Source organism: Felis catus, chromosome E3, assembly GCF_018350175.1.
Source record: "Felis catus isolate Fca126 chromosome E3, F.catus_Fca126_mat1.0, whole genome shotgun sequence".
NCBI classification, from domain to species: Eukaryota; Metazoa; Chordata; class Mammalia; order Carnivora; family Felidae; genus Felis; species Felis catus.
In genome coordinates this window covers 19,841,473-19,912,060 of record NC_058383.1, presented here as the reverse complement: position 1 = coordinate 19,912,060, position 70,588 = coordinate 19,841,473, and the positions used below count along the sequence as shown (strand labels likewise).

The 70,588-nt window shown below is 52.2% G+C and overlaps 1 protein-coding gene, 3 long non-coding RNA genes and 1 pseudogene across 5 annotated transcripts; 3 read left to right on the top strand and 2 right to left on the bottom strand.

The window, feature by feature from the left end:
• The first annotated feature begins 10,036 nt into the window (after positions 1–10,036).
• On the top strand, positions 10,037–14,001 carry LOC109495222. 2 transcript variants are annotated; one of them, XR_006590995.1, is made up of 3 exons: positions 10,037–10,148; positions 13,452–13,614; positions 13,749–14,001. It is a non-coding gene; the product is annotated as an uncharacterized LOC109495222 (long non-coding RNA). The 2 variants fall into 2 exon arrangements; XR_002150514.3 differs by having other exon boundaries at positions 10,051–10,148; positions 13,443–13,614.
• A 12,242-nt stretch (positions 14,002–26,243) lies between these two features.
• Positions 26,244–28,396, top strand: CE3H16orf82 (chromosome E3 C16orf82 homolog). Its single transcript, XM_019820769.3, has one exon. The coding sequence runs from the start codon at positions 26,259–26,261 to the stop codon at positions 27,036–27,038; it is 780 nt and encodes a 259-aa protein (XP_019676328.1). The 5' UTR covers positions 26,244–26,258; the 3' UTR covers positions 27,039–28,396.
• A 9,354-nt stretch (positions 28,397–37,750) lies between these two features.
• Positions 37,751–39,053, bottom strand: LOC101086939 (annotated as a pseudogene).
• Positions 39,054–41,424: 2,371 nt separating this feature from the next.
• LOC123382519 lies at positions 41,425–61,951 on the bottom strand. The gene is made up of 3 exons (XR_006590996.1): positions 57,256–61,951; positions 52,065–52,183; positions 41,425–43,742 (listed from the first exon to the last, which is right to left on the bottom strand). It is a non-coding gene; the product is annotated as an uncharacterized LOC123382519 (long non-coding RNA).
• A 1,767-nt stretch (positions 61,952–63,718) lies between these two features.
• Positions 63,719–65,628, top strand: LOC109495053. The gene is made up of 4 exons (XR_002150236.3): positions 63,719–63,848; positions 63,974–64,110; positions 64,201–64,246; positions 65,071–65,628. It is a non-coding gene; the product is annotated as an uncharacterized LOC109495053 (long non-coding RNA).
• Positions 65,629–70,588: the final 4,960 nt, after the last annotated feature.

Below are 70,588 nucleotides of genomic sequence, written 5' to 3'. Positions count from 1 at the left end.
TAAGTACACATATTGGCCAATCTTTACAGATTTAATTGTCTATAAAATTACTCTGTGTGCAATTCCCATATGGATCTTCAGCGTCTTGCCTGCTTCTGAGCAGGTGCCCTCTCCCAGGCTGGGGCACAGCTACTCATTAGGTGCCATCAGCCCTGTGGGTCCAACGCAAAACGAGGCTACTTGCCAGATAATGGGACTGCCAGTCCGGGGCCTCAGCTTCCTCATCTGCAAATGGGAACGAGGAACGCAGGTAAAACGTAGTCCTGTGCCCCACACAGCGTGGCAGCTGCTACTTTAATCTTACCCCGTGTCGTCCCCCCTCAGTTTTCGGGCGCCCTGTGTCTCCCCTCTGCATTCCTCAGCCCTGCTGTTTGGTCATACGCTTCTTGACTCAGGGGACGGGGGACTCCAAGGAGGAAATGAGATGCAAGAAAGCGAGGCTTTAAAGCTGCAAAACACGGGGGCGCCTGGGTGGTGCAGTCAGTTGAGCGTCCGACTTCAGCCTGGTCACGATCTCGCGGTCCGGGAGTTCGAGCCCCGCGTCGGGCTCTGGGCTGATGGCTCAGAGCCTGGAGCCTGTTTCCGATTCTGTGTCTCCCTCTCTCTCTGCCCCTCCCCCGTTCATGCTCTGTCTCTCTCTGTCCCAAAAATAAATAAACGTTGAAAAAAAAATTAAAAAATAAAATAAAATAAAATAAATCTGCAAAACACTGAGCTCGGCTGAATTCAAGGTATAAGTTTCACACCATAGGGAGCAGACTGGAAAAAGAACAAATGAAGAGACGGGGTGTTGGCGAGGACCCATCCTCCAGCAGGTGACAGGAGACCCAACTCGAGCTAGCCAAAACCTCAACAGGACTTCGCTGGTTCACGCGGTGGGCACAGCCGGGGGGAGAGCTGCTCCAGAGGGGGCTCAGCAGCATCACCCCAGATGGCCACCCGCCCCCTCCCTGCCTTCAACGGGGGCCGCTCCAAACCAAGGTTGGATCCTGCCGCGGTGACAAGGTGGCTGTGGGAGCCTCCCAGGACCTCCCTCTCACAAAGGGGACCTTCTCGGAACCCCCCAGCCAGCATCGTCTCTCGTGTCATTGGTCCAAAACGGGCCACACGTGCATCTCTGAATGGCTCGTGCAGATTGGGTAAATCCAGTAAGAGTTCATCCCTGGGGGCTGTGGGTCTCTCCCGTCCCATCACTGAGGGGCTGCTGGGGGGTAACGTGGAGCTTCTTAGTGACGTATTCAAGGCAAAAAGCTCATGCCCCAGTGCACAGACTAGAAAGAAATCAGATGACGAGCTGACTAAAAATTATGTGCTCCATCCATATCAAATCACCCCTGCTCTGAGCAGTTTTTGTGGGGTACACTCTATTCGCCCAAAAATTATTTATAGGGAAGTTCCTGTGGGGCTCTCACAGTCAAGCTTCAGTTGTCACTGTCTCTTTTAGAATATGACACCCAGGAGCGCCTGGGTGGCTCCGTCGGTTGAGCAGCCGACTTCGGCTCAGGTCACGATCTCGCGGTCCATGAGTTCGAGCCCCGCGTCGGGCTCTGTGCTGACGGCTCGGAGTCTGGAGCCCGCTCCGGATTCTGCGTCTCCCTCTCTCTCCCTGCCCCTCCCCTGCTCATGCTCTGTCTCTCCGTCTTTCAAAAATAAATAAATGTTTAAAAAATAAAAATAGAAGAATATGATGCCCAGAAGGCAACACAGCTCTCCAGGAGGTCAGCCCAGCACAGAGCACTGGGGACCTGCCACTTCTGGTGATGTTAACAAGCAGCTAACATTGCCAACCACTCCGTGTGTTAACTTGCCTGGTCCACATAGGAGCCCTTGGAAAGGAAGTCCTGTTAATTTACCCCCATTTTACAGAAGATAAAACAGAGGCACAGAGGGTAGCAGTAACTTGCCCAAGACCACACAGCTAATCAGTAGAAGACTGGGATTTGAGTCCTGCCTTTCCTTCTCCGGTGCCACGGAACTTCACAGAACGCTCTTGACAGGAGCGGTCATTCACTCGCTTGGCAAACACCGATTGACTGTGGTACGCCAGACAATCTATGAGATATTTAAAATTCATTCATCCATTTCTTCAACAAGTACTTTTTGAATGCCTCCCAAGCACTGTATTTGGTGCCAGGAGACACAGTGGTAAAGAGCCCTGACCTAGCCCTCGCCTTCATGAAACGCACAATCTGCATTTTCTTGCTCGGAGCGCTGAGCATACGGTCAGCTAAAGGCTCAGGGCTGTCATGTACAGTTGTCCAGGATGCACACTGTACATGGCACCCAACAGATGGGGTAAATGGCGGCTGAAAGACACCTCCCCCTCACCTCACCAAGTCTTTGGAACTTAGCTGAATCCGTCCCAAAAGACCTCTTTTCTGTGCAGAAAGTCGCCCCTGACATGCCACGCCCCGTGCTAGCGAGTGCCACGCCCACCCAGCAGGGGGCGCCCGCTCTAATTTACCCCCAGGCACTAGGTAGAATCACAGGACCCCAGAAGAGCTGTTCCTACTCCCACCCACCCCACCACGCCGCCCCCGTCTTACAAGTCAGGGTTTTGATTGGGGGGGTCGCTTGCTTTCCAGAAGAGCTGCGGCCCGACTACGCCTTTGGTGCCACACCGATGGAGTGTGCTGGGCTCGAGCCCAGGACTCAGGCCTGCTGCGTTTCATCTGCGAAGAGCCGGTCCTCTCGCCGAGTGCCGGCTGGTGAACTCTTCTTCAGGAGGGTTTGCATCTTAAGATGTCCTTCACCCACCCAGGAGCCTCGGGGGGGGGGGGGGGGGGAGCCAGGCACACCCAGCTCTTGGGAGGTAAGAAACTCCTCCCCTGTCATCCGCCTGTAACCGAGCCCCAGGTCTGCTCCGTGGGGTGGGGTCGGCCTTGCCCGGGGCCTCCTTCCCCTTCCGGCCACTCCCTCACTCCCCTACTGACACTCCCTGGGAAGGCTTCCTAATCAAAATCATAAGGCACAATGCTTCCGGTTGGGGAAACTGAAGCTAGAAGTTGGCCAGGCCATGCACGCTGGGCACCCCCTGGGCGCTGCCCCTTTCTAAGCCTGCCCCGTGATTTCGGGAGACATATGTCAAGTGCCACTCGGGGCCAGGCCTGAGCCATTTAGCTAAATCTGCTGGCTCCCCACGGAATCAATTGCTCACAGTTTTTCCCCAGACCTCCATGAAAAATGATTTGCAAAGCGCTCTCTCTCTCTCTCTCTCTTTCCTTTCTCTTTCTCTTTCTTTCTCTCCCTCTCCCTCTCCCTCTCGCTAAACTTGGGTGATGGTGTTCAAGGACTCCCCGAGATGTTTCTCTAACTGACAGCTTTATGGGGCAATAGCTGCTGATGTTATATGTGTCCTCAGATAGGCAGGTCTTTTTATACTGTGTGTGTCCCCATAAAAATGATTGGTTTTAAGTTGTTATTCTAATATTGCTGTGATTGTAACATTGGAGCCGACAGTCTCCAAAGGAGATGCGTATCAAAGCCTGATGAATAGAAGCGGGGAGTTGCCATCTGTCTGCGCGGCAGGGGGACCAGGCTGAGAGGCCACTGTCCGCCACTGGGTAGGGGCTGAGAGCCTGTTGTTTTTATGTTATTATAAAGATAATGATTAATAAGTGACAGCGTCGTAAATAATCAAAACTGCCTCCCGGACTGGGTCCACCCAGAAGCAGCGTATTGTGGCCTCAGGAGGGAGATGGGCAGGCTCCAGAAGAATACAGACAGAAAGCCACAGGGACAGACAGAGGGACAGACACAGAGGGGTGGGGGCCGAGGGGGAAAAGGGAGCAATAGGTTCAAAAAGAGACAGGGAGAGAGGGACACACGACGGCCAGACCGACAGCAGTAGGAACAAGGAGACAGACCCACGGACAAAGCCCAAGGCTGACACATGGACAGAGAGAGCCACAGATACACCAGACACACAGACAGACGCAGAGACACGGGCAGACACGGAGACGAGGAACAGATGTGACGTGAAGACAGATGAGCCAGGTCAAGGCAGACGGAGCCGGAGGGAGGAAGGGATGAAGGAAGCCGAGAACCGCGAGCGGGAGACTCACGGCGGTCAGGGTGACAGACCGGAGTGGGGGAGACAAGTGGAAAGGCGGAAGTGGGTGGAACGTTCCAGAGGAGGAGGCAGAGGGGCGCCCGGGGGGCTCCGTCGGTTGAGCGTCCCACTTCAGCTCGGGTCATGATCTCACAGCTGGGGAGTTTGAGCCCCGAATTGGGCTCTATGCTGGTGGTGTGGAGCCTGCTACGGATTTTCTCTCTCTTACCGTCTCTCCCCACCCCTGCCCCACTTGTGCATGTGTTCTCTCTCTCTCTCAAAATAAATAAACCTTCAAAAAAAAAAAAAAAAAAACAGGAGGAAGGGAGGGAACAGACTGAAAGCAAACCAGGACGGCCGCAGGGGAGCTCCCTGACCTGGCAGGGTGGGGAGAGTGTCAGGGTTAAGAGTGGGGCTCAGGGGGGCGCCTGGGTGGCTCAGTCGGTTGAGCGTCCGACTTCGGCTCAGGTCATGATCTCGGGGTCCGGGAGTTCAAGCCCCGCGTCGGGCTCTGTGCTGACGGCTTGGAGCCTGGAGCCTGCTTCGGATCCTGTGCCTCCCTCTCTCTCTGCCCCAACCCACTTGCATTCTGTCTCTGTCTCTCTCAAAAATAAATAAACATTTAAAAAAAAAAAAAAGAGTGGGGCTCAGGAGCCAGACAGCCTGGCCCCGGCCTGGTTCTGCCACCTGTTAGGAGCTGACTAACCTCGGGCATGTTACTTAGCCTTTCTGTGCCTCAGTTTCCCCATCTGTAACACAGGGCAGATTCACGCAGCACTCAGCCCCTCATCGGTGGTCCCCAGCACCTTGGCATGCCTGTGGTGACAGAAGCACGTGAGGTGGCTCCCAGTGCCCCCCACCACATCATGTGACGATACCAAACAGGACACAAAATGCCGGGGTGTCACCTCCGAGATCCAGCTACCAAGGCCCGGCCGATTTCTCTCTCCGGAGCTCTGGCTTTAGCCGAGAGGACAGCCCCGTGCCATCTAAGCAGAGGCCCATGTGGCGAGGCACCAAGGCGGAGACCTGAGGCTGCCACCAGCCGTGGGACTGAACTCAGACAGGGATCCCTGAGGTCCGGCCTCGGGAGGCCCCATCAGCCACAGGCCCCCGGCTCAGCCACACCCCATTCCCGACCCACGAAGAAGATGACACGTGTTGTTTTAAGCCCCCGTCTTGGGGGGGGGGGGGGGTAATGTGTTATGCAGCCATTAATACCCGACGCAGACTTGGGTACCTGGTAACAGCTATGGGGAAATGGGGGGTGGGCTTTGGGACAAGGCAAAAGTGGGTGCTGAGTGGGCGGGAAGGGATGCGTTGGGCACCGTTATGTTCGCGGCTGGACCACCAGCACCCGTGAGAGTCTGGAATCACTGAACCCGAGGCCTAATAAAGATTTACTGAATGAATAAAAAGCAGTACCTGCTTCATAAGGACGTTACACGGATTTAAAGAATAAATGAAGGGCGCCTGGGGGGCTCAGTTAGTTAAGCGTCCGACTCTAGCTTTCGGCTCAGGTCGTGATCTCACGGTTTGTGAGTTTGAGCCCCGCGTAGGGCTCCGTGCTGACTCTGCGGAGCCTGCCTGAGATCCTCTCTCTCTCTCCCTCCCTAAGTAAATAAATAAACTTTAACGAATAAATGATACAGAGTGCATAGAACAGACTGGGCAAGGCAGGGCGCCTCCCCCTGTCGGCCGGGATCATTATTAGCAGGGGGGAGGCTGGGGAGACACAGAGGGAGGGACACGTGCAGACGGAGACCTCGGCAGACAGGCAACAGCAAGAGGGCAGAAACAGGAGGAGAAGGTGAGGGAAGGAGGCAGGGGACCAGCCCACCTGTCTCTCCCACCGGCTCAGCACCAACGTTTGCAGGAGCAGCAGGGGCACCTTCCTGGAGCCAGGATCAACAAGCCCTGGGTTATTTGCTCATGTGAGACCCCCTCCTAGAACCAGGGCAGGTGGACACGAACAGATCTCCCGTGGGGCTGGACACTGAGAGAGACTCGGAAAGGCTGTCAGCCAGAGGCAAACAGAGAAGCTTCTGGGTCTTAGATTGCCCCATCTGTGTCATCCGCGAGCACTCGCTAGGTCCCGGATGCTGTGCTACGTGCCACACATATAACGTCTTCTTTATTCCTCTCGGCAACCCTGTGGAGCGGGAAGGATTCTTATCGCTGTCCTTTTACAGATGAGGAAACGGAGGCACCGACACGTTAAGTAACTTGGCCAAGGTCACCCAGCTAGTAAGTGCTGGAGAGAGAGTCAATCCCAGGCAGCTTGGCTCCAAATGCCTTGCTTAGCGTCACAAGGCTGTTCCTCGTGAGGCCCAAATGTTCTCAACCCACGGTCCATAAAAAGCTCCCTCCTGAGTTATATATAACATTGCAGTGACCCACAGCGGTGCACATAAACCTATGCCCGAGGCAGCCGTCCACACCTCGTGTCAGATTCTCTCGGGGGTCCATTGCTCAAAAAAAGGTCTCACATCGATCGAGTGTAGCGCACCTCTCCTCATACCCATTTTACAGAGGAAGAAACTGATCCCCAAAGAGATCATGCCTGGCCCAAAATGATTCAGCAAATGAAGCTTGGGACCCTTGGGCCGTGTCCAGGACTCCTTTCCTGGGTGAGACGATGGCCCCCAGAGATCCCCAGGGGAATGGGAGGGGGCCTTTCTGGGCCCAGGGCTCATTGTCTTGTGCTGATGGCTGCAGCGGAAAACCATTTCCCAGCACCGAATCCCTGTGCTGCCCACCACCACCTGAGGGTGACCCCGCAAGGCTCCCCCTCCTGGGGAACACCCAGGTGGAGGAAGTGGGGGCGGAGCTTAAGAGTTGCCAAGGTACAGGGGCGACCGGGGGGCTCAGTCCATTAAGCGTCTGACTTCAGCTCAGGTCATGATCTCACAGTGGATTCGAGCCCCGCGTCGGGCTCTGTGCAGACAGTGTGGAGCACGCTCGGGATTCTCTCTCTCTCCCTCTCGCTCTCTGCCCCTGCTCCGTTCGCACTTTCTCTCTCTCAAAAACAAATAAACTTAAAAAAAAAAAAAGGCTATTGCAGGGTCCACATAAACCAAGAACGGGAGAGGGGTTGTCCTCCCAAAAGATGCTCAGCAGACAAGACCACACGTCCACTAATCTCATCGTGTCTCCACGTATCAGTTTGCGGCTGCCAGGAAAGTGCTGTGTAACAAGCTTCACCCACATCAGTGGCTTAAAACAATCACCTCTCTCACTCACAGGGCTGCAAGTTGACCACAGAAGCCCTGTCCTTTGTGTCTCATACTGAGGCCCAAACTCAAGGGGCAGTGACCATGTGGGCAAAGCCTTCCCCACGCCATAAGGCAGAACGTCGTGAATACATGAAGAAGCAGAATACATGTTTTCCCTTAGGGCCTGGGCTCGGAACTCCCACGTCGTCCATCCAGCTTACATTCCATTGGCCGGAAAGGGTCTCTGAGCAAGCCTGACATCGAGGGGCAGGGTGGGAATCTTTTCCAAAAAGCTAAATGGTTCTGTGATATGTGCTTTCCATACATTATCTGCCTTAATCCTCCAACAATCCTAGGAGGAAAAGACATTGGTTTTTCTCCATTTTACAGATGAGGAAACTGAGGGTCAGAGTGGTGATGTAGTTTACCCGCGGGAATCCAGGGGTCGGGGCTGGAACCCAAAAGGCATCCTAACTAACCACACTCTTTTGCCTCCCCAGCACTAAGACACAATTTAGGGCCAGAGGATCCACCTCTGGGGACCGAGAGTCCCCACACCCTAGAGGGGGAAACTCGGCTTCTAGCTGGGTGAGTTTAGACAAATCATTTCCCATCTGTGCACCTCAGTCTCCCCACCTGTGAAATGGAAATGCTCGCACTTTCCTTAGGCAGATGTGAAGATTAAAGACAAGGCATGCCACACACTAGAACGTAGTACGCTTTCCACGGAACTGGGAGGCAGTGACCCCCCCCCCCCAGGCAGTATGAGTGAGGGGGGCGGAGCAGGGGTTGGGTAAAGGTGTCTTCCCAGGACGGCCATGTCGGTCACGCCCACACCCCGCTCTCCACCCCCCGCCCCCACCTCTCCAAAAAAAATCCTAGCTGACCCACAGCTAGAGAGGATCATGTGAACGAACAGTCAGCAGCATCCATTTTCCAAGACTCTTGTCTGTTGTGCCGACAGAGAAACAGCCCATGGAGCGTTTCAAGCCCATTTGGCAAAGGCGATTAATTTCTTCTACGTGAAATCGTCTTTTCCCGAGTGTCCATACAGACACCCAGACTGAAGGAGAAAGGGACAGGATGCGAGGGCCATCAGTGGCACTCCTTGGCCTGCGAGGGGGTGTTCTGAGGGTGGATGTCACACTGTCCTGTCACCGCAAAGGCAACCAGGCTGGGGTGCACCGAATGGCACTTGGGCAGAGAAAATTCCGGGGCTCTCACATGCATGGGCGTGCCCACGGGGAGGAGCTGGCGTGCAGCGGCCCGGCCGCCCGTGTTCTCTGAGCCCCTTGGTGTGCCTGCAGGGCATGACATCCCACTCCACGCCCCAAGTCATCAGGCTGCAGGCACAGCTCAGACCGAGGCCCTGAGCGAGGCCTGACAACATTGGAAGCGCCATCTCACAGTGGACAGAGCTAGGATGAGCCTTGCTGCCCCGGGGGTGGGCACCAAGTGTGCCTGGAGGGGGCCCCCGCCTCTCCAAACCCTGGCCTGACCCACCCAGCGGTGATTCTCTCTGAGAAGATGCCCAGGCTTCCTTTCCGGCACCTCCTAGGCTAATTCCGACTTTCTCAACACAGCTCTGCCCTGGGTCACTCGTGAGCCCCAAAGCCAGCAAGCCTGGGCCAGCCGACAAACCTCTTCTGCAAAAACCGTCCCTCTGCCCATAGCCACGTGGTACCACGCGACCCTGATAGGCACATCCACAAGCCAACTAAAGCGGGTCTCTCTGACCCTCTGTGCACTCATACCAAGTCCCGGTTGCAAGAGACAGACCTACTCAAACCGGCTTAAGCAAAATGGGAATGTAGGGGCTCATGGGAACAAAATTCCTAGGGGAGGAGAGACTGAGACTGAGCTGGATCCACGGCCCCAAAACAAAAACTTACTGAGACTCTATGTCTTGACTCTGTTTCCCCCTAGGTTGGCCCTATTCTTCAGCGTCACGGGTGACCTCTAGCACCGCTAGGCTATCCTTCCGCCTTTGCAACTGAGCTCAAAGGCAATGTCTGTCTCCCCAAAGTCCTAGCCAAAGCTCCAAGGCGAGGACCTTACCCACCTCCTATGACCACCCTGGAAAGTAAAATCACAGTGGCCAGGGCCTGGAAGGTGGGGATTGACCCTGCCTGGGTCGCAGGTTCCTCCAGGGAGCGGGGACAGGGGCGGAAGGGAAGATTCCTGCCCCAGCTGCTTGCACTCGGGGGCGAGGGGTAGGGAGGCATTCCCCAATGGAAACTCAAGGAGCCGCTACCACAAGATGTTGGATGGCCCCCGGCAGACATTCTACAGAATCTCTCTGGGATCCGGACTCCACACCTGTTAATGGGGGCTCATCCCGTTGGTGGAGACACGAGGCAGGAAATCTACAAGGCAATGATATGTTCAGAGAGGCAGAGAAAGCCCGTCTGCAGAGAGCAAGAAAAATAAAATAGGACGTCCAGAGCAAAGAGACCTAGATCACTGAACGTTTTTAACTTCTGAGTCCCTGGTGGGGCCAGACTGACGCCTTTCCCATTAAGTCCAGGAGGGAAGGGGCCCTGGCTAGCACGCGTTTTCCTCAAGGAGCAACAACCCCGTTTCCCTTTGCGGAACCACTCCACCCACTCTGGGTTCACGTGGCCCAACGGAGGCTGCCCCAGCCCGCCCAACAGGGAGCATGTGACCCTGCCTAGCCAATCAACTCGCTCCAATGCCTCTCCTGGCCCTCGATTGGTTCAGAGGCAGGCACATGAACAAAGCCAGGCCAATAGGACTCGACTTCCAGGGCCTTTGTTGGAAGCTCTGGGGGGAAGATGGCTCTTGAGGACTATGGGAATGAGGGTTGTTGTCGTCCTGAAGCCTGAGGGAGAAGCCGACATGGAGGGAAGTGCACGTGACAGGTGGAAATGTATTCTGAAGACACTGTTAGAGCTTCTTGGGGTTTTTTTCTAATTTTTTAATGTTTTTATTTATTTCTGAGAGAGAGAGAGAGGGAGAGAGAGACACAGAGTGCAAGCGGGAAGGCGCATGGAGAGGGAAAGACACACACATACACAGTCCGAAGCAGGCTCCGAGTCCGATGCGGGACTCGAACTCACGGACCGCGTGATCATGACCTGAGCCCAAGTTCACGCTCAACCCACAGAGCCACCCAGGCTCCCCTGTTCAAGCTTCCAGATTCAGCTATGCCTGTAGGCAGACTCGATCCCCTGGAGCTCTGGACTATGCAAAGCAGTGAATACCCTTTTTTCTTAGTAAGTTAAAATCGGAGTTTCTGCCACTTGTAATCCAGAGAGGCCTGATTAATTGACTCTCCCTCAAGCCATGCTCCTCCCTTAAGTTCCTACTGTTTGCATAGTTACCCATGAAGAAGCAGATTGAAATCAGAAGGCACGGTAGGGGCCTGGGGAGGGTGTCTGTCCCCGGAGAGTCTCAGTGGCAGGTCCCAAGGGCCACCAGCTATCCTTCAGATCCAACCTTGCCCACCGGAGGCCAATCAGCCGGAGCTGCGGCATGGTCGCACAGCTCCACACAGCCTATCTGGCGGGTTTTGGGGTCACACCTCCCATCCACATCCTGGTACAAAGCCTCCCTTAGCCCTGTACCGCGGCCTCCTTCGCCACCAGCCTCTCCGGGAGTGGGAATGTGGTTAAGACCCTCGGGCACTGGCTGATCCCTTCTTGTCTCTTTGTAGAGGAGTTACCGAAGGACAGTGGTCCCGGGCTCTCCTCCTGCGGTGGCACGTGCCATTTGATAGACAGCCGAGCTCGTGGTCGGCCCGAATCACCGACCCAGTGGCCACGGCTCCTGCTGCACCCCACCCCCACCCCTGTCCCACCCCCAGCCAGAGCTCTGGGAACTGGACTGTCACAACACACCGGAGGGGTCTCTTGTGCCCTTTGTGAGACAGCGAGGTGGACGTAGTGCAAAGAGCACAGACTGTGAGGTCAGCTCTGGGACCCCAGGCAAGTCACTTACCCTCTCTGTAACTTCGTCCCCTCATTTGTGAAATGGAGGGGTGATGCCTATGTTTTAGGAATATGTAAGGAATACATGGGAGACAAGTGCATGGCCCAGGGCCTGGCGTAAATACATGTCGCACGGAAGGAAGGAAGGAGGGCAGGGTGGAAGGAAGGAGGGCAGCAGGGAGGGGAGGAGGGAGCGAGGGACCAACCTAGCATTATATTCAGCACGTTAGAGATGCTCCGTCCTCGTTCATTCCCTCCTGCCACGTCTCCCATTTTGCACCCGGACAGCCCAGCCACTTTCTGTGGTTTTCCCACGTTTTGTCTGGTCCCGTCCTGACTCCACCCCCCTCACCGTTAGCCACCAGCCCTCATTCCCGATTCCTCTGCAGCCACACACACCCACTCACCGACCTGCGGCACAGCTGTTTTGCCTCTGGAGAGACACTGAAGCAGGAGCCTGGTGCGTCTAAGCCCCGAGAATCCCAGACATGACCTTCGGACACAGCTTTCCCTTAGGCCTTCTCATCCATCCTGGGAATCCGGGGCACACAGCCAGCCCCTGCAGCCCGACACGTCCCTGAAGCACCGCCCACCTGAGACATCAGGCAGCAGGCACAGGTGCTTCTGTTTACAGAACACCCATGTTGTGCCAGGTTGCAAACTGATGCAAACTCACTCCAGCCCACAGATGTGTTTTGTGTGGCCCGACAGCTGTTTAAATATTTGAATAACTTATCAACAGTTAAATATCAGACAAGCTAACATCAAAAATCTCTTTGAACAGTCTAGAGATCTGGACCCACATAGCTGGGTAGTAGCAGCCCCTCTTGACTGGCATGGACCCCCCCCCCATTTGCCATAGTCCCCTTCAGACATTTGGGTGTAGGACTTCTGATGTAATAATAGTCAATTCCAGCATATAGATGAGAAAGGAAGAAACGAAACTCTGCAATTTGCAGATGACGTGATTATGTGGAAAATTCCAAGGGATCTGCACTCACGCACACACACACACTCGCACTCCAAGAACTAATAAGTTCAGCAAAGTCATAGGTTACAAGAGTAACACACAAAGATCAATTGCATTTCTATATACTAGCACTGAACAAGTAGGAATGGAAATTAAGTACCATTTACGATTGCTCAGAAAAATGAAATGCTTAGGCATAAATCCAGCACAATATTACAAGGATTCTATGCTGCAAACCACAAAATGTTGATGAAAGAAATCAAAGGAGATCTGAATAAATGGAGAGATATACCGTATTCATGGATCAGAAGACTCAGCATAGTAAAGATGTCCATTCTCCCCAAATTGATATATACAAGTTTAGCATAACTCCTATCAAAATCCCAGCAAGATTTTTTTTGTAGATATAGGCAAGCTGATTCTAAAACATATACGGAAAGGCAAGAAACTAGAATTTGAGCATTTTGAAAAAGACCCAAGTGGGAGGAGCCATACTACCCACTTTTAAGACTTACTATACAGGGTCACCTGGGTGGCTCAGCTGGTTAAGTATCAGACTCTTGGACTTGACCCAGGTCGTGATCTCACAGTCCGTGAATTTGAACCGCATGTCAGGCTCAGCACTGCTGGTAGGGAGCCTGCTTGGGATTCCCACTCCCCGCCTTCTCTCTGCCCCTGCCCCCACACATGTGCGCATGCGCTCTCTCAAAATAAATTTAAAAAAAAAAACAGTATACAAAAATCAAGACACTGTGTTATTGCTAGAGCGACAGACACATAGAAAAAAGGAACAGAATAGAAAACGCAGAAATAGCCACACACTGGTACAGTTAACTGATTTTTGACAAAAGTGCAAAGGCCGTTCAATTGAGGAAAGATATTTTTTTCAATAAATGGCGCTGGAGCACTTGGATAGCCATAGGCTATATTTCTAAATAATAAATAATGAGAGAAGGGAGGTCACTGTGTTTTCTACATAGCTCTACGTCAGGCACCTAGAACAGTAATTGGCACATAGTAAGTGCTTAATATTGGTCAAATGATGAGTACTCATAAAAGCTACCATTGCCTCCACACTGTGTCCCAGGGATGGGTGCTGTTATGTCCATATGATAGAAGGGACATGTGAAGCACAGAGAGGTCAGAAAACTTGCCCGATATCTCACAGCGCAGAAGAGGTACGGCCAATATAAAACATAGGCGATTTAATACAATCTTCCATTGATCCCCTTCTGCCCCCTTTCTGCCGATGGAAGAAACTCCAGTTCAGAGAGATTACATGGATTTTAGGGACCCCACAGCTAGAAGGAGGCAGAGCCAAAATTCAATGAAGAATCTGTCTGACCCCAGGACACCTGCCGCTGCTTTCCAAAGCCTTTCCGGCCGCGGGTTCTCAGGCCACCGCACCAAGCCACGCTGTCCCTCTCGGTAAACGCTACCTTTCTCGGTCTCTGCTCAGAGCCCGTCGGCCTACGTGGCTTAGAGACCGGGGCTCCCAGCGGGGCGCGGGCCACTGAGCCAGCTCATTTATTCATTAATTTGCTTTCCATATTTCCAAACAGAAAGCGGCCGTTCCAGGCAAGGCAAATCGATACCGCGCTCAGCGATTCATCTTCATTCGGACCACATCCCCGCACCAGCCCCGGTGCTCTCCCCCGGCCTCCTCCTGATGGGTTCCTGGATGCTGACGAATAGGATTCTCGGCTGCGGCCACGCCGCGTTAGCAGATTAAATCGTTAATATCTGCATCGGTCATTTTTACGAGCCTCCCTTACCCCAAACGCGTCACCACCCTCGTGTTGAGTACACTGTTAGTGATGCGGGCGGCCACGGTGCAGATGAAATTGCCACTCCTGAGGTTTTATTGGCTGCGAGCTTGGAGATATTGATTTCCCACCCCCCTGCTTTTCTGAAATCAGGCATCCTGCCCGGGGTTGCAGAAATGCCCCTGCTCCCAGCACCCCAAAGAGGTGGGAATTACCATTAGCTCTTACGCTAAGGAAACTGAGGTCCCGGGATTTGCCCCAGATTACAGCAGACTTGAACTCGGGTGTGCATAACTCCGGAGACTATGCTCTTGACCAGCACCTACCTTGCCCTGCCTCCCCCCTTTAGCTCCAAGAGAGGGCACAGGTAGAAAGAATAGATGTTCAGGGTGATGGATGGAACGCTTGTGCCCCCCCCACCACCAGTTCATGGGCTGAAGCCCTAAGCCCTAATGTGATGGTGTTAGAAACAGGGCCTTTGGGGGGTCATCAGGCTAGATGGGGTCATGAAGATGGGGCCCCCATAATGAGATCAGTGTCCTTATAAGGACAGGAAGCCACAGGGCGTGTGCTCCCCACCCCGCCCCTCTACCATGCGAGGACACCGTGAGAAGCTGGCCATCGCCAAGCCAGGAAGAGAGCCTCCCCGGGAAGCTGACCATGCTGCCACCTTGAGCTTGGACTCCCCAGCCGCCAAAACCGTGAGACGCAAATGGCTGCAGTGTAAGCCACCCAGTCTGCTATTTTGTCATGGCAGCCTGAGCAGACTAAGACGTCAGAAGCATCACTCTGTCCAGGCCCAGAAGCATCACTCTGTCGGCCCAGGGAGGCAGGGAGCAGAGGGACAAGATGCCGGAAACCAGAGCGCAGGGTAGGTCTATCTACGCTGCCACCTTCCACTACCCTCAGGCAATTCCGCAGACCCCCAACTTCCCCACCCTCCAAAGCAGAAGAGAATCCAACGGGCTCCCTCTTAAGTTCCAGAAGGTTTAGCTTTATCTCCAAAGGAGCAGACAATAAATATTCTGGGCTTTGTGGGCCATACAGCTCTTTCACGCCTACTCAGCTCCGCCATTGTGACACAAAAGCGGCCACAGACGACAGGTGGATGAACGGGCGTGGCTGCCTTCCGATACAATTTTCTGTGCGAAAACAGGCAACAGACCAGAGGTAGCCTGCAGGCCACAACCTCGTGCCCTGGAGGACGGGGTTTTTAGGAGCAAGAGTCTGCGAGTTCTGGACCCGGGACACTGACCTGTCTTGGATCACGCAGTGAGGCCAAGAGGTGGGAAATGCCAGCACGGGGAGGGGAGGAGCAAAGTCCGCCGCAACACGGCTGGATGAAATGCAAAACCTGTGGCATGGAGTGGAAGCCAACGTGGAGTCAGCCGGGGCAACACGGCTGAAAACAAGCGTCATCATCATAATAAGAGTAGAAACCCTACGTCCTTACCGTGGTCCACAAGGTGCTCACGATATTCCCCTTGTGGCACTCGCTCTCTGATCTCATCTCTGCTGCCCCTCCCTGTGCATGCTGCTGTCAGCCACACTGGCCTCCTCGCTCCTCCTCAAACGGCCAAGCTTGCTCCCACCTCGGGGTCTTTGCACATGCCGTTCCCTCTGCCTGGGCCGTAACCACGGGGCTAGCCTCCTGGAGGATTAGACCGCAGGGAACGCCAGCAGGCTGTTCCAGCTGAGGCCATCCTAGACCAGCTAGCCCCGGGCCGGTCTACCAGCTGGCCATGAGTGAGTCTGTTCAAGACCAGCCAAGCCTGGTCCAGATCAGCAGAATACCGCAACCAAACTGCAGACATAAGAACTAATAAGTCTTCGTGTCAGAGATCTTTGTTACGCAGCCATAGCTAACTGGCACCGGAGGCTGTGCCCCCAACTTTCTGTATGAATAATATAAGCCTTTACTCTGTCTCGTTCTCCAAAGTCTTCATCATGAAAACGAGAGAATCGTGAAAACCTTCCTCCTTCCCTTGCCTGATGTTTCAGCAACATTCAGCAGTGGAGCTGCTAAACTTTTCCTCCCCTTGGCCTTTATGGCACCAGGGTCGTGTGGTTCTCCAGCTTCCTCTCTCTGTTCCCAGGTCGATCTGACTCCAGAGTCTGAACTCCGTGCCTTTCATCAGCGGTTGGCTGACTGGATACCAGGGAGCCTTGGGGTTCCATAGGTATGAAGCCTCAAGGAACATCTAAGCGGAGTCAGCACCCTACACTCTTTGCCCATCTCTTTGACTACCCATGTCCCCCCAAGAATCATGAGCCCTTATTTCCTCTCCTTATCCACAGCCTTCATCCAGAACCATGTACTTCAGATAATCTTGAACTCAGCTATTGACCTCTTCTGGACTTCCCTGGTTCCTGACCCCGTTTCCTGTTGAGGCCTCCTGCCTCTCCTTGGCTATGAGACTCTCTGTTCTGCCTTTTCGTCTCTGTCCTCTGAATTCTTTCCAAGACTTCCAGCCAGACTCACCAGTTAGATAATGCCTCTTTGGACTGAGCTGTTGTTCTGACCAACATGGCTCCCTCCAGATCCAGCACCCAATGGTTGACAAACACCCTTGGTTCACCCTACCCTGTGAGTGGGACTGGGATACATGGTCATGTTTTTTTTTTTAATTTTTTTAACGTTTATTTATTATTGAGAGACAGAGAGAGACAGAGCATGAGCATGGGAGGGGCAGAGAGAGGACGAGACACAGAATCTGAAGGAGGCTCCAGACTCTGAGCTGTCAGCACAGAGCCCAGCACAGGGCTCGAACTCACGAACCCAGCGAGATCATGACCTGAGCCGAAGTCAGATGCTCAACCGACTGAGCCACCCAGGGGCCCCTACATGGTCATGTTTAATATTCATTAACAACTTTGGCAGTTGATTTAGTCTTCTCCACCCCCAAGTCCCTGGGGACTTTGATGTCCAATGTGAATGGACCAGTCCCCATCTTCACCTCTGGCCCTTAGCCTCCCCATTCCAATGGACTTCACTTTCCATCCACTTCAGCCGCCCACATCCATGTCCCCGACATGCTCAACCTCATGCTTGAGCTTGAATCCCAGCCTCCTACTTACCAACCACAGCCTCCTACCATTTCAACCAAGCCCTCCACTTGCATTCTTTCTTATTCACAACACCTTCCATCTCTTCCTGGCCCGCTCTCCATCAGTGATCTCCTCTCTTCCTTGTATTTTCAGCCTCTCCCTCTCACTCATCCTCACCATTCAATCATGACAAATTCTTTTCGGGCTGGAAAAAAAATGAGATCCCTCCAGTAGCAGATGCTCTCAGTACCCTACCCTCAGTTTTTACTCTTGGCCCATCCACCTTTGCTCCTATAACACCTCCTTCTCTCTTGGCTTCACATGGCTGACACCTACATGTCCCTTAAAACTCAGCTCCAGGGAATCTTCCGGACCCTCAGCTTCCCAGTCTGAGCTCCCACAGTCCCCTCTACTCAAGCCTATCAGAGCATTTACCACACTGAATATGAACTGTAGCACCTCATCACCGTGATACCAGGGCTTTGGCACAGGGACTCCCCTGTCAGTAGACTCAATACATGTTTGTTGAATGAACAAGTGACCTCCATTCCCCTCTGGCCACTGGAATAGGAAACTGACTGTCTTTTCACTTCCCCCTCCTCCTTTCCTAGTTTAATGCCAATGCACATAGTAGGTGCTCAGTAAATATTTGCCGAGTGAATCAATGAACAGAAGCCACAAGAGACAGGCATCCATCCCTTCCTCGTTTTTACAAGAGAGCCCTGGGGAGCAGAGACAAATCAAACTGAACTTCCTACAGTTTTGCTAAAATGGAATTTGCCAAAGACGTCCTGAAAAATGGATTTAATTAGGCCCGTTAATAGGGGAGTCATTGGTGGCTAAGATTTAAAGCTGTGGCTGGAAAAGGTATCGATGATTTTACCATTTTAAATTATATAGGAGGTTATTTCTTACTCCTGCCTTAATTAGAAAAATGCATCTCGACGGAACCTCAGCTTTGGTGGGAAATAAAGCCAAAGGTAGAGGCAAGATCCGCTATTTCATCGAAATGGAGCATCAGGTATCACAGCAGACCACACCCTGGTTCAGCCCAGATGTGCTCCAGATGAGAGAAGGGGGTTAGCAGCACCGCAAAGCCAGATCTCATTACGCTAATGAGCGTCAGCGCAACTCGATGTGGCTTTTCATTGCAAGAAACATCCAGGAGGGGGAAAGGTGCGGTGGTCCCTAATGAAGGCACGCCATTCCGCCTAGGTTTCCAGAGCCCCGTGGATTTCTTGCATTCCATTCTGCCATTGGGCAGCTGTCAAGGTCCGGGCTCCCATTGGTTCCGCAATCAGATCCTGGAAGAGACACGCCTTTATTCTCACCGGGAGCAGAAAATCTCAGCTGTTCCCCAGATTCTGGAGCCAAGTAAAAGCTCCCTTTGGGGCTCTCGCTTCCTTCAGATACAAAGAGCCTGGAACACCCACTGAAGACTTCTCCAGGGACCTAGAAAATGTCTGGAGACCTAATAGGACATCAATCATTCTATACATCTTTATTGAATATAAGGAGGTGACAGACACCATTCTAGGCAGAGCTGGGACCAGGGTGAGGCAAGTGAGGAACTCAACTCAGGGGCTAAACTTAGGAGAGTGATTGAAAAAAAAAAAAAACTCAGCAATCTAGATAACCAAAATTTTTATGCAATATTATTAAAAACAAAAACGAATGCAAAAGCATCTACGATGAACAAAATATCAAAATTTTAACCACAGAGAGGATTCTAAGCCTGTGCTTGGAGGACCTGCCTCACCCACCCTACCCATCCCCAGCCCGGGTTCTAGGCATCGGGGGTACAACAGCAAGCTGATCAAATCGCCCTCCCTCACACAAATGCCAGGCTGCGTGCGAGACAAACGAGGAACACAATAACTGAGTCAAGTACACAGGGCTGGGGAAGGGTCTTCTGGAGGGAGATAAAGCAGATGGGGGGTATTTCCATTATAAACCTCTCAAAAGCCCCTCCCCACCCCAGACTTTCTACTACCCAGTGCAGCAGAAGGAACAGGGACTGTTGGGTCACTCCAAGGCCAGCTTGCAGCCCCGTGACCACCTGCACTGGGTCTTAGGGCAGGTCACTTGTTTCCAGGCTCCCTTCTTGGTGCTCCGTCATCTGAGGCATGTGAAGGCGAAAGCCCATAATAACAAAGACCTTTGGGAGCTATCACTCTGCAGGGAGCCCCACGCCAAGTTCACCGTGTTCATTCCCCCACGTAACCCTCGCCGCGCATATTTCCATCATGGGGGAAGCTGACACCTGATGTTGAGCAGCCTGCCTGGGGAAGGCGGGGCTTTGAGGTTCTCCGGGCCAAGTTCAAGTCCGTAATGTTGGGCACCTCAGACCCAGGGTCTGTGCTCCTTCTGTGCCTCAGTGACCTCAGGCAAGTCCCTGGATCTTTCTGAGCCTTGTTGTCCTCATCTACAGAATGGGGATACTCAGGGGGGGTCCCCCTCTGGGACCACTGAAGCCAGGCGTCTGGCATATGGTGGGTGCCCCATAGAAGTGAGCGCCCCCTCTTGCCCCTGCCCCTGCCCTGGCCGCAGAACCAGTCTCCAAGGTGACGGGGCAGAGTCGGCGGGTGAAGTTCAAACGCAGCCCATTTCCAATTTTCCTGACAGCCTATTTCATGGATCACAGAGACGCAAGTACAGCTGCTTATTCAACGGAGGAAAGAATGAATTCATTTTCATTCCTTAATACCCGATGTGACCTATTCTCGGTTGATCTCTCCTTTCCAAGGCTGCAGCCCTTCCCGCGGACTTTCAATTTGGCCAGAAAAAGAAAATGTGCGGTAATGACAGAATATCCTGCCTGGAGAATGCTGGGAGCCGAATCACCACCGTGCTGGTAATAAGTCCAAATGAAAGATATTATGTCACCTCGTTTGAATTAAACAGATGAACTACAGTCCTAGACCATTAAAAATGAACCAATCTGCTGGAGTGCTTCCAAGCTCTCAGAATTCAGTGCCCCTAAAAGGTGCGCGGCTCTAGCGGGGTTTTATATCCTCATTTTCTGCCAATAATTCCTCCACTCTGTGAACGTGGAGGAATAATTTGGTGAAAAGGAAGCTGACCCTTCAGCAGTGGCCTCTTTCCAAGGACGGCCCTGGCTGTGCTAACTCAGGGCCAACCAAGCCCCTTGCTGGTGCCCTCTGCCCGGGAGCGACCGGTTGGGGGTTAATCCAGAAGCCCCGCAGAGACACAGGGCGGGCAGCCAGGGCCCCATCTGCAGACTGGGTGATGGTTAAGTACCCTGGCAATGTTTTCTCCACCGGGAGCTTGGAGACGGGGGCTCCCCACCTGCACCCCAAAAGCCCAGAGAGAGAGGCAGTTGATAGTGTGGCCTCCCTTTACAAACAGGGAGACTGAGGTGCCTAGGGTCACACATCCAGCGTGCCGGGGGGGCGGAGGCTGGCGGGGCCCTCCCAGTCCCGCTCTGCCATGCTGCCACTCCCTGTGTCCCTGAGCACGCAGCTCCCACGGTGTCCCACACCGGCCCTTCCGTGACACAAGTGGCTTCTCCCTCAAGCGCTGCCCCCCGCTTGGTCCGTGGCTCAGGCACCGCTTCCCCTGTCGGAGAACCCGTGTCCCTATCTGCAAACCTGTTACGCTCGGGTGCCCCTCAGAGTAGACTAGACCGGGAGCCAGAAGATCTGGCTGCTGTGTGCCAGCCATGGTGGCCTTCGGAGATCTCCTTCTGCTCACTGAGACTCAGCGTCCTCATCTGTAACTTGGGACTTAATAAGCACTTCGTCTGCCAGGGTTCCCCACCCCAGCACCAGAGTCCCACCCAGCGCCCGTTCAGCCTCCTTCTGGCTTTAGGACTCAGCACCTGGCTAAGATATAACCCTACCCTCTCATTTAACCCGCCCCCAAAATGAGCGACTCCAGCTCGCCTTACGTTGATGATAAAGGTTTTGCGTCACCACAGGATACTAGGGGTAATTAAACCTAGTGAACTTCCCAAGCATCAGTCACTGCTCTGGATGCTTTACGTTTGTGTGTTCGGCAGCCCGAGGGCTCAGCAGGGTCAAAACCTCCCTGACCTCCCTGACACGCTCCCTGACCTCCAGGATATCGAGAGCCGGCATTTACTGGCCCCCTTTCTCAAAAGAGGAAACCGGGTTGAGGAGGCTTGGATAACCTGACATGGCGGCCGGGAGGAGACAGGGCCTGGGGTGGGGGGGGTGGGGGGTCCATGTCTGTCTGACCCCAGAGCCCACACCACCAAGGACTTGCTGGTAGTTTGGGGCCCGCGGGCCTGGCAGGCCAGCCCGGGCATCTGAGAACGCACTGCCCACGACCCTGGGTCTCACCAGACGGTTCCCAAGCTGGAGTGTGCGTGCCTCAGAAGGTCCGGGGAGGAATGTCTTCACAAACCTGTGGGCCTGACAGGTGAAGCGGGTTTTCAGGGGTCATTTTGACTACATAGGACTCCAGCTCGGGTTAGGACGGCCGCCTCAGGCTGCTCGGGACCGTTCAGGAAGGTCTCCCATCCCAGAAACCCTCTCAGTCACGTGCTGAACGGAGACAGTAATTCCCACAGACTGCTTACCGCCCTGCGTGTTCTGTGCTCAGGGTGGCCTCGGCTGACCGGGAGGGACCCCCTTCCGTCTTGCCTGGAGGGGCGCTGGTCTCCCTCTGGTGGTCTCCTGAGACCCCCCCCCCCCGGGCCAGTACTTGTGTGCCGCCTGAGGCGGACAAGGTGGACAGACACTCTGGGGGCCTTGACCTCTCCACGCCCCACAGCCTGAAGCCCCCAGAGCGTGAGACACAGGGTCTCCAAGCCGGTCCTGCCACAATCTCGGGGGAGCTTGGGGGAGGCTCCGGGTACTTCGGGCTTGCTGAGCGCTTACTGGCCTCACTGAATCCTCGCCACGGCCTGAGGGGCCATGAGCCCGCAGACGAGGCAACTCTAGCAGGCTCCAGTGACAGCCCCACCCAGGTCCTGTTGGCCCTCCAGGGTTGTCAGCCTCCGTCCGGATGGTACTGAGTGATGGCTTCTCCCCCCAGCGTGCACCTGTGCTCCATCTCCCTCTGCCCTCCTCTGCCTCAGGGCTCCTCAGGCATCACAGGGGTTTGCTCAGGGAGCCCGTGGCTAAACCCCCAGGCCCCTGAGATGTGCTCCATTCAGCCTCTGAGAGGCCCAAGCCGACTCCCACATTCTCTGGAACGCCCCCATTACTGGCTTCCCTGCCTTCCCTGTCTTGCAGCCCCACCTCTTCACGGGGCTTCTTGGGACCCCCCCCCACAAATAAACTACTGGATCCAAGCCCAGGCCTTAAGGCTGCTCTTGAGGGAACCCAAACTGAGACAGAAAGGTTAGGTAAGCCACCAGGGATCACACAGCTGATAAGCAGCATTGCGAGGATTTGAACTCAGACCTCTGAGCGCTTGCTGGTTACTTTGCTGTGCGGTTCTCATACTTGCTCTAGGGAATATTCTTGCCCCTCCTCATCCTCAGGCTGCTTCTCCTCCGCCCTCCCCCACCCCACCCCCTCCTCCACACGCTGAGTCCACAATGAAGACCACAAGATGGGGTCTTGCCACAGCTAACGGGAGCTGGGTGACGAGCCCTGAGAGAGGGTCACCCGCTTTCGGCCACCCCAGCGTCCCCCTGCTTCCTGCTGTCCCCCACCCCTCATCCCCGCCCAAGGGGGCAGCCCTGTGACCTCATCTTCAGCTAAAGCTGAACATTCGTAAGGGCCATGTTTTACGGCCCAATAATGCAGGCCACAGATGCCCCAGTGATTCATCCCATCCCTAAGCCGAACCTCATAGAAACATTCAGATGGAAGATGAGGCCCGACTGTTGAGGAGAAGTGTCTGCTCTGTTCGTTACGTGCAATTAAAATGACTGGAAGCTTTCTTAGTCTGGGAGGACACTTCTCAGAAATTTGCAGGGGAAACATCATGTCAGAGACACTTAAAGGCACGCCTATCGCAAGGGAAAAGGGGGAAGCAACCTAAATGCTCACCAGTTAGAATGGACGAATCACGACGCTCATCAATAGGATACCCTACAGTACGGGAGGTGAACTTGAGCTGCGACACAGCACAGAGGAGTCGCACGTGGTGTTCAGCGTAAGTTGGAAAAGCACACATCAAGAACGCCATTTATATCAAGATTGATAGCATGCGACACAATTCCATGTTGGCTTAGGGGTACGTCCTCTTCTACCCCCAAGTACAGAGACGTGCGTCAGATTCAATGTCGAGCGTAAGATTCTGGACTGCCACGGAGAGAGAATGGGGAGGGGTAGATGGGTTTGGAGGTTTATCAGTAATCTCTTCTTTTTTCTTTTTTTTATAGTGAGAGAGAGTTGGGGGGGTGGGGAGGGGTGGGCAGAGGGAGAAGGTGAGAGAGAGAATCCCAAACAGGCTTCTCACTCAGCATGGAGCCCGACACAGGGCTTGATCTCACAACCCCAAGATCATGACCTGAGCCAAAATCAAAAGTCAGATGCTTAACCAACTGAACCATCCAGAAGCCCCTGTAATGTCTTCTTCCTTCCTTCCTTCCTTCCTTCCTTCCTTCCTTCCTTCCTTCCTTCCTTCTTTCTTTCCTTTTCCTTTCTTTCTTTCTCTTTCCTTTTTCTTTCTCTCTTCTTTCTCTCCTTCCTTTCTTCCTTCCTTCCTTCCTTCTTCTTCTTTCTTTCTTTCTTTCTTTCTTTCTTTCTTTCTTTCTTTCCTTTTTCTTTCTCTCTCTCTCTTCTTTCTTTACTTCCCCTTTCTTTCTCTTTCTTTCTTTCCTTCTTTCTCTTTCTTTCTTTCCTTCTTTCTTTCTTTCTTTCTCTTTCTTTCTTTCTTTCTTTCTTTCCTTCCTTCCTTCCTTCCTTCCTTCCTTCCTTCCTTCCTTCTTTTTCTTTCTTTCTTTCCTTCTCTTTCTTTCTTTCTTTCTTTCTTTCTTTCTTTCTTTCTTTCTTTCTTTCTTTCATATGTCCTAAATAATTTTAACAGCTGGGGGTGGGGCAGAATGCAACTCGGAGGAAGAATTTCCTTCTTTTGGAACAGTTCACCCCTCCAGGCCATGGCTAAGCTTCATCTTGCTCCCTGCAGAAGGTAGAAAGTCCAAGGTCCTGTCATCAGGGACCCAGGTCCATCCCTGGAACCACCTGCTCAAGTGCCAAGTGCACCTGAGAAGGGAGGTACCCACCACTTCTGGCCCCCAGGAATGCCTCTCACTACCCCCGGGACAAGCACTGCCTGCCTGGCAGCCCAATCAGGCAGTCAGGGGCCAGGCTTCGGGGCAGGCTAAGGATGGAATGAGCTTCAACGAGACAGTGCATGCCAGCGTCTAGCTAGGTGCCCGGGGTGCAACACGTCCTCCATACCCGGTCATTCTACAGCCTGGCACCGGGCCCAGGAGTTCCCAGTGCCGCGGCCTGTGCTGGGCTGTGCCTCTCAGGGGAGTACACTCACCCCACTGCCCGGTGAGCACACAGGGGCGCTCCAGAGTGAACAAACACGGGTCCTTGGCCGGACGCAGCCAGACAACGGGGCCTCCAGCAAAGAGAACACGGGGTCCATCGCAGGGTCCCAGGGGAGGCTCTGGGATAAGAGAGCTCGGCAGGGGGAACCTCGGGGGCAAGTAGGCACCCTGGAGGGTGATGCTGAGAGCCGGAGGGTTTGTGGTTTCCAAAAAGTGTGTGCATGTTTATATATATTTGCATATGTCTTCATGTGGATATGCTTACATATGCATATACGCATGTGGATATATATTCTCGTGTGCACTCACGTATGCATATTCTTCTGTATTCATATGTAAACATACCGTGAATGTATTTGCATCCATACACATACGTACTTAGGTATATATGCATACATATGTACGTTTGCACATACACTTGTGTATTTTTTTTCATGCAAACACTTATACTGTCTTGAATAGAAGGTTCCATGAGGTTGGACAGCGCTGCCACAGTGAACCTAGGGGCAGACCCTAGCCTGGGTGTTTCCTGTCCGCCCGGCTGGGGGAGCTGAGGTTCAGAGAGGTTGAGGTGGTCACGGGATGTCACCCGGGGGGAGGACACGGGAGTGGAACCACAGCAGGCCAGAGTCCCAAGATGGAGAGGGGCAGTCACTCTATTCATGGAGCACCGTCCAGCCTACCGTCCCCCCGCCTCCCCGTTTTATTTTCCCCACAGCACTTCTGTTGGAAATGAACCTGTGTGTCCCCCCAACTCTCGACTGTGAGGCCCAGCAAGGAGGGACTGCCCGGCTGTCTGTAGAGGGTCTAACAGAACACTTAGCACTCATTTCTCTTCAACCAATGTTTGTGGAGGGTTTAATCGCCACCACCCATTTGGGGCATCGCTAAGCACGGCTCCGAAGCGGACGAGCTGAGGCTCGAACCCACGCTGATCTCACCTCTGAGACACTAGGCCCTGCCCTTCCTCACAGCCCTTACCACGGTGCATGCCGCTCGGCGTGCTTCAGAAGGAGGCCGTGCCATTTCTAGAAGGCCATCCTGCCCCTCACCCAGAGGCTCGTGGACCCCGCAGCTGGCCTTGACCCTGCTCTTCCTCGAGCCCCCAGATACGGCCCCTCAGCAAGCCCTGAGTCCTGCCTTCTAGATACACCCAGGATCTCCCAACTCTGTGGCCACTCGATGGTCCGGGCCCTCCCTGTCACTCCTGGATTCCTGCACTGGCCCCACCCAGCTCCCTGTCCCACCCTGCCCACCGGACGTCCCCCCATGCAGCGGCCTGCTCCAACTCCGGTCTGCTCATCACTGCTGACGAGTCTCCAGCAGCTCCCAACTCACCAGGGCCACAGGTCCTAGCCTCCCCGAGAGAATAAGGAAACAAAATCTCTGCCCTTGCAAAGATATTCGAGCAGAGGGAACCAGCAATAAGGAACTGACACATCGAAAGACTTGCAAATTGCACTTAATGCCATAAAGCACCTAAGTTAGAAAGTGACATAGAGAATAACAGAGGGATGTTCTTGTAGAGGCCAGGGACACTTTAGCTGAGGCTTGAAGGCCAAGGGGCTGAGGGAAGAACATACCAGGTAGAAACTTTTTTTTTTTTTTTTGCCAGTGCAAAGTCCCTGTGGCAGGTAAGAGCTCCAAATAAGAAAACAGCCCACATGACCGCACCTCGAGGTGAGGAAGGGGTAGGGTGTGATGTGGGACCAGTAACCAATGACATCCTGAAGAAATGCAGCTCAGAAGGGGCTCAGCCAGGAGGCACACCCAGATGTCATGATATGGCAAAGCAGAGGCCACAGGCCCCGTAGGAAATGTCCCCAGGAAGGTGGTCCTTGCCTCTCTCTGGCCATAAGTCCTTTTTCTACCCACCTCCAGCCCCAGCCACTGATGTAACTGGTGCCAGGACAGCATTGTCCTCCCTCCCACACCCACCCCGCCTCATAGACCCATCACCATGGGAACCGGGCCAGCCAATCAGAACACTGCCCTTTGAAAGGCCACCTTATAAATTGAGCCGCCTCTCCCCCCAGACAAACCACACCCACCATTCAGAGGCCTCCCAGGGTCCCCTCCCCCTGGATAAACCAGATCCTCTGTCCCTCACTTTCCTCCAGGGTACAACAGGGCAGTCTGCTGCTTGGAATGCTCAGGACCAAGCTCCAGGCCTCCCATCCCCCAGCTTAGAGCCCCAGTCACCCGCGTGGCCACACCATGACGCAGGAGCCACTCAGGGGCCCCTGAGACTTCCGGGCAGCAACCTGGGAAACGCGTGGAGAAGGGAGAGCGACTTGCTGAGCCCGCGACAGTCCAGCCTGGGGACATGCGGGGACAGTGACACCAGCCTGTTGGACAGCGGGTATGCAGGGGATGAGGAGAACAGTGAGGTCAGCCTGGTGGCCAAGAGACACATCGTGAGGTTGCACAGAAGTCTCAACACCCAGACAGACAGCGCCCAGAGCAGCCAGCTGTGTGCCACCTACTCTCCCAGCCAGATAAGGAGGCAGCCGGGCGCACAGAGCAGACCAGGCTGGAGGGGAAGAGTGACACCAGCCTGCCCAGCAGCGGCATCGGCAGCGGGGCCAGCAGCCTGACCAGCATGAGCTTCATCAGTCTGGGCAGCAGCGCCCTCAACTACCAGGTGAGTAGCGGGCTGTTCAGTTCCACCAGCAGCCTTCCCTCCAGCCAGGCCAGCAGCCGCCAGGGCACGCGGGAGGACGGCGGCGTGCAGACCGGGGTGAAAAGTAACACCAGTCTGCAGGAGGACGGGGCCGGAGGCAAGGCCAAGGCCAGCGACCAAGGTCGGGGGCAAGGCCAAAGCCAGGCCACCGAGGGCGAGCAGCCTGCCCAGACGTGCGTGCCTGCATGAGAAGGCTCACCGGCCACTAGGGTCTTGAAAACTGGACGTGAACCCCCAGCAAGCCTGGACTTTACCCAGAGCGGTTACGGCCAAGCAGACGCCTTTAAAAAGCACCCAGTGCGTCTGAACCTTGGGTGGAGAGCCCCGTTTGTAGCAACGACTGTCGGTGGCAGGGTGACGCGTAGCAAGAACTGTGGAAGGTAAGCACCACCTGCGGTGACCGTCAGCGATCAACGGCACGACCGTCTACTCTGAAGCTGCAGCAGGATCCTGGGGGGCTGGGTCTACCCTCCACTGCGAGCCCCAGCGACGAGCCACCTCTAACAGGATCCGTCAGTGGCAAAACCGTCTGTATGGAGAACCGTCACGGCGGGATCGCCAGCCAAAACTCATCAGTGGGGACGATTGCGGTCAGCAGCAAATGCCAGCTCTGTTTTAGAACCATCTGATGTCAGAACCTCCCCTGGAGAAACCGTGCGAAGTGGTGAGCACCGTCTACGGTCAACACCAACCGTGATGAGCTCAGGAGAAGCAAGCACCAGCCGCGGCTGGGACCGTCCGCGTCGGGAGCCAGCCGAAGGAAGCACCATCGACGGGAAACCACAACCCTGGGGAGCCGGATCCCTACCAAGCTCTGCAAGATGTGCTGCCTGCGAGAGCCAGAGAGGCTCCGGACGGGGCTCCCTGAGGCCCCGTCCCTGTCTCGATGTGCATCTCCAAGGAGATAGAGGCGAGAAAGGAGCCCAGACACCACCTCGGTTGAGATGCTTGGGACTGCTTCCTATGACAGGACAATGCCACGGTCAATGCTTAACGGTGACAGAAACCAACCCAGCCAAGCATGGCTGGGATGAGACAGCTCTGAGCCGTTTAGCAAAAGTCTCCTGGACGGGTGGGAGGGCTGAGGACGCTCGCCTGCCCCTTCTCAGGACCATAAAGCCCTTCCCCGGGGGGCTGACCGTGAAAACCCTGGGGAGGGAGCGTGTCCACGGAGGGGCGGAGGTCAGAACACTCACGAAGACATCCACTAGGTACCAGAAGGAAAGCTGAGGGGGCACCAGAGACAATAAAAAGTGTCTGGAGAGGCTGAAAGGGTGTGAGGTTCGTGTGTGTGTTCCCGGCCGAGGTTACAGAGACAAACTCAGACGCACTAAAGAGCCGTGGTGACAGGAGGGCTTAGCTACCAACTCTGTTACCTCCAGGCTGGTGATCTGGGGGAAAATGCTTACAATTTTGGAGCCTGAGTTTCTTCATCTGGAAAATGGGAATGATAACCTCTATGTCATACACAGATAGAAGGGTCATGTGGATTACGTGAAAACGGCTTTTTTAACTTTATTTATTTTGAGAGCGACCGAGACAGAGTGAGTGGGGGAGGGGCAGAGAGAGGGAGAGAGAGAGAACCCAGGTAGGTTCCGAGATGCCAGCACAGAGCCCGACACGAGGCTCAGTCTCACAGACTGCAAGATCACGACCTGAGCTGAAGTCAAGAGTCAGACGCTCAACCAACTGAGCCACCCGGGAGCCCCTAGATGAAGTATTCTTGACCAAAACAAAAACCAAAAAACCGAAAACAATGGACCCATAGCATCTGCTTAGAAGTCGAGGCAGATCAGCAGATGGTTTGCTAGGTTTCAGGAGTTAGCGGTTCCGGGTTCAAGGGCATCGCGTGTCTGGACTGCTGAGGCCCTTCCTCCGGAGCGTGAGTACGTTCTCCCCCACTCTCCTCCCAGCAAAATCGCTTAGCGGGAACAGAGCACCCACAACCCAGGCCCCTCCCAGCCCTGCCCAAGGGGGTCCCTGTCCGCCCATCGCCGCCCCCACCCCCATTGCTGCCCTGCTCTCCCATCTCAGAGGGTGACAGAGGGCACACAGAGGCAAAGTTGTAGGTGCTGCTGCATACTGAGCCCTCGGTGTGGAGGCCACAGACCGCTCGGGGACAGAGTGGCCACCATGAGCTCACCACCGTCCCCTGACCACCTCCTCCTGTCTCCTTTCTCAGCAAACGCCATCATCTCACTCCATTGTTCGGGCTGGACCCTCATCACGAGGGAGGTCTACCCCTGCCTCAGCCCCACCTTTCATCAGTCCCTAACACCGCCCCTCCCCCACTGCTGACCCCCTAATCCAGGCCCCTTCCTCCCCGACCGGTGGTTCCCAGCCCTGCCTGCACAGTAGAGTCACCTCGGGAATATCTACAAGATACAGATGCCCGGGCCACTCCAGAGACCTGGACTGGGCATCAGTAGTGGGTTTAAAGCTCCCCGGGTGATGAAAATGTACAGCCAGGGCTGGGAAGCACCTCTGCCCTTGCTGTGTTCCCCATCAAATGCACTTTCAAGCCCTGGGGTCTAAAACTGACACCTGCAGGAACCAGGAAGTTGCTACAAGGGAGCAGGGGAGGGGCTTTGGCACACTGGAGAGCATGCAACCCACACAAGGGGAAGCCAGAAGTTCAAAATTGCATGTCAAATCTCCTGATTTTTTAACTATTTTTAACATTTATTTTTGAGAGACAGCGAGAGCATGAGCGGGGGAGGGGCAGAGAGAGAGGGAGACACAGAATCCGAATCAGCCTCCAGGCTCTGAACTGTCAGCCCAGAGCCCGACGCGGGGCTCGAACTCGTGAACAGGCGCGCCTCAAATCTCCTGATTTCCAAACGTGGGTCACAAAATCAAATTCTCTCCAAAAAGCGGGGGTAGTCAATGAAAACATTTCTGAAGGCAATTTCAGAACCACACACAGAGGCTTCTGCTTCTGAATAGAGAACACGGCGATCTTTCTGAAACAAAACTTGGCTTCTCTTCCCTAACTGCTTAAAAACTTCCGAATTTCCCCACGGGCCAAAGGATTTGACACGGCCTTCAAGGCTCTACAACAAGCTGGCCTGAATATGTTTTCCTTACCTGGACTCCTGCCACCTCCCCCTAACCCTCTCTAGACCACCTCAAACCTGTCATGACTTATGTGCAGTAACATGTACTTGTTTTCGTGTACTGTTCTCTGGTTTTTGATAAGCACACGTGGTCAGCACACCCTCAATACCAAATAGTTCCATCGCACCTCAAAAGTCCCCTTTTGCCCCTTTCGGTCAGTTCCTCCCACCCCAGCACCGCTGGCCAGTTTTCTGTCCCTCGTCTTCCAGAATGTCACACACGTAGAAGCGCACGTTGCTAGCAGCCTTACAAGCCTGGCGGCTTTCACTTGGCCATTTGTGACTCACCCGCGTTGTTTGCTGCTGAGTAATGTTTCATGGTCCATCAGGTCTCTGGTTGAGAGGCATTTGGGCTGTTTCCCACTCGGGGACGTTACGAAACGACTAATAATCACTTACGTACAGGTTTTGGTATGAACATAAGTTTCTCACTTCACTCTGCTGAGCACCCACGAGTGGGATGGCTGCCTGGGACGGAAGGGTGCCTAGCTTTGTAAGGACCCACCGAGTCACTTTCTGAAGGTGGCTTTCCTTTGTGATTGCCAGCACTTTGTAATTTCCCGAGTTTGGGTTTTTCATTTTCGCCCTCGAAGTCCCTGTCCATTATCTTAACCCTAAGAGGTAGTTTGTACCGGTCTCCCATTATTAACTCGATTTTACAGATGGGGAAACTGAGGCACAGAGAGGCCAACTCTGGGTAGGTTAGTGGCAGGGCTGGTATTTGAACCCGTGCCATTGGCCCCAGATTCCATGACCTTAACCATTCCCTGCTTTGGACATTTAGGGTCCCGGCACACCCAGGGGACGGGCCGCCCCCACACGCAGAGCCCCCGGCCAGCTGTTTCTTGTCCCGAGACCCTTAAGTGTGGCACCCCCCACTCTTCGTGTCTGCCCCCCCTGAGGACAGCTGTCACTCCCCACCCCCTGCCCGTATTGTCAATGCCACTTCCGTGTCAGTAGCATCAACGGTGGCCGAATGAGCGAACGAAGGGGAGACAGTGGGTGAAGGATGAATTGCTGAGTCAGAAGAAAGCTGAGTCCCCCACGGCCTGCATCCCAGCGACCACAGCCCGCGATCCAAAAGCAAATGCGGCTCAGGGTCCGAAAATTAAATACCGCTCCGGGTGCACGCCTGAGCCCCCAGGGCCGCTCCGTCCTTCTCTTGCCGTCTGCTCGGCAGATACGTCTCGGCCCAGCTCTCTCCCAGCCCGGCGCTGGGGAGGCAGCAAGCGCTTGGAGCAGGGACCATTTTTCAAGCGGGTCCAGGGATTTTCTCCTTTCCTGTCCACAGGCTTGGCGTTGGGGACGCGGCATGCTTGGAGCGATGGGCTGGCTGCAGGCACTGGCTCCTGAATTATTAACTGGGCTGGGGAGAGAGTTGCTTACAAATGCTGTCCGTCCAGCAGCCCGGGCAGCCCACAGACTTCAAACAGGCCTGGAGCAGGGGGGCGGGAAGGCGAGGGACTCGGCCGGGGGGTGCCCCACACGCTGGCCAGATCTGAAGCCTCTCTTGCCGAGCGCTCCCTTGGCCTTCGTCCCCCGGCCCGGAAGAAGTTCATTTTTCTTGAGCTCTTCGCACCATAGCGCCTGCTTTGCTGGATTTAAGCAGCTGACGTCTCCTCTTCCGCCCACTGCAAAACCAGTGGGCGAGTGGATGGAGTCTAGTGATTAGGGTACGTTCTGAGACACAGACTCTTGGTCTGTGGCTTATCACGGGTAGGGAGCGGAGTAGGGTGTCTGAGGTTGCGTCCCCAGAAGGAGAGCTTGAGACGGTGGTTCTCATGAGGGGCGTTCCAAGGAGAAGGGGAATAAGGGACACGGGATGGGGCTGGGGACTGGCCTCAGGAGGACCCCATGGGGAGCTCCGGAGCGTCTCCTGCAGCTCAGGCAAAGGCCCTTTGTACCCCCACACCCTGAACCCCCACACCCATAACCTCCTGAGCAAATGCGGCTCAGCGGGTTATGGGTGGAACAGCTCCAGTCCAAATGGGCCATTCTCCCGAGAAGGGAAAGCCACGAGCCACTTGTAGCTACCAGCCACCACGTAGCCAAAACCGGTATGGTGGCCTCACGGGGTGATCAGGACCCCAGCTCCTTCTGGATCTCTGTTCCACCCTCCTCCAGGTGAGGTCCCCATCCTCATGGTCCAAGGTGGCTGCCCAAGCTTCCCCAACACATCTCCATCCAACACATCAAGGAGAGCAGGGGGAGGAAGAAGAGAAGAAAGGTTTGACCCTTCTTTCTTAAGGAGATGCCCTAAAAGTGTCCCACAACACAGCTACATGGAGCTGTAAAGGACGTGAGGAAATTCGGTCCTCATTCAAGAAACAATGTGTGGGAATAAAAACTGGCATCCTGTTAGTAACAACGGAGGAAGGAACGGATATTGAGGTAAATAACTCTCCCCCATCCATTCTCCCTTCAGAAGCTAAAGGGGCTTTTTAACTCTCTACAAAAAAGAAAAATCACTTTTACTTAAAATCTCTGCAGTTGTTGGCAAAAATGGCCCTAATACTTAGCAGCTCCTCCCACTGAGAGGAGGAGTTTGCTTCTCCCTCCCCTGGATCTGGGCTGATCTCGTGATGTGTTCTGACCAGCAGGAAGGGACTGACGCTCCGCAGCTCCTGGTCTAGGCCTTCAGAGGCCTCGTGGCTTCCGTTCACACACGCCCTGCAGCCACCCTGGGACCAAGCCCGCGCTGGCCTGTCACAGGAGGAGAGAGTCCCCAGCTCCCCCAGCCGTGCCTCCCGAGGCCGTCATAAGCCAGCCGGCCCCACGTGACCCACCAGCTGACCCTGCACACATGAACGAGTGCGCCCAAGGGCAGCTGGGCCTGACCCAGGCCGGAAGAGCCACGAACCCAGCCCAGCACAGCCTGCTGTCCTGCAGGCTCCCGACCAGAACTAGAGATGGCTGCTTTAAGTCACTGTGGTTGGGGACAGTTTGTTACACGGCCCAGGCTAACTGATAATGCTCCGATGACCTCCCCTTGCTCTCAGGATAAAGAGCAACGACCACCAGGGGTCGGGCCTTGGCTGATCATTCCAGCCTCATCCCAAGCACGCTCCCCTCTGCGGGGCCTTCGCTTCCACAGACCCACTGACCCCGAACCTTTGCAGCGGCCCCGTCACCCGGTTTCTGCCTCCTCTTCCTGCGGAGCTCAGCTCACATGTCACTTCCCCAGGGAAGGCTGCCCTGGCCCCCCCGACCTGACCCACGCTCTCGGGCCACCACGTCCCTCTCTTCCACAGCACTTATGCTTTACATTTTGTCAATTTACACTTCCTCATGGGATTCTTAGATTAAATCTGCCTCGCCCGCAAGGCTTCAACTCCGCAGGAGCAAGGACTGGGTCTATTTGGCTCACCGTTGTGTCCCCAGAGCCCAGAACAACGCCTTTTCACAGTGGGTATGGCCGTTGTGTCTCGGAATGCACATCCGCGCCCTGCATACAGTAGGCGCCCAATACAGACTTCAGGATGAAGGAGTTGAATCTGAGCATTGCCAAAGACCATCGGTGGAAACTCGTCACGCCTTGACTGTAACGTTAGTTCTTAAAATATGAAAGGTGACAAAATGGGAGCCCACAGAGTTTTTAAGTGACACACACAGACTCATCAAGTTTGTCACAAATGTGACTATGGACAGCCTTACCTCTTGGCTCATCTGAGTCCTTAGGGCCACCTGCTTTTCTCAAAGGACGCCAGTTACAGTTTGCGAAAATGTGCCTAGAATCCTTTCTTCCTGATAAGAAATCCTTCACTTACGTATCCCGTGAACCGCAGTGTGGGCACAGGATGGCCTCACATTCATCCTAGAATTCGCAGCGATTCCGAGAGCGGGCTCAGGGTTCAGAATCCCTGGGCCTGAGTCTTGGCTCTGACGCACAAGAGCTGCGTGCCTCGGGACCCGTGCCTTAACCTGCCGAGCCCTCAGTGCCATCATCTGTAAAATGGGGGTGAAAAAGCTCCTCCTAGGGTCGTGAAGACGTGAGAAACCAAAGAGGAATGAACGAATGAGCTCAGGCCCATGCTGGACAGCGGAGAATCAAGTCAGAAAAAGACACCTTCGGGCTGTTCCGAGCTGGGGCCACACACCAGAAGTACCAGCCCCCAGGCTTCGCTTAAAGACCCAAACTGCTGGCTACCTGAGATTTGGAAACCCTGGCCCCCCCCCTGCCATTCCCACCTGCCAGCAAGCAGCTGGAGCTCACCTCCCCTGCTCCAGACTCAGACCTTCGGGTCTGCGACCCCGGGCAAGCAGTGCAGATAGTTGAGCAGTGCAGCAGAGCAGACGATGGGGTCCGGGAGGGCAGGGGGCCCTGCTCAGCCTGCAGCCTGCAGCCCGGGTAGACAAAAAGGCAGGGCACAGGCTCTGCCCCCACACAGGACCATGCAGGTGGCAATGGATAGGTCGGTCCCCTTCCCTGGCTTTAGTTTACCCCAAAGGTACACGAAGGGGCTCTAGCGGCCTGATGGCTTTTACGCATTTCTTAAGTGTACCTGAAACCATCATTGCTCCACCCCCACCCCAAATGAAAGTAAACCCACACGCACGTGTGAGCAGAGCTTGCCGGGGAGAAGGCTGGGCAGCGGGGCAGGGCCCTGAAACCCCGTCTCATCAGTCTGGGCCCACAAGCGCCGGGCCAGGCGAGGAACACGCGTGAGTGCCACCTGAGCCCGACTTGCCTGTCACACCTTAGACTGAACTCTTTCAACCGGCCCCATGTGGTCTATGTACCAAACAATGACTTTTTATTTCCATCAGGAAACATGTGCCCTTGGGGCGCCTGGGTGGCTCAGTCGGTTGAGCATCCGACCCTTGACTTTGGCTCAGGTCACGATCTCACGGTTCACAGGACCAAACCCCGCCATCCGGGCTGCTTGGGATTTTCTCTCTTTCTCTTTCTCTGCCCCTCCCCTGCTCGTGCTCTGTCTCTCTCACTCTCAAAAGGAATAAACATGAAAAAAATGTAAAAACAGTGTGCTTCCCCATTTGTCTTGAAGCACGCGGCCCTCTTAGTCTGTCTTTCACTTTCCTGTGTTTGCTGGGCGTGTGGCTCTCAAGAAAGGGTCTACATCCTTCCTTGCTTCGTGGGAGAAAACTAGGGTTGCAGTGACAGAGACAATGACAGACAGCGGCTGTCGTCAGCCTCAGGACAGGAAGGTGAAAGGGAAGAGCTGGCACAAACAGGCCACCCCACACCGGCCAATGGCTGCCCTCAAGGAAGAGGCTCCAGGTGGCCAAGTCTGCTATCTCTAGAAAATCAGCAACCCAGACTTTTGATGAGAAGTCTCCTGACTTAAATAGCATTACTAACTTTTCTGCCAAACAAGACCCTGTTCCAACAAAACACACCCATAGATGCAGACTTACCCCAGGAGCCGCCAGTGTGAGACATCCACCCTGAGACGGGCCTCGGAAGCCAGTTCTCCTTGGAGGCTGGCTGCCTTCCCACCCTGAACTTGGCAAGATCAAGTCTGAGCCGACAAAAGAGTTCCCTTGCTTGGGAACCCCGCACAAACTGCCCCCTGCCCCCTCCCCCAACACAGAGAACAGATGTGACACGTGAACTGAGGCAAGAATGCAGCTTGAGATTGGATGGATGGACCTTGGAAACACAAAGCACAACTTGTTCAAAACAGGTGACGGGCAATCGGTCGGACCAGGCTGAGAAGGGTTCACACCGACACCAGAACGCAGGAACCACCAATGCTCCGCACGCCAGTCCCTGGATCTTTCTCAAACAAATCCGAACGAGTATCCAGCACCCCACTTACACCTTCGCTGGCTCCCCATTGCCCTCAGAGTGAGGTCCAAATGCAAGGCCTTAACTTGACCTTAATGCCTTAGGTGCAGCCTCTTCTCTGGGGATCCTTGCCATGTGTCCCAGGGGCCCTTGCTGTCCCCACAAAAGTACTTTTCCTTCTCTCTCTCTTCTGGGGCTTTTTTATAAATGTTATAAAAATGTTATAACCTAGAACACCCTCCTCCTTCTTTTCCTACCCAACTCTCTCCGTAGGATTCAGTGCAGGTGTGGCCTCCACCAGAAAGCCCTCCCTGATCACACCTCAGGCTGAATTTAGGTGTCACTCCCACACCCACGACCTTCTCCTTCCCCCCATCTGTGTTCAAGTCACTGTGAGTTGCAATTATCCGCTTCCTAGATGGTTTCTCCCCCAAGGAGACAATATCTTCAGCACTTAGCACAGAGTAGGTACTCAGTAAATGTGTGAAGGAAGGAAAGAAGGAGGTCTGAAATGGAATAGAGACCATCCCCCCAGTGCTTTGGGGTATATATCTCCCTGAGGACAGAGGCCTCAATGAGTACTCAAAGGCCTTTCCGTCCCTTGGGCCTCAAAGAATCACAGTTCAGAGTTGGCAGGATTGCTACTCAGAGAAGGACAGACTTTATCGATGGTCACACAGCAACACGGGAGCAAAACTGCATGGAAAGTTCCAGTCAGAACTCTGCTGTTGTGGTTGGCTTCTGTTTGCTTCCCCAGATGCCCCTCCCCCCACCAAGGGCTCAGGGAAAAGTCAAGGTGATGGGGCTGGTGGCGGGGGCTGGGGAGGGCAGACACAGAAGGTCTCTTCTCTTCTGGGTCTTCATGGGCATTATAGCTCTATGAATTATTCACCAGAAAATCTGTTTGAGGTAGTGTCTTAGTCTTAATTTTCAATTCCCCTAATGCTGGCCAATTCTGTGCTGAAAAGCTCTCAATTATTAATGTTTCTAAAGCAATATTTGTTTTCTCTGCATCCGGCAACAACCGAGGCCTCAGAGCTAGTGATCCTACCCCCGAATTTCCCACAGAGCTTTGCCTTGCTGAGGAAGCATTTCAAAGGGGTCAGAGGTGTGTTAGGGTACAGCAGCCAGACTGAGAGCATTAAGCCCATGCAGAGACAGGTACTTAAAGGTTTTCCATTTTCAGGAACTCCCAGGACGAAGGAAACTCTACAAATAGCAAGAACAATGACTATGTATTTGTGTCTTATGTGCCAAACGTGAAGCTAAACACTTTACTTTTACTTATTTGACTCCATTTTCTTTGGAAATTCAAATAATTCCTTTCTTTTTTTTTTTTTTAATTTTTTTTTTCTCTTCAACGTTTTTATTTATTTTTGGGACAGAGAGAGACAGAGCATGAACGGGGGAGGGGCAGAGAGAGAGGGAGACACAGAATCGGAAACAGGCTCCAGGCTCTGAGCCATCAGCCCAGAGCCTGACGCGGGGCTCAAACTCATGGACTGCGAGATCGTGACCTGGCTGAAGTCGGACGCTTAACCGACTGCGCCACCCAGGCACCCCAATCAAATAATTCCTTTCAACTGCAAACAGTTCTTAAAACTGCATTTGGAGTCAAAGCCCTGTGTTATCAAAATCATAAGGAGAATTTCTTTTTTTTTTTTAAGTTTATTTACTTCGAGAAAGAGAGAGAGCACACACACGCGGGCGCACGTGCAAGCAGGGGAGGGTCAAAGAGAGACTGAGGGAGAGACCGAACCCCAAGCAGGCTCCTGGCCGTCAGTGCAGAGCCCCACGCGGGGCTCGATCCCACAAACCGTGAGATCACGGCGAGCAGAAATCAAGAGTCGGACGCTTAACCGACTGAGCCACCCAAGCACCCCTGAAAATCAAAAGGAGAATTTTTAGGTAAGGCAGAATTAGTTCTACGTTAACAAGACCAGATCCGACTTGGGGATGGATTCTTTAGCCAAACTGTAGAGAATGGAAACTGTTTACAGAAAACGATATCTACCCATGTACTCAGAGGTGCACACTATATGCTGGTATTCAGAAGGCGTTCTCAAAGAGCTTTGTTTTATTTTCTTGGATTTTAAGATGCCTAAGGCCCTCTTCATCCTCGATCTTGGGGGCCAGATAGCACTTCACACCCCCCACCCCAGCAATCTTACACTCTACCACGAGGGGTCCATCTGCCGGCACACGGAGTGCTACTGTAGGGGAGAGTGGGGTCGCTTTCATAAAGAGGTTCAGGGACCTCGGGGCAAAAGCTAGCTGAACTTGGTTCACTCAGCTCTACTGTAACAGCGTCCTCCTCTTTGTCAACGTTATTCCTTTTCGACCACTTAATACTTTCGTTCCCAGGTTTCTGCACTTGGAGAAAATCTCACTCTCTCTTTTGCACAAAAGGCTACACCAGGGTCCCCAACGTGACTGACATCTGGGCATACAGGTGCGCATTCACCAGAAGGCATCTTCGCTCCACAGCTCTACTCTGCGTCTGGATTTCCAAGTTCAACATGTAAGTCCGCTGACTTCATTTCATAGTCTGAAACCTTTCCCTGCTTTGGAGCTTCAAGTACCGGCATCGAGGTGCCTGCATCAGCTCCAACCCTTCGCAAAACAACGTCGTCAGTGCCAGCCCAGTTTTGTATTTTGGACGTGCTGGGAGGTTCACGGTCACGGCCAAGTTGTGGTCACAGCTGGACGTGTGGAAACCCCGGGAGCACAGGGGCGAGCTGCACCGGGGAGGCGTGGGATGAGTCGACACTGGGCAGGTTCACACCCCCAGGCTGATGTCCCAGGGGGCCTTGATGATGACGTCCTTCAGCGGCTCCAGCACCTTCTTCAGGATGGAGCCCTGGACTGGGCACGCCTGGAACACGATGGCAGAGTCACAAGGATGAGGCTACAGGTGGAGGGAAGGAGGAAGGGCTGGCCAGCTTAGGCGTCACAGGGTGACAGCAAGCAGGGAACGTGGTGGTGAGAGCCTGTGACCCAGGAAGATCACAACCTACTTATGCAACTTACAAAACTTCTGGGCAGTAAGACTCACCAGTCCCATTTTACAGATGGGAAAACAGACTCAGAGAGGCCCCATCTTTGCCCATGGTTCCTCACCTCATCAATGTGGAGAACAGGATTTGGACTCCAAGTCTACGTGACTCCACGGGCAGCACCTTCTCTACCTTGACACTATGGTGCCCCCTGGGGTTTTAGCTGCATACAAAAGGAAGAACTTTCTGGAAGCAAATTATGTTACTCTCAAAGAGCACTTGGATGAGCCATTGGCAAGAGGAAGATACGAATGGGAGGAAATTCTGAACGTGGGGGCAGCAGAACCGAGGGCATCTGTGGCACCCCCATGAGGGACAGCTCTCCTTTATTGTGACACAGAGCGATGGCAGGGTGGAGGAGGGGTAAGAAGCAATCTCTGTCAACAGTGACGAAGGCATCCATGTGCACCTTTAACACTCAGGCTCAATGACGGACAAAGGGCACGAAGCCTGGCAGAATAGACGCTTCAGAGTCAGACCAGCCTAGGAGGGCGTCCCCAGCTGAGCCACCTGAGCCAGTCCCTTACCGCCTCTGTGCCTCACTTTCCCACGTCCTTGAGGCAAGTTACCACCGGCCCCTCCCTCACAGGCTCAGGCGCCACACAGCAGGGAGAATGCCCATTTGGGGCCTGGCACACCGTGAGGGACCAACGCATGCCAGCCTCCCTACCCCTTCTCTTCATCAGAGCAAGAGGCTGACGTTTTCAAAAAGATGTGCTAAAAACCAGGGGGAAAGACAGAAAGGAAGCAGAGAAAATACCCTTTGTTTTGCAAGGCTCTTTGGTTGCAAGGGGGGAAAAAAATCCACTCAAAGAGCTGGCGCAAAAGAAGAGGGGACAGAGAAAAAGGAGCAGCTGACTGAGGACAGAGCGGTCCCTTTCAGGACAGGGCGCGGGTGGGGTCCCGCAGAGCCCAGTCAAGGAGCACACGGCAGACAGCCTCCGGGGCCAGGACTGCTCTCTGGGCGCCTGCCTCCTCTCGGCCCTCCCACATCTCGTTTCCCTGTCCCTTCCAGTGTCTGCTCCTCTCTCCTCCCTCTGCAAACTGGCCTTCTGGCTTCTCTGCAGACAGAGACGGCCACCTCGGGGCCCTGAGGTTTGAAGTCCTTTCCCGAGCGCTCAGCAGGCTGCTGAGCATCTTTGAGGTCTCGTTTCCAAATTCTGATTGGCCCAGCTTACTGTCAGGCATGGATCCTGGGCCAATCGGATGGGAGGTGGCAGCGGTGGTGGGGTACAGACTGCAGCTGGGGCTTATGATCTCAAAGGAATGCAATTCCACACAGACAGTCCTACATCCCCACCAGAATGGCTTGAATTAATGTCCTGACAACACCGGTCGGTGGCAAGGCTGTGCAGCAAGGGGAGCTCTGCCCCTCCGCTGGTGGGAGTGGCAAGGGATGCGTCCACCCTGAGAAACTGCTTGGCATGTCTTTCAAAGCCAAACGAAGGTACCCCTGCCCCTTGACCAAGCAATTCCCCGGCTGAGGAGACGTCCAAGGTGAATGATTGCTTACGACCACCTGAAGCAATACCTGAAATGTTCACAGCAACCCCAGACCGCAAACAACCCAAACATCCATCAACAGTAAAGTCAGATGAATAAATTGTGGCATGTTCGTCATATTGCAAAGCACTGAGAGAAGAAACAACTACCGCCACGTGCAACGTAGACGGAGCTCGCCGGGCACGACATTTAGCGAAAGAAGCCGTACCCAAGAGGGTATACACTGTACGATCCCATTTACCAAAAAGTGGATCAGTGGTGATCAAGACTATACTATGGGTTATCTTGGGGGAGTATCAGCTGGGAGAGGGCACAAGGGAGCCTCCTGGGACATTACAAATGCTCCATATCTTCTTTCTCTGTGGTGGTTATGTAAAGAAATCATCAAGATGGGGGCGCCTGGGTGGCTCAGTCGGTTGAGCGTCGGACTTCGGCTCAGGTCATGATCTCGCAGTCTGTGAGTTCAAGCCCCGCGTTGGGCTCTGTGCTGACAGCTCAGAGCCTGGAGCCTGCTTCCGATTCTGTGTCTGCCTCTCTCTCTGGCCCTCCCCCGCTCACAGTCTCTTTCTCTCAAAAACAAATGTAAAAAAATAAAAGACTTCAAGACTGTAAAACATAAATAAATAAATAAATAAATAAACAAACGTTAAAAAATTAACATTAAAAAAAAGAAAGAAATCATCAAGCTGAACACTTAAGATTTGTGCCCTTTACTATATGTAAGTCATTCCTCAGTTAAAAAAAAGGGGGCACCTGGGTGGCTCAGTTGGTTAAATGTCTGACTTTGGCTCACGTCATGATCTCACCGCTCGTGAGTTCGAGCCCCACGTCGTCGGGCTCTGTGCTGACAGCTTGGAGCCTGAAGCCTGCTTCCGATTCTGTGTGTGTGTCTCTCTCTCTGCCCATCTCCTGCTCACACTCTCTCTCTCTCAAAAATAAATAAGCATTAAACATTTTTTAAAGAGAGAGAGAGAAGAGCATATTATGGCCATAATATGTATAACATAGAATCAACTACATAACCAAGCACACAGTCACCTTTGTCTGGAATAGATGGAGTAAACATACACATGTATGTGTGTTTATTTTACATATGACATATGTGTATATATGTATGTATATCATATATAGTATGTGCATTATATATGTATAATATATGCATTTGATTCATGCATATATTCATACATATATATGTATATATAAGAGAGAAGGGGGACAAATCTGAATTATATTTGGGGCTTGTATTCAGTCTAGGAAGGGCAGATCGGAGCAAGACCAGGCTGGAGGCAGGGAAGCCTGTGAAAAGGTCGATCTCTTTGTCCAAGCAGGAGATGGCCGTGGCTGGCCCCTGAGACGGATGTGGGGAAACAGACTTGAGGGCAGCCGACAGGACATGATGGCGGGTGCAATAATGAGGAGGTGAGGGAAGGAGCTGTATCGGGGTGACCCCGGTATTTCTGGCTTGGGTAACTGGGTAGCCGGCAACGCGACCCCCAGATGAGGGAGGCCACAGGAGGGGCTGCCGTGGAGGAGGCAGGAAGGACGGCGGACTTGGTCTCAGGCAGGTGAGGTGTGAGCCACCAGGGGCCCACCAAATGGAGCTGTCAGAAACCATGCGACCCACTGCACCGGACGGGGTCCCCTGGAAACAGACTGGGAGGCGGGGTTCGGTGAGGTGGATGGGGGTGCCCTGGGGAAGTGATGTGGGCGGCCCTGGCGGAGGGACGAGCTGGCCTGCGGTGTGGTTGCAAGGGAGGCGGCCACCTGTCCCGTGATGAGCTCTGGAGCCAGGTGGCTCCTCGGTGTTGTCCCGAATTGAGACAAAGGGACCGGGTCTCTGCACCTCCAGCTGGTCAATCACTGGCCGTGGCTGCTCCCGGGTCTCTGCACCCCCAGCTGGTCAATGACTGGCCGTGGCTGCTCTGGGAGGCGCATCTCCGTGGGTGAGGCCCAGGGCAGTGCCTCGTGAGCAGCTGTATGGCCCCAGCAGGGGAGGGCATCAGCCCGGATGAAGCCCCTGCCCCCCTCCCAGGGTGTATCCAGCTCTGACTCCAAGGAAGCCTGCAGACCGACCGTGAGCATCAGACACCCCTGCTCTCGCTCCCTCACCTGCTTCCCACAGGCACCCACACTCTGGCAAGCCCCTCGCGTCCCAGCTCTGCCCGCGGTGCCCACGGAGCGGCTCCTTCTGTTTTTTACAGAAAGAGCGGGATTTTCCTCTGATGCAAACACTCAAAGCAATTAAGGCCGCTTGTCACCACCATTGCTGTTCTGCGGCCAATCTCTGGAGCATCAGGGGCGATCCCATCGCCACCAAGGCCACAAAATCGCACTCAGGGGCTTGTAGGGTCAGGGGCCGTCTCCCAAGGGCTGGACAAGTTCACTCCTGAGAGGGTCTCTCATCCCCGCGTGCCCCGGTCCAAGCCACCAGCATCTGTCACCTGACGCACTGCAGTAGCCCCTCCGGCTTCCATGCTCCCACCCAGCCCTGGCCCCTCTACAGTGTCCTCTCAGCACAGCAGCCAGACTGACACGTTAAACCCTGTCCATTACAGTCCCCCTCTTCTCAAACTCCCACTTCAGCTTCCACCTCTCTGATAAAAAGTCCTTTCAACGGCCTTTCTGGGCTCCTTTCTACTCCCCTCCCACTTGCCTGTTGCACCCTGGCACATTTGCCTCCCCAGGCACACTCCTGCCTCAGGGCCTTTGCACTTGCTGCTTCCCCATCCTGGAATACTTTTTACACCTTCAGATCTCCACTCAAATATCAGCTTCTCAAGGAGGCCCTCCCTGACTGCTTTATTTTATTTTATTTTATTTTATTTTATTTTATTTTATTTTATTTTATTTTATTTTATTTAGATTTCATTTTTAAGGAATCTCTACACCCAACATGGAGATGGAACTCACTACCCTGAGATCAAGAGTCACACGCTCCACCGACTGAGCCAGCCAGGCACCACAGCGAACGCTCTATTTTAAACTCCAGCCCCTCGCCACCTGTCCCGTCCCTTAGCCCTGATTCACTTTCCCCTCTTCAGGAACTGACCTCTGAATGTATAACTTCCTCACTTATTTTACCCGTCGTTGTCTTTCCCGCGAACTCCACAGGGGCAGAGATTTGGGGTTTGTGTCCGGTGACTAGAATGCCACCTCGTGCTTATTAGCAGTGGAGTTCCACATGTGTCGATTACCTGATTTAAGAAACAAATAACAGGTCATGCTTAGCCCTGGTCTTAGCCTCAGCCTCAGGCTGCCACGATGAAATGCCATACACTGGGTGGCTTCAAAGCAGAAACGGGTTTCCTCGCCAATCGGGAGGCTGGGAGTCTGAGATCCAACAGCCATTGTGGGTGAGCTCTGGCGAGAGCCCTCTTCCCGGCCTACAGACGGCCACCTCCTTGCCGTGTGCCCCCGTGGCCTCTCCTCGGGGCCCGCTCACAGTGTTCCTCTTCTTATAAGGCCCCCAGTCCTATCAGATGGAGACCCCACACTTCTGACCTCAGTTTACACCTTCCAGAAGCCCTATCTCCAAATGCAGTCACACCGGGTTTGGGGCTTCAACAAACACATCTTAGGGGCGAGGGAGGGGGCGCAACTCAGACCACAGTCTCCTCATTTTACAGATGATTAAGACTGAGGCTCCAAGAAGCCACATGCCCGAGCCAAGGGCACCCAGCTCAGAAGTGGCGGAGGAAGCGTCCAAACCAGCATCGGCGTCCCTCTGCCCTGCTGCCTGCCATTCCCTGTGCTGGGAATGCTCTCCCCATGGCCAGCTCCTTCTCCAGCTCAACGGTCACCTGCCCGATAGGGCCCTCCCTATACATGGCAGCCATCTCCTGCTTCTCAGTTACCGTCACGTTGCTCCCTTCGTTTTCCTTCACGACCCGTGGAACGTTCTGGGATCACCTCCCGCCCACCTGTCCAGGTGTGGGCGGGATGCTGGAGAGCCAGGCAGGCAAGGGAGTCAGTGGAGACAACCTCAGGCTCGTGACAACAATGACCTCTCACAGGACGCTCACACGTGCAGAGAAAATCAATTTGCCAAATGACCAATTTACTGGGCAACGAATTCACTGAATCTTTGTTTCTACTTTTTTCGCCACTCGTGGCACAAAGCAGTTTGGGCAGCCTCTGGGGATTTTCCAAAGTCCTACTGTAGCCGCACTGCCCCAGCCCCGTGTGCCTCTGCCCTCGAAACAGCTGAGGACGCGATCCCGAGACCTCCTCTCATGGGGCTGCCGTGGCCACAGGCCTGGGGCAGGGCACTGGGAAGGACATCTGCCGGCCATCACTCAGACTGCGGACTCATCGTGGACTCGCTCCCCCAGCCAAAGTGCTACTGCCCTTCCAGGCTGGGGGGTCTGCAGGCCACGGGTACCAGAACCTGAACCTGAGCAAGGTAACTGAGGGATTCGCCTCACATGGGATGTTTAGGGGCTCAAAACGAACTCAAAAAGCACAATAAACTCTTGAGTGCTATACTTCCAAAAATCAAAACTAATGCAACAATTACACGAGGAACAGAATAAGCACATTTTCAATAAAGACAGTGCTGTGGCAAGCCATGCTAGAGCATCGGACAAAAGGAAAAGTCAATGATACTGAGATCGTCTTTATTTAAAATGTTTGAATTTTGTTCACCCTGGGTATTTTTTTTTTTTTCAGTAACTTTGATTTTTAAAAATATGTGTTGAAATATTATCTGTCAACATACGCTTCCGGGAACAAGAAGCAGGTGTTCTTTTTCCCTGTTCTTCCTACTTGGCACTCCTGAAAACCTGGCCATTATGTATAAAACAATCATGGAACTCTGAAAGGTGGAGAGAAGGAGGCAGAATGGCCAAGGACAGTGGGACCCAAGGCACGACCTGACAGTGAGTTAGTTCCCTGGATTTTCTTTTTGCCTCAGATACCCCATACTTGGGACTGAAGAAGCCAACAATCCAGAAATATCATCAGTCACAGACGAAAAGCCCCAACAAAGCTGGTTCTTTCCAGCCAAAGGAAGTGAAAGGGCAACCTACCAAGGCAGAAAATGTGTAGCCAATAACCGCTCCAGGGCAGCCAAGCACCACAGAAAGTGCTAGGCCTACCCCAAACCCCCCCCCCCTCCCATGCATGCCAGCAAGGCTTAGTGGGGAGCCTGGACAGCCACACTCACCATGCTGGAACAAGACAAGACACCCAACCTCTCCCAGGGTCCGATAGGGAACTCCATCCCCACAGGGGATCAGTATCAACAGAGACCATGCAGAGAACCTGAACTTCAATCAGGCAGTAATGAAGCACCTCTCATTGCCTCCAAGGCAGAAATTTCACTCACTGCTGTCCAACGATAATGATGACACTGTGCCCATGGCGTCAGGAAGGCCAAGTGGGGACCAAAAATAAGGCACTCCTACCTTTCCCATCCAGCCAGATATCCACAGGGGCTTAGTGAAGAGGAGGACTCCCAACCCTGCCCAGAAGTAGCAAGGAGCTTCCCTTCTGAGGGTCAACAGAGGTCAAATGGGCAACCTGGACTTCCAGCCCCCACTGGCAGGAATGAGGCTCGCACCCTCTCATCCCCTACCCCCTACTGGAGAAATGTCAGAGGAAGCCAGCTAAAACAGAAGGTTTACAGAAGATTCGGTCTCAGAAGATAATACAAAAATGTCCAAGTGTCAATCAAAAATCACTTGCCAGGGCAGCTATCTGGTTCAGTCACTGGAGCATGCAACTCTTGATGTCAGGGTTGTGAGTTCAAGCCCCACATTGGGTGTAGAGCTTACTTAATAATAAAAAAAAAAAAAAAAAATAGCTTATCATACCAAGTGCAAGAAAGATCTCAACTTGAATGAAAAAAAAAAAAAAAAAGACAGTCAGGGGTACCTGGGTGGTTCAGTTGGTTAAATGTCAACTCTTGGTTTCGACTCAGGTCATGTTCATGAGATTGAGCCCCACATCAGGCTCTGAACTGAGAGCATAGACCTGCTTGGGATTTCCTCTCTCTCTCTCTTTCTGTCCCTCACCTGCACTCTCTCTCTCTCAAAACAAATATATAAACATTTTTTAAAAAGACAATCAGTGGATACCAACATTGATATGACAGACATGTTATGATTATCTGGCAAAGATTTTGGGGCAGGAATCATCAAAATGCTTCCAAGTGGGGTGCCTGGCTGGCTCAGCCATTGGAGTGTGTGACTCTTGATCCCGGGGTTGTGAGTTCGAGCCTTGCATTGGGTGTAGAGATTACTAAAATAAAGTAAAATAAAATATTTTAAAAATAGGTAAAATAGGGGTGCTTGGGTGGCTCAGTCGGTTAAGCGTCTGACCTCGGCTCAGGTCACGATCTCATGGTTCAGGAGTTCGAGCCCCACATCGGGCTCTGTGCTGACAGCTCGGAGCCTGGAGCCTGCTTCAGATTCTGTGTCTTCCTCTCTTTCTCTCTCTGCCCCTCCCCTGCTCTCACTGTGTGTCTTACTCTCTCAAGAATAAACATTTTTTTAATTTTTAATGAATTAATTAATTAATTACATTAAATTAAACGGAGCCTCAAGAACCTCTGGGACTGTAACAAAAGATCTAACACTGGATTCCCCAAAGAAAAGGAGAAAGAGGGTGGCACTGAAAAGGACTTGGAGATATAAGTACAGAAAACTTAACAAATTTGCCAAAGGACATAAACCCACAGATGCAGAAAAGGTCAACAAACAGGATAAAACCAAAGAAATCCACATTTTGGGAAATGCACACCAAAATGTATCTTATTCAACTTCTGAAAACTAAACAAAAATTGGAAGTCAGTGAGAGAAACAATACTTTACCTATGGGGAAAAAAATTTGAAAGACCATGGATTTCCCATCAGAAGTCACAAAGGCTAGAAGAAAGTAGAACATTTTTCAAGGGCTGCTAAGAAAAGAATGGTCGACCCAAAATTCTATATTCAGCAAAAATATCCTTCAGGAATGAAGAAAAATTAACACATTCTCAGATAAAGGAAAACTGAAAGAATTTGTCACCAGCAGGCCTCCTTTAAAAGAACAACTAAAGGAGGTTCTCTAAACAGAAAGTATTAAAGAAGAAACCTTGAGACATCAAGGAAGAAGAAAGACCAACAAAGAGTAAATAAAAGAGATACAGGTAAATGCAGTATATTTTCATTTCCCTTTGAGTTTTCTAAATTATGTTTGATGGTTGATTCAAAAATTATAACACTATTTGATGTGTTTCTAAATGTACGTAGAAGAAATATTTAAAATTATATTGTAAAAGGGGTGGGTAAAAAGATGTAAAGAGAGGAAAGGCTTCTATACTTCACTTAAATTGATGAAATACTGACACGAGTAGACTTAAAAAGTATGTATATATAATATATATTCAGGAAAAACACTAAGAAAAAAGCATAGAACAATATATACTCAAAAACGCTATCAATAAGTCAGAGTGGAATTCTAAAAATTATTCAAGTAACCCACAGGAAGCCAAGAAAAAGAAAACAGAGAAATGAAAAACAGAACAAAAATAAAACAAACAAACAAAAAAGCAAACTTAAGCCCTAACACAGCAGTAATTACATTAACTATAAGTAGTCTAAATATATCAATTAAAAGACAGAGATCGGCAGAGCAGCCTAACTTCATGCTCTTTACAAGAAACTCCCTGCAAATGTAACAATATATGTACATTAAAAGTACAAGATTGGAGAGATATGTATCCTGAAAACCTAACCAAAGAAGCAAGATATGTTAATTTCAGACAAAGGAGGCTCCAGAGCAAAAATAATTACCAGAGACAGAAAGGAACACCATCTAAAGATAAAAGAGTCCATCTGTCAAGAAGACAAAGCAATCTTACATGTGTATGCATCAAACAACAGAACTACAAAACATGCGCAGCAAAAACGGATAGAACCAAAGGGAGAAATAGACAAATATACAATCACAGTTGGAGATATCAATACCCCCTCTGGTTGCACTGATAAAACAACTGGTCACAAAATCAGTAAAGATGTAGAAGAACTCAACAACACCAGCAACCAGCAGGATTTAGTTGACATTTATGAACACACCACTCAGTATCAGCATAATACATATTATTTTCAAGGGCTCACAGAATATATACCCAGATAGATCAAATCCTAGCACAGAAAACAAACCTCAATAAATTTAAAAGAGTTCAAATCACATAGACTGTGTTCTCTGACTGTAGTAAAATCAAACTAGAAATGAATAACAGGAAAAAAAAAACAGTAAAATGTCCAAACATTTGGAAACTAAAAACTACACTTTTTTAAAGTAGGATTCATGCCCATTGCAGAGCCCAACATGGGGCCCAAACTCATGGCCCCGAGATCACAACCCTAAGATCAAGACCTGAACTGAGATCAAGAGTTGGACACTTAACCGACTGAGCCACCCAGGCATCCCTGAACAATATACTTTATGAGTCAAAGGGGAAGTCTCAAAGGAAACTAAAAGTAAGTTGAAATGAATGAAAATGAAAATATAACAAAATTTGTGGACACATATAAGGAAATGTTGACAGAGAATTGATAGCTTACATAAGTACTTACATGAGAAAAGAATAAAACTCTCAAACAATAATCTAAGCTACCGTCTCAAGAACCTAGAAACAAAAACAAGCCTACAAGAAAGCAGAAAAAAGATAAAAACAAAAATCAGCAAAACTAAAAATAGAAAAACAGTAGAGAAAATCAATGAAACATACATCTGGTTCTTTGAAAAAAATCAATAAAATTGACAAATTTCTAGGAAGACTGACAAAAACAAAAAGAGAGAAGACGCAAATTGCCAATATCAGGAATGATGTAGAGATATTACTACAGACCCCGCAGGCACCTGAAGCACAAGAATAAAGGAACACTTCGAACAACACACACCATCTACACACACAAATTTGATAACTTAAATGAAATGAATAGTTCTTGAAAAGCATCAACTACCACAACTCACCCAATATGAAACAAGTAATTTGGATAGCCCTATAACTATTAAGAAAAGCGAATTTGGAATTTAAAAACTCCCAAAAGAAGTCTCCAGGCCCAGATGGTTTCACTGGAGAATTCTAGCAAACATGTAAAGGAAAAATAACAACTCTACACAATCTCTTCCAGAAAATAGAAGAGGGTGGCACGCTTCCAATTCATTTTATGAAGCCGGTATTTCAGGGACACCAGTACCAGATGAAGAGAGGACAACAAAAGGCAAACCACACATCAGTAGTGAAGATGTGACAGGAAAGGGAGATGAACGGATAAAGGGTATGCCAAGGGGCAAACTACCCCTGTGGGCACCGGGAGCTCAGTCCCACTGGGGTCCAGCTGAGAACCAAAAAGAACTGCTACTAGAGACAGAATTTGCCTACTGGAGGACAGGGAGCCTGAGGAACTCCCATCTCCCACTGGCTGGAAGTAGCCCCCCAGGGGTGTTAGCTCCCCTGTATATCTGAGTAGTATGTGCACAGAGCCAAATGACCTCTGGAGGTTTGGATGACTTTTACACTGATGGAAATGTTCTGTATCTGTACAGTCCAATATGGTACCCATGGCCACATGTGGCTACTCAGCACTTGAAGAATGGCTGCTGTGACTGAGGAACTGAATTTTTACTGTATTTAATTTTAATGATCTTAAAATCGCATGGTCGGATGTGATCATGGCTGCCACATTGCACAGTGCATCTTTGGAGAAAGCAAAGCAGAGACCTCACAGTGCATTTACAAAACAGGGTGCTAGAAGGAGCCGGGAGCTGTCCACCGTAGCAGTGCTGAATGTACCTGCCAAAGAGGGGGAACAATCAACAGAACTTGGTATCAGATTAGGTGGGGAGGGTGAGTGGTTTCAAGTAGGGTGTGCTAGAGAAGGCCATAGCTTCTACGGGTCATGTGTTCAGGGACTGATTTCACCAGTGCCACAGGGCACAATTTGGACCCTTATGTCTGCTGTCAGGAAGGGTCCAGAGGAGCACCAAACAGTCCCCTCACTGCTCCTCCAAGACTAAGCCTCCTTTGCAAACGGTAAAGCAGCCGATTCTGCAGGAGGCAGTTTAAGGTGAGAAATATTAGTGTGTTTGGGGTTTCTCGTGTATTTCATGGTGCTCTAAAAGGGAACATAATCACAGCAGCATTTCTGTCAGAAAAGCAAAACAAGGTCCCCACCTGAAGAAAGTGATTCCGGACTGAGCAGTACTCTCGCAGTGCCTACATGCTGACATATTATAATGTTTTCTTGATAGTTAGACATACTCTGTTGTTACTCAATCGGACTCCTCTGAAACGGCTGCCAATAGCCCAATTAAATAGTTAGCTAAATATATTACTGACACACTGCTGTGTATTTGGCCCTAATGAGGTTTGTAGGAAATGCATTTGCCAGACCACAAGGGCTCCAAGGGTGGAAACTGCTGGTGGCTTGGTTCTCTGTGGCCACAGCCATTGGTCCCAGGCCAGCCATCCCTGAGGAAGAGCCTCTTGTAAACTAAGATGCCTGAGCTAGAGCAAAGAGTTAGAGGCCTGACTCAGTTTCCCCAAGGAGAATAATCAGTCTTGGGGTCTGCAGCAGCTGCCACAACAAAATACCAGAAGCTGGGTGGCTTTAACACAGAAATACATTTGTTAATAGTTCTGGGGGCTAGAAGCCCAACGTCAGTGTTTCGGAAATCGGGGCCACTGGTGAGAGACGTCACCCTGGCTTGAAGGGAGTCAACCACCTTCTTGCTGCGCCTTGCATACCTACCCAGGGCTAGTCTTGTACAGATGCAACCTTATAAACAGAGGTGAATAAAATCATCTTTGCTCTTTTGCTTATTCCAGGTTAGTGGCATCTCTGAACCACCAAATGGAATAAGCAAAAGAACAAAAAAGATTTTGGTCACCTCTGTTTAGAAGGGTAGGTATGTAGTCAGACATCCCATGCTCATACCGCTAAAGTCTACTGAGCACCTACTATATCCCAGACACTGAGCTGTGTGCTGCAGGTCTTGTGGTGAACAAAAGGCGCCTCCTGCCTCAGAGTCTAGAATGTCCGAGAGGAAGTGCAGGACACCATGGGAACACATCAGAGCATCCCTAGTCATGACTTGGATTTAAGCTCAGCAACAGTAAATGATTATGAGTCATTTTTCCGGGTGAAGGAAGTACGGATGGCAGTGGAGGGGTGTTCCCAGCAGCAGTGGGGACAACATCTAGACAAAGACCTTGAGGTAAGAGGCCATGACACATTGGAAGAAGAGGAAGGTCAACACGTCTGGAGCAAACTCCTTCATGCCCAGCCCACAGCAACACCAGGGCATCACAGACACCCACCCTCTTAGGTCAGATGCCAGGTAAGAGGCAGCACTTTGACCTGGCCACATCTTCAGTGGCACCCCACAACTCCAGGATGTAGCCCCATGTTAGGAAGTTCCTCTAAAGGACAGTGAACAAAAACGGGCCTGGGAATCAGAAAGACCAGGATTTGTGTCCAGTTTCTGCCTCTTCTGGAAGCATTGATTCTGGGAAGGTTGCTCACCTCTCTGAGCTTCAGCCTCCCGTTCCACAAACATTGGCTGGCTGCCTCCTGGCTGGCAGATGTCATGCTGGGTGCCTGTGATATGGTGGTAAACACAACAGACACGGGCCACTTCCAGTCTGGCAAGGGAGACAGACAATCAACAAATAGGTAATGATCACATGTGATCGGAACAGCGATGGAAGCACACAGGGTGTCAGGATGGAGGGAATGGGAAAGGGGGATCCATTTACATAGGGAGTCAGGGAAGACTTCTTGGTGGAGGTGACATCTGAGCCGAGACCAGAAGATGAATAATAGTGCCCAACCCCCAGGGGGGTTTCTGAGAACTACATGAAATACTATCCATAAATAATGTCCATAAAGTGCACTGCCTAGTGCATAGGTAGAGCTCAAAATATGCTGGCTTTATCATCCGCCACTAAAATCTAAGCTCCTTTATAGTGAGGAACAAGTCTGTGTTTGCCAGGATTGCACCTGGCACATGCAAAGAGTCGAATGAACTCACGAGTTTCATCTTTCCTTAGGTTATTGCATCACCTCTCCTTCATTTTTGAAGGACAATTTGAGTATTCTACCTACAGTCAACAATAATGCACTCATTACGAGGCTAGATCTCATGTTAAGCGTTCTTATCACCATAAAATAAAATAAAAAGCATTTCCTGAGTTCATTCATAATAATAATTGTAATAAGAGTCGCAGTGAGAGTAATATTTGGTAGTAGTATTAGCCAGAGGAGTAGTAATATTAGCAGCAGTAGTAACAGAAGAAAGAGTATTAGCAATTCATGCTATGGGCGACCCTCTCGGCGACGGCACTATGTTGCGGTGGAAAGAATAAGATTTCAAGTCAGGCAGAGCCACACTTGAATTCTGGTCCAGCTACATGGCTGCTGTGAAGCAGCTGAATCTCCCTTCTCTAGGCCTCAGTCTTCTCATCTATATGTTGGGGATAACAGTGTGTGTCTCACAGGGCTGCTGTAGGGATAGGGGAGGTATATGTATGGTGACTGGGACAGAGCGGGCCCACCATAGATGGTGGCTGTCGAGACGACAAGCGTGCTGCCCAGGTAACCAAGCTCCAGGCATCTGACACTCAACCGGCTTTTTGGGGGACAGACCGGGAAGCAACATGGACGTGTGTGGGTGAGGGCTTGCGGCTTCCAAGGGCTTATGCTCACCACGTAGCCATTGCTCATTTGGGCTGAGGTGCCGCAGTTCACTCATCAGTCCCAGACTGCTCTGGTCTGGGAAGTAGAGATCCCTTGGAAAATTACTGCACTGAACTAAAACTAGGTAAGAGTTCTCGACTGAAATTCCAGAAATGGTTTTGACATAATTAACTGTCAAAAAATTCATATCTATCGATCAACAAGAAAAAGTAAAATAACCCAATTGCAAAATGGACCAAGGCAAAGTACAGGAAGGCCGATAGACTTACATATGAGAGAAAGCCCAGCAAAGTATCATGGGACTAGAATTTAGAACAATGAGTGGCACTCGGGTGGCTCAGTAGGTTAAGTGGCCAACTCTTGGTTTCAGCTCAGGTCATGACCTCGCTGTTTGTGAGTTCGAGCCCCGCTGTCAGTGCAGAGCCTGCTTGGGCTTCTCTCTCTCCCCTCTGTCTGCCCCTCCCCCACTCAGTCTCTCTATCTCCCTCTCAAAATAACTAAACTTTAAAACTAAATTAAATGAATAAATAAAACAATGATAAACCCTCTATAAAATGGGCAAAACAAAACAACAAAAAAAATGTAGACCGAAGGCATCCAGCCTTGGTAACGGTGTGGAGAAATGGGGACGTACAAGTAGTGCTGCTGGAAATGAAAGCTGGTAGGTTTAGGCAGGGCAATTCGACAGTGCCTACCGCAATTTAAAAAGGGTATGTTAGGGGCGCCTGGGTGGCACAGTCGGTTAAGCGTCCGACTTCAGCCAGGTGACGATCTCGCGGTCCGTGAGTTCGAGCCCCGCGTCAGGCTCTGGGCTGATGGCTCGGAGCCTGGAGCCTGTTTCCGATTCTGTGTCTCCCTCTCTCTCTGCCCCTCCCCCGTTCATGCTCTGTCTCTCTCTGTCCCAAAAATAAATAAAAACGCTGGAAAAAAAAAAAGGGGGTATGTTATGTTAGCCACTGCTAAGTGAGTATCTTGGAGAATTACTCACATACAGGCCCAAGAAGGCATAAGTGGGTGTGGTCACTGCAAGCATTATTTGTCATAGTGAAAATGTGGAAATAATATAAATGTCTATAGACACAGAAATGACTAAACTAATACAACCATATTATGGAGTATTATGAGATAAATAAAAGGAATGAGCTAGATCTAGATGAATGACCATAGGCAGAAGAAGCCCAAGACACCTTAAGTGAAATAAGAGTGGCATAGAATAATAAGCACAGTATAATCCCATCTGTATTGGAATCCATGGAAGGAAACAACGTATAGTATTCCCATAGGAATGTGTGCGCGCGTGCGCATGTGAATACATAGGAAATGGTTGACAGAAAACACATTTAACTGATAAGAGTTGTTGCATCTGGAGAGAAAGGAGGACGGATGAAGGGGGATTTCGAGTGGAACTTTAGTATTAGCTACACTTGAATTTTTTCAAGAATGTATCCATGTGCAAGGAGACATCCGCAGCCTACAAAACAAATTGACAAAGTATACCATCCAAATCGTATTGAGCACTCCCGTGAATTGGTAGGAAGAAGACAAAATTGAGGAAAAAAAAAGAAAAAAAGCAGCAGCAGAAGTGAACGGGACTTTTCCAGAAAAGGAAATTCAAGCAACCCATAAACATATCAAAGATGCTCGATCTCATTTATAATCATAAAATGCAAATTAAAGCCACAAGGAGATACCAATTCCCACCAGACACGGGCAAAAACTTCCAAGTAAAACATTAGCAAACGCCAGCAAGAATATGCAATCCCAGCAATTCTCACGCACTGCTGGTGGGGCAAAAATTGGTCCAGCCACTTTTGAAACCAGGTTGGACTTCGCCCTCAAGTTTTAGGTAAGAAAATCCCATGACCCAACAGCCTGACCCCCAGGCACATACCTAGGTAAACCTGTAAACAAGTCTGCCAGGGGACAGAACTAAGAATGTTCATGATCCCCCCAAACTGAAACCAGTCCGTGTGTGCATCACCGACAGAATGGGTAAATCATCTGTAGTCCATTCACACAGCAGTACGCCAGACGACAGGGGCGCCTGGGTGGCTCAGTCGGTTAAGCGGCCGACTTCAGCGTGGGTCATGATCTTGCGGTCCGTGAGTTCGAGCCCCGCATCGGGCTCTGGGCTGATGGCTCAGAGCCTGGAGCCTGCTTCCGGTTCTGTGTCTCCCTCTCTCTCTGTCCCTCCCCCATTCATGCTGTCTCTCTCTGTCTCAAAAATAAATAAACGTTAAAAAAAAAAATTTAAAAAAAAAAGAATACAACAGTAGCACAAAATTCAGGATGGTGGGTAATTTTTGGAAGGGGAATTTTGTCATCGAGGAAGCGCATCTAGGAGGTTCCACTAGAAATGTTCTATTTCTCAACCTGGCTGTTTATTTCATTGTTATTTTTTAAACCCTATGTGTCTTTACACACTAGTTTAAAAGGTTTTTTTTTTAATAAAATTTTTGTAACATTTATTTATTAATGAGAGACAGAGAGACACAGAGCACGAGCAGAAGAGGGGGAGACCCAGAACCGGAAGCAGGCTCCGGGCTCTGAGCTGTCAGCACAGAGCCCGACCTCGGGCTCGAACTCAAACCGCGAGATCATGACCCGAGCCGAAGTCGGATGCCCAACCGACTGAGTCACCCAGGCGCCCCTACACGTTAGTTGAATCTGCATAATTGCAAATAAGAAAAAGTTATGAAAGAAAGGAGAAGAGAGTATCCTTGGTCCAATTGTACCATGTGTTTCCCTCCACGCAGGAGAGGCCATGGGCTTTTCTGACTCACCTCTGGATTCCCTCTAGAAAAGACCTCCAGGTTGGCTGAACACGCCAAGAGTCAGCATGGCAGTGGCAGCAGGGACAACACAGGACAATCTGCACTCTCAGGTCCTTTTCTCTGCTCGAACCTTGCTGTTGTGGGTCTAGAGGGAAGAAGGAAGCCCATTCTCTTCCCCAGTCGTAGCTCTAGAAAGGCCTTCAGACACAGCTGACCCAACCTCTTTGAGGTAGAGACCTGAGAGAGGATGTCACCATATCAGCACAGCTGGTCAGTCGAGACCAATGGGTCTCAACCTTCCTGCCCGCCCCCATCACAACCCACATGGCCAATGGCCTCCACATGAGTGCCTTGGACTCTAGGACACAAAGAGCCCATGATCAGAAGCACGGACATGACAGAGCCTGATTTATGGGCAATCCCGCAGCAAAACTTACAAGTCAGGAGTGGGGCGAGAGTGCGTGTCTGCTGAGACTCCAGCCTTATTCACGGAACCTGGCACAGCCCAACACACAGAGGTGGAGCTCAGTTGCGTTAACTATTTGTTGCATTAACTTTTATTGCATCTGATTTATTTCTTTTGTTTTACTTTTTTTATGTTTTATTTTATTTTTGAGACAGAGAGAGACAGAGCATGAGCAGGGGAGGGGCAGAGAGCAAAGGAGACACAGAATCGGAGGCAGGCTCCAGGCTACGAGCTGTCAGCACAGAGCCTAAAGCGGGACTCGAACCCACAGACCACAAGATCGTGACCTGAGCCGAGGTCGGACGCTCAACCGACTGAGCCACCCAGGTGCCCCACATTTAAATGTTTTCTAAACAAAGCGGGTAAATTTATTGTGAAGTTTCAAAAACAGCACTGTAAAAATATTTGTTTTTAAAAATTTTTTTGATGTTGTATTTATTTTTGAGAGAGACTGAGTGTGAGTGGGGGAGGGGCAGAGAGCGAAGGAGACACAGAATCGGAGGCAGGCTCCAGGCTCAGAGCTGTCAGCACAGAGCCCGACGCGGGGCTCGAACTCACGAACCGTGAGATCACCACCTGACCTGAAGCTGGACGCTTAACCGGCTGAGCCACCCAGGTGCCCTGTGTCTGATTTATTTCAACTGGCGTCTCTGAACCTTTGAACTGAAGGAAGAGAAAAGGAAATGTTTCAGCCCAGAGGCGGGCGTGGAAAGCTTTCCAGAGTTGCAAAAAGGGCTGAGGTCGTGTAGGAAAGGGCCAAGTGCAGGAAGCTGCTCACCTTTACAAAGCCATCCCTCTGTGTCATTTCTACTCTGCCCTCTGCAGCAGCCGGGACCTCATCTGTCAGCCTCCTGGCTTCCTTGGAAGGGGACTCAGGTGTCCAAAATGGCCACTCCAACCCTGAATCTACTTGGCATCCAAGTTCAACTGCCAGCACCAACTGGGAGTTTCCCCGAGTCTGAGTTCACATTCCAGGGGAGAATCTGATTGGCCAAGCCCATACAAACCACACAGTGATAGGTGGTGGGCCAGCCTATAGATTGGCAGTCCCCGGGTCACATGACTACGGTTGGTCCAATCGGCCATGACAGGGAAGATAAGGGGTGGAGTCATCCACTATAAGAGATGACAGCTGAAGGTGGCAAGGGCTGTGTGGAGCAAAGCCTTCTACAGAGAGGGAGTGGATGGCAGGTGACAGTTAATATCTCTAGTCCTGGGGTTCCTAAGGACTGAAATGTCCCTCAGGGAACCTGCCTCTGGAGTCTGAGCGAGAGAATCAGGGATGTGGTGGCTTCAAATACATATCTCTAGCCGGAAGCAGGAACATGACAAGAACCGGGAGTGAACCCCTAGTGTCAGACAGCAGTGGGATCCTGGGTCAGCCACCTACTAGCTGTGTGACCTTGGGAAAGTTACTAAGCGTCTCTGAGCCTTCATTTCCTCAGCTGCATAGTGTAATTAATAACAGAACCTACTTTGTAGGGTTGCGAGGGTTAAAGTTGATGGGGCACGAAGTAAAGTGTTAGCACGGTTCCCAGAACAAAGGAAATGCTCAGTAATTGTCAGTGCGTTCTTTTGCACAGAGCACCTCATCAACAGACACCTGGCCACATCATTTGAACACCTGGATGCAGGTGTGCCTGAAGTCATTTACCTTGAACTTTTGGGAGAAATAAACAAACTCCCTTTTGTTTGTCCAAGACCGTGCTAACTGGTTCTATGTCACCTGCAGCCAAAAAGTGTCCTGAAAAAAACACCATAAAAAAGTTCCCCTCCCTCACTGGCTTTCAGATCAGCTTCCGTGCAGGGAAAGGAAGCAGTGGACACACAGCCAGTTAGGGGGGATTGCATGTACCCCACAGTCGGCTTTGTCTGTGCTTCCAATCATAGGCTGGATATGTTCACAGCAAGACGCTCATGTGGATGCCATTGGCCGTGTGGGTCGGGCCAGGGGAGGCTGAGAGCCATTGGTCTACACTGAACAGCTGTGTTGATCTGGTGACGCTCTCTCTCAGTAATGAGATGACACATGGAGATCCATCAACCCTAACCTGCCTTTTTGCAGCCAGGCCACAGCCCAACTCCTAAGGATGTGTCCAAAGTACTGGGGTCTCCTCACATCCCATACACACACGGACACACACTCTCTGAGATCCCTGGGCATTTCCGATGGTGCTTCTCAAGGGTCAGAGAGCGGACTTTCAGTTTGGCCATATGGACTCCCCCACACGAGGAGCATTTCATCCCTCCAACAGGCTCATTGCATTTTTCACTTAATTATCCATTCTTTTTCCAAATGCTCACCTCCTCTGAGCCAGGCTTTGTGCCTGGGGGCACAGAACGCATGGCCACCCTCCTGGATTTTGAGCGTTTGCAGCCCAGCAGCGCAATCAGCCATGGAACTAAGCGTACGATGTGGTAGGTGTCAGAGGAGAAGAACGGAAACAGTTCTGCATTTCCAGAACCCGCGGTCTCAAAAGTACAGCCTCACTCCTGGGCACGTGATAAAGGATGTGGAGACTCTGAGAGACAGAGCATGGCCAGTGATGAGAGTGGTGACAGACAAGATCCTGGCAAGAAACAGGGATGTGGTCAATGTGAGAGTCAATAGGAATTTGCAGAAGTAGTCTGTCTCTCGGCCTCCTGGTTATGTGGCAGGATTGCATGTCCTTTTACACTGGCCGTGGCCACAGGACTTGTATTAGCCATGACGTTCGAGCAGAGGTGGTGGATGTGGCTACTGAGTGGGCAATGGGGGATGCCACAGATAGTGGATGTTCTGTCCTCCAGGTCCCTGGGTGAAGAGGGGCTTGTGAGGGGCAGAAAGCATGAGAGAGAACGAAACCTTTATGATTACAGGCCACTGAGACTGACATGTGGGGGGATGTTTGTTACCGCAGCATGACACAGGCTGCCCTGACTGATACAGTCAGAGAGGGGGACAATGGCAGGGACAACACTGAGCAGGGGTGAGAACAAAAAGCGGTTGGAATTCACAGAACACGCCCCTCTCCTTTTCAGCGCCCCCAACCCCAGGTCCCCAGGTCTGGTCCCACAGAGTTGCCGTCTGAGCCACGGCCACAGTCCAGGCCCCTGACGCAAAGGAAGACCTACAGAAAAAGACAGCAGCTGTCTTCATCTTCATTCTGGCCATTTCACTTGATTTCCCTGCAAGGGGCCTGGGGAGCCCTCTCCCTTTCTCTTTATTACATTCTAAGGATTCCTCATTCCCTCTGCGAAGTCTGCATTTGTCCCGAACTCTATCAGCCCCACTGAGCAGCCTAAACCAGAAGCGGTTGGAAAGAGAATCTTCAGAGAAGAATGTCAAAGCCAGGTGCCTGGGGGCACAGGAGGGGCCCCTGAGAAGGGAGCCCCCCGGGGATGGTGCAGCTTCTCCACACCAGCAGGCTGTGCAGGGGCCCCAGGCTTCCTGTGCTGGCAATTCCGCCTCCTGGGATCCACAGGGACTATATTTCCGCAAATATAAGATGCCATCGATTGAAGGGTGCATCTTTATGTACTGCTAAGAAAGAAAAAATGCTGCCAATTAAAGCCAGACGTGGTGCTTTATTATCACTTAGAATTTTTATTTTATACCAATTGAAAGGGCTCGTGTAGACTTATTTAGGCATAGATTTTTATCCTATATCACTATTGTGCACATAGAAAATGGAAAATACCAGCAAAATAAATTGGTCAAGTTATCCCCAAACATCTTCACATTCAGAGTTCAGCTCTTGTGAATCTCTTTTCAACTCAGACTCATTGATGTTTGTGTTTTTCACACAATATCGTCTTCCAGGACATCAAGAGTGTAGGTGATGTGACATTTCTTGAAAGAGTGTGCCACCTTGTCCCAGAGATTTTATTTCAAGTAGACAGTCACTCTTCAAGTTTGGATGCTGGCACTTCTTTTTAAAGTCTTGCAAAAAGGCATCAGGCAACCTGTGTGACTGCCACCAGCCCAACAAGGACTGTGAGACGCCGCTGATTATGAGACGAAACCTGATTCAGGAAGGTTAAAATGTGCATGGAGAGAGGGACTGTGTGTCATTGAATCAATGGAATCCACACCTGCCCTTACTAATTCTGCTTCTAGAGTAACAGGTAAGAGTCTTCGGTCAGTAAGATGTGGGTTCAAATCCCAGCCACCCCCCCCCCCCCTTCTAGCTTTGTGATGTATTAATCAAGCTTGGCTAGGATCTGCCACAGTTACAAACAACCCCCGTGTCTCAGCTGCTTAACAACCACAAAAGTTTGTTTAAGGCAAATCTACTCAAGGTCAAGGCAACAGGGTTGGGCAGCTGTCCCCCTCATGCTAACTGCTTAGAACTGTCCAGCCACCTCACAAAGCCTCGTCCCTCACCACCTGGGTGGGTGGACAGGCAGAGAGAGACAGACTCTGTAATTACAAGGGGGTGTCCCAGCTTCAGCCCGAAACAGGCACCCATCACTTCCACCCCACATTCCATTGGCCAGAACTAGTCCTATGGCCAGGCCCACCTGCAAGGGGCTGGGAAATGTACTTTTTTGTGTACCCAGGAAGGAGAAAAAAAAAGCAAAATATTCATGCCAATGGTAAAGTCGACCACAGAGACACGAGGCAATTTGTGAAACCTCTCGGAGCCTTTGTTTCTTACCAAAAGGAGGGTTGCAAATGTGCATATTTTTTAAAGTTTATTTATTTATTTTGAAAGAGAGAGCACAAGGCTTGGAGGGGCAGAGGGAGAGGGAGGGAGAGAGTCTTAAGCTTAGCATGGAGCCCAATGCAGGGCTCGAAGCAGAGCTTGATCGCATGACCCAGGGATCACAACCTGAGCCGAAATCAAGAGTCGGACACTTAACGGACTGAGCCACCCAGGCGCACCGAATGTGTCTCTTTCTTTGGCTGTTATGAAGGATGCCACATGGGACACGCTTTGCATCGTGCCTGGCACACAAAAGCATTCAGTGAATGCTGGCTGTGGCCCCCTAAAGGCACAGAGAACACCCTTCCCACCTGGAAACAACCATTCCTGCCCCCACTTCACTCCCCGAGGCATCTCCTCTCTCAGATGGAAGAGTCACAGAACCCCATCTCCTTCTCATGATTTTCAGACCCCTCTCCATTCAGGTCTTCCCCCCAGAAGAGACCTTCATAAGGACTCATCACCCCTCTGTGTCTCTGCTATCTGACCCAGGCACCTCCGAACACTTGCTGTGTGACTCTTGCCAAGTGCACAGCCCTCTCTGGGGCCTCAGCTGCCTCATCCACCCACCCCTCCCCCTAGCCCACGGGTGCCAGGTACACAGGTTGGAGAGGGGGGTTGGGGGGGGCGCTTTGTATGTTGCCAGAGCTCTTGTTTTCCAAGACAAGGTGAAAAATCCCCATTTTTGTGTAAAATACACCAGCTTTGTAATGGTGACAACTGTTTCTCAGGAAGAAAATTAACTCTATGCACGCCAAACAAAACTTGGGGCGGGGTGGGGGGCGGGGCTTGCTTTGTCAAGCTTCCACGCTCTGTCTACAGGCTGGGTCTGTGAGAAGCCAGAGGTAGGACATTTTCCCCTTGAATAGACGTCCCTGGGCCCCAGCACTTTACTGTTTCCCCTCTCAGGAGAGGAGCTCTCGCACCCAGGAAGCAGTCTCTCCCACCCAGGAAGCAGTCTCTCCCACCCAGGAAGCAGTCTCTCCCAGAAGGGCCACTGGACAGCCGGACGGGCTGATCCTGGAGAAATGGGGGTTGATCAAGCGGTAGGATCTGCTGGTAACTGTGTCAGCTGGTTTGATCACAACCAAGTCCTCATAGCGGACACATCAGTGACTAAACCCACGTCAGCGCCTAGGCTGGGCACACTCAGAAGAATCAAATCCAGGCCTTGCCCTGGGGAAGCTTCTACACACAGGAGAGGACAGACAAGAAAAACAGGCCACTGCAATAGCAGATCCGGGGGTGCAAGGAGGGGATGTGGCCTGCCTGGAGAGTGTGGCCAGGGAAGGCTGCCCCGGGAAGGGGCATCTGCCCAGGAGGTAGTGTTTTCTAGGCAGAGGGGACTGTGTGTGCAAAGGCCTACGGGCAAGCATGCGCTTGGCTCCTTGAGGGGAGGGCAGTGCTGCAGACAGGCTGGACTCCCAGGAACCAGGGAACAGGAGGAGGGGAGGCGGGTGAAGGCGGAGGGCCCTGAGGTCCCCACTCCCCCACCTCATCCCCAGTTCCCCTGGCACAGACCCTGGCACTGGTTGGCATCAGTCAAATAGTCTCCTCGGCAGGTCTCCACTCGGCTGCTCATTCTAATCACCTACAGAGTCTGCAGAAGCTACAGTGTCTGGGCTCCACCAGAATTTCTAGAGAAGCACCGGAATCGGCATTGCTTTCAAAGCTCCCCTATGGGAGTCTAACACGTGGCAGGAGTGAACAACAGAGCAGCATGCTGCTCCCGGCACTGGGCGCTCCCTAGGCGCCAGGCTTTGTGCAAGATTCTTCTGTGGGTGGTCACTACATCCTGGCAGCGGCCCGAGAGTGAGGCTGGCCCGGTGTCCTCAACTGCCCAGATGCCGGAGCGGGAGGCAGACGAGTTAACTTGCCCAGAGACTTATGGCTGGCAGTGGACTCGGAAGTTAGTCCCACTCCAGAATGCAGAAGCAAGGAGGAGAGGGAGGGAGGGAAGAATGTGGACAGATGGATGGATAGGTGGATAGAAAGCAGGAAAAGGAACGGAACGATGATGGATGGATGGATGGATGGATGGATGGATGGATGGACCGAAAAAATGGATGGGTGGTGGGTGGGCGGGTAGAAGGAGGGAAGGAGGAAGGGAAGACGGGAAGACGAGAATCAAGGCGGGAGGGAGGGGAGGAATAGTAGTGTGGGGAGCGGTTGAAGGGATGAAAAGAGAAAGCACGAATTAATGAATTACGGGAGAGATGAACGCGGACAAAAGGGCGGCGAGCCGCTGCCCTGGGCGAGCTCCGGTCCCAGGGGACCAGGCCGCGGGAGCCGAGGGTCGGGAGAGACGGGTCTCAGGCCGGCGCCCTCCGGCCCCTGCAGGCCAGAGCCGCGCCCGGGTCGCCGCGCCGCCGCCGGCTCGTGCCTCCCGCCACCTTGCCCGGACGTGCTCGGCATTCGCGACCGGGAGCGGGCGCCGGGCATCCGCGGGGCCTTGCTGCACCCTAGCGGCGGCGCGCGGCACTGCCGCACGGGCCCGCGCGCTGCCCCCCGCCCCCCGCCGCCCCGCCCCGCCCCGCCCCGCGCGTTCCCTAGCAACCGGCCCCGGGGGCCGCGGCCCGCGCTCCCGCCGAGGTGCGCCGACCGCAAACTTTAGCATCTCCCGGTCTGGCATCCGCTGGAGGCAAGAGAGAGAGAAGCGTCTCCCGTGGCTTCTCCTGCAAAGGTTTTCTCTTCTCGCCTCCGTGAAAAAGGATAACGAGATGGGGGTGGGAGCAGGAAACGGTTTAAGTTAATTTAAACTGTCTGCCGCAGGCAACAATCCAGAGAAGGTTTTTCCCTGTTTTTCAGAGGCACGTCTGAAGCACTGAGGGAAGCTCTTTGCTGCAGCCCAGCGGCCACTGGTAGATCTTGGAAAGTGGAGGCTGGAGGCGCCGCTTAGAGAGGGTCCCATGGAGGAGCAGCACCCAGGCCTGGCGGTGGCCGAGGTCCGGGAGTTGCAGGGGGGGAGGGGGGGCTGGGTCCGGGGCCCTTGAAGGGGCGTGGCTAATACTGACCGAGGGCTTTCTCTTTGCCAGGCACCTTTCGTACCTGGAGCTTGTTTTATCGGCCAGAAGCCTTGAGGTTGGTGATATTCGTCCCGCTTGGCAGATAGGAAACTGAGGCCCAGAGGAGTTAAGGGCACAGAGCCAGGAAGTGTCAGAGCCCAGGTTTTAAGTCATGAAGGACCATCCAGAGAGCTCACTATCTAAAGGGCTCTGCCATGCTGCTGACAGGAGATGCTGTGACCGTTCCCACCCTACAGATAAAGACACTGAGGCCTCCAGAGGGTTATCCAGGGCACTTGTCTATAGTCGGCTGCCCAGACCCTCATCCCACCCCCACACCTGCAATTCTCCCTTGAACCCTGGGAGCTGACCTCAGATAGCTGCAGAGCTGGTGGGGGAGTTTTGGGAATCAGCCTCTGAAGAGGCCCCAGGGGGCAGTCACTGACAGCGTTCTTGATGACCCAGGCTGTGTGCAAGGTTCAGGGGGCCTCAGAGGCTGAGCCCACCCGACCCCTCCCCACCTGTCTCCTCTCTCCCTCCTTGGTGCCCAGAGGCATGACATTAACACGTGGGGCTTCATTTCACCCCACAACTCGTTCCTGCATTCAGTCAGTATTTACTGAGTGTCTGCTGAGGCCAAGCACTGCGCTTGCTGGACAGCGAGGGGACAGTGGTGGACAGGGTGCTTAGTGGTGGAGGCAGGTGACAAGTCAACCGAGGAACGCACACAAGCTGATTTTGGACCCGAATAAGTGCTGGGGAATAAATGACATGAGGTGATACACTAAAGAGGGCTGGCGTCGGGGGACCCTGTTGTCACCGCTCTTATCTGAACCCTTTGCCACTGCACCTGTTGCACTCTGACATGTGTGTAACGTCTGCACCTGTCCCCCCGACCAGGTGTGACAGCTCTGGTACCTGCTAAAGCAGCTCAGAGATGGCTGAAGAGTCTCCCGCAAAGCATTGACACTGGTTTCAGGAACGGAGGTCACAGTGATGGTCAAGGTGCCCTGAGCCCTTATTCTGTTCAATTGTATGCCTCGTCTCCATCAATCCGTGCAACAGCCTTTCAGATAGATACCGTTACTGACCCATTTGACAGATGTGGAAACTGAGGTCACGCCTCTATCAAAGGAGAGCCGGGATTTGAACAAAGTGCCCTGATTTCAGCACCACGCTTCTAACCACGGCCGGCACCCTACAGTCTGACACCCAGCTGGCCTGAGACTCCGTGGGAAGTGCTTTAGGGAAGAGGTGGATGTGTCACTGCCCTCTCTGAGCCTTCATTCTCTGAGGCCCGCAAAACAGGGGTGAAGCACGAAGCTCACCTCAGCTGGGTTGTTCATTTGGGGGATATGAGATAATCCAAGTGACCTGTCCAGCAAGAAGCCTGGAATCCAGAAAGGGATTTTTTAACTCAAGGATGAATGAATAAATAAAGGAGCTTTAGAGATGTTAGTTTTCCTCATCGTTCCCCAATTCTGTAATGATAATAATAGTTTTAAAAACCCCAATAACTCCTGCCAGGGCCACTTCTCTGCCCAAATTCCCGCATGCCACAGGTGGCCGAGTTGGTGATGTACTCGCAGCCTGTCTCGAGGGCAGATCTCCCTGGGCAGCACAAGCCCCGGTTTGTGGCTGACACGTAAGGCAAGAGACCCCCATCAAATCTTCCTGCACAGGGTACTCAGCGAATCAGACAGACCCACGTCCAAACCCCCGTCTGTACCTGCTTGCTGTGTGATCTTGGGCAGATATCTTCACCTCTCTGACGTGTGAATTCTTCACTTGTTCTAAAAACACCTGCCACATAGAGTTGTCCTAAGGCTGTCATCCGGGTCTCCTTTCCCCACGACGTGGTAAGGGTGGGCAAAAGGGACAAGTCCAGAGGGTGTCACCGGAGCTTTCTGAGCTCTAAGTCCTCCGTTATTCTCTGCCTCAGGCTCCCTCGTCGTGTGGCCTCACCCCTCCCCACCGCCAACCCACCGGCAATCCCTGTCCACTTTAAGTCGAGTATAATCCTGAGCCCCGCTCTTCTGTCTGCCCTCACTGCCCCCTCCCTGGTCCCAGCTACTGTTGTCACCCACTGGACAACAAGAACAGCCTCCAAACTGCTCTCCCTGCCCTGCGCCTCCCCGCTGTACCCACTCCCCAGAGAGCAGCCAGAGAGGCGGGCGGACTTCCAAATTGGGCCATTGCCCAGTTCAGACCCCTTGGTGGCTTCTCAATGAACTCAGAATAATACGCACTTGGCTGCCACCGCTTCCACGGCTGTGCTGGGTATTTCCTGTTTGTCCACCAGATAACTCCCCATCTTTGACACCTGTCTGGTACCCCAGAGGCAGAGCTGAAGGGAGTACATCAGCCTTTGCCCTCTGGCTTCTGGGGGATTCGGTCAATAGGGGGTGCCAGCAGACCAGGGGGCAGGGGCAGAGAGAGGTGGGGGCATTACCCCCCAGCCTCCTCTCTGCTTGGCCAAAGGTTGGCGGTGACCAGGCCCCCTTCTTGATGAAAGCTGCAGGTGACCTCCTACAGGTACAACAACGCCTGGGTTCCCTTAACTGCTCCTCCATGGCCCCCTCAGGACTAGGGGTGGCCACCAGGGTGCCCCGATCCCAGGGAGCTTGTCACTTTGTGTTAATATCCTTCAACCCCACCCAGACCCTTGTAACCAGTCCCTTTATCAAGTTCCCCTGGGCGTGCCTCCTGTTTCCTGCCGGGACAGCAACTGATAGGTACTAAGGCCCCTATGATCTAGCCCCTGCCTGGCCCTCCGTCCTTTTCTTACTCACCACCCTCTGGCCACATCCAGCCTGTGGCTTGCTGTTCTCTCCAGCCCGGGATGCTGTGCCTGGATTTTTCACACAGCTGGTCTCAGCCCACGTGTCACTGTTCCGGGAGGCTGTCCCTAACCACCTGTCACCCTCTGTTTTTCACTCCAAACACTTTGGACACCAAGATGTGTGGAGTTTTTTCCCCACCAACAACCAATTCTCCATCCCGGTGTCCTACAATTCAGCCCAGCTCTGACGCTAACCACCCGCGGTCGGCGCAGACCCCATGGATCAAGGTCTCCGTCCCACAAGACTCCCCACATCAGACGCCAGGGGCAAGTCCCGGGCCTCCTGTACTTCCGGCAGACGGGCTATAAATCAGGAGTTCCCACGGCCCCTCCTCAGTTTTGAGAATTTGCTAGAATGACTCACACAACCCCCCCCCCCAAAAACAGCTTCCTTACTAGATGCCTGGTTTCTTATAAAAGGATACAACTCAGTAACGGCCAGATGGAAGAGATACATAGTGTGAGGTACGGCAGGTGCATGGAGAATCCAAGCCCTCTCCAGGCTTGTCCCCCCTCCTGGCACCTTGACGTGATCACCCCCCTGGAAGCTCCCCAGACCCCATTATTCAGGTTTTTATGGAGGTTCCGTTACACAGGCACCGTTGATTAAATCATTAGCTATTTATTGGTGATTGGACGCCATCTCCAGTCCTCCCTCTCCTGAGAGGTCAGGGGGTGGGGCTCAAACTTCCAACCCTCTAGTCTGGCCTTGGTCTTGTAGGTAAGCAGCCCCCATTGTGGAAGAATCAGGTCCTCCCTCCAGCCATTCATCAGCATACAAAAAAAAAAAAAACCTGTTATCACTGCAGAGATTCTAAGGCTCTTAGAAGTTCTTTAGGAACTGGGGACCAAGACCGGATGGGGGACTAGCACTGCGTCACTCAATAAATTATAAGGGTCTTAAGAGCTCTGTGCTAGGAACTGAGGACAAAGACCAAGTTATATGTGTGTGTGTGTGTGTGTGTGTGTGTGTGTGTGTATCTGATTATGATATATCATAATATCACACAGCCTAATTAATTTCCTTCAGACTTGTACCGATCCAAAATTGAGACCTGTTTAAAAAAAAAAAAAAAACCGGGGCGCCTGGGTGGCGCAGTCGGTTAAGCGTCCGACTTCAGCCAGGTCACGATCTCGCGGTCCGTGAGTTCGAGCCCCGCGTCGGGCTCTGGGCTGATGGCTCAGAGCCTGGAGCCTGTTTCCGATTCTGTGTCTCCCTCTCTCTCTGCCCCTCCCCCGTTCATGCTCTGTCTCTCTCTGTCCCAAAAATAAATAAACGTTGAAAAAAAATTAAAAAAAAAAAAAACAAAAAAAAACAAAAAAACAACCCATAGCCTCTAAATGGCATCACTTAGCCTTCTGAGCAAACCAAGACTTAATACCTGCCTAACCTAACTGCAGTTTCGACCCTCCAGGAACGTAACCTTTAACCGGTCAACGTGGAATTTCCTGGTCAAGACTGGCGGCCCCTTTCCGCCCCCCTTAGGAGGACATTCCTTGCTTAGATGATGCTTTCCTTGCTCCCCTCCACTTGCTAGATGGGATGCCTCCTGATTCATCAATCATTTAATAAAGTCAACTGGATCTTCACATTTACTAGGCTGAATTTTATTTATAAATAGTCCCCTCATTTATTTGTTGGCCTGGGAGTCTTGTCTATTTCCATCTATAAAACTGTTTAATCCCCAAGGGCAGGGCTTTTTTTTAAGGTTATTTATTTATTTTGAGAGAGAGAGAGAGAGAGAGAGAGAGAGCGCACAACAGGGGAGAGGCAGAGAGAGAGGCTGAGACAGAATCCCAAGCAGGCTCTGTGCCTTCAGCACAGAGCCGGGTGCGGGGCTGGAACTCAGGAAACCTGAGATCATGACCTGAGCGGAGATGAAGAGGTGGATGCTTAACTGACTGAGCCACCCAGGCGCCCCAGGGCAGGTTTTTCTGTTCACTGCTGTAGCACCAGCCCCTCCTGCCACACCTGGAACATGGGAGAAACTCGGCAAACGTTTATGGAATTAATGCACGAGCTGTCTGTTCACTTAGAAGGAGGGCCTGAGGACACCAGCTCTGAAGCCTCTGAAGTCAGAGGGAACACTTGAGTGTCTTTGAAAGGATGTGATGGTGGCTTTATTGCCTCAAACCTCCCCGCGCATCCTCTCGGGACCCCAGAACTCCAGCAGAGCACTGACATTCCCAGGTGTGATTCCTGGAGAAGTGCCTGGATATTGCAGACACATCTGGGTTTAAATCCTGGCTCTGCTATACCCTTCATTTTCCCTGGACCTCAGTTTCACCATCTGCTATAAAAGGGGTCCTTGTGAGGATGAATGGGACGGGGTAAGTAGGGCTTCCTACGCCGCCTGCCCCTACCCCCTGCCCCGGGCAGCATGACTGGGGAAGAAGGATTGGACAGAAAGCAAAGGGAATGTGAAGTTGCCGTGTCCCTGAGAAAGGGGGTCCTGGCCGAGCCCCAGGTGGGGGAAGTAGGCAGATCTGTGCCACTGTAACCAGACCCAAGGGCCTCACCACTTGGGGTACATTAAATTGGACACAACCCAAGGAAGCATTGGAAGCAAGGAACGCTTTATTACTTGTTACAAGTAAGGAGACAGGGAGATAGGTCTCCAAGCACCATATCTCCCTGTGGGATTAGTACAGTAAGCTTTTATTCAGTGTATTAGGGGGCGGGGGCAGGGAGCTTTCCTATGCATCAAGGAACTTACACACATTCTATGACTTAAACACTTTGGTTCAACCATGCCTGCCCAGCACGTCGACATGCTAATGTATACATCGTATGTGCAAAACCTAGCGGAAACACGGCCATAGGAGGAGAGCTTAGTATTACAATGGGCTAAAGAGAACTTCAGGATAATTCAGGGCAGGCTTCTGCACAGGTCCTAGCTCCAGTCTGGCCCAAACTGGCTCACATAGGGGCTATACCAGGCAAGACATCTCCTGGGCTGGAACTGTGGGTTCTGCAAAACCACATTCCTTCACTGCTTTGGTTCCTTCCTGCTGAGACACCTTTTGGCCCTCTGATTTGAGTCCCTCCCTCCCGCTGCATCCTACCTTATACCCCCGTTCCTGGGCAGAGTCTGAGAGGCTGGCTCAGTGGGGCACTCTAGGCTGAGAAAGGTCTGGAGGGCCCTCCACATAGAAGCACAGAGAGAAGCCACAGAACGGGTCCCAGGCGCCCAGAGCAAGGGGGACGTGGTGAAGGACCTCGGAAAGCCTTGGAAAGGCTCACTGGCTTTCCTGTGGCTTCTCACAGAGTGTAGCATGAAGAGCCCACCTGATCCCCACACACCCAGAAGTCAGCACACAGCGATGGTGAGAAGTAGCCCTCACCTTTGGCTAGGAGCCCATAGAGCCACAGCAGCACATGTGGCCGGCCCTCCAGGACTTGCAGAGAATCCCCGTGGATGATACGTTTCCCTCTCCAACCCCTTGATCCTCCCCACATGCAGAACTTGAAAGCAATCCCACAGCAAAGAAGGAATTCTAAACAGACTGAGATTTAGTTCCCTCCACCCAGGAGAGTGGGGCTCAAATGGCAAGCTATGACAAAGTCTTGGACGC

Excerpts from the sequence above, each read along its gene's own strand:
- CE3H16orf82 (XM_019820769.3), top strand. The coding sequence starts at position 26,259 with ATGTCCCCAGGAAGGTGGTCCTTGCCTCTCTCTGGCCATAAGTCCTTT.